The sequence below is a fragment of the Spinacia oleracea genome, chromosome 1, assembly GCF_020520425.1.
Source record: "Spinacia oleracea cultivar Varoflay chromosome 1, BTI_SOV_V1, whole genome shotgun sequence".
NCBI classification, from domain to species: Eukaryota; Viridiplantae; Streptophyta; class Magnoliopsida; order Caryophyllales; family Amaranthaceae; genus Spinacia; species Spinacia oleracea.
The window spans coordinates 96,772,517-96,844,605 of record NC_079487.1 but is presented as its reverse complement, the minus strand read 5'-3'; the positions used below and the strand labels follow the sequence as shown (position 1 = coordinate 96,844,605).

At 37.4% G+C, this 72,089-nt stretch overlaps 2 protein-coding genes and 1 long non-coding RNA gene across 6 annotated transcripts; 1 reads left to right on the top strand and 2 right to left on the bottom strand.

Moving 5' to 3' along the window:
* Positions 1-28,585: 28,585 nt before the first annotated feature.
* On the bottom strand, positions 28,586-30,233 carry LOC110789659 (uncharacterized). Its single transcript, XM_021994365.2, has 3 exons — positions 30,012-30,233; positions 29,400-29,818; positions 28,586-29,306 (listed from the first exon to the last, which is right to left on the bottom strand). Exons 1-3 carry the CDS (start codon positions 30,231-30,233, stop codon positions 28,586-28,588), a joined length of 1,362 nt encoding a protein of 453 aa, XP_021850057.2.
* Positions 30,234-31,403: 1,170 nt separating this feature from the next.
* On the top strand, positions 31,404-56,219 carry LOC110789652 (fructose-bisphosphate aldolase-lysine N-methyltransferase, chloroplastic). 4 transcript variants are annotated; one of them, XM_021994356.2, is made up of 16 exons: positions 31,404-31,618; positions 31,707-31,816; positions 32,976-33,039; positions 33,127-33,237; positions 33,906-33,965; positions 45,944-46,051; positions 47,224-47,293; positions 47,630-47,670; positions 47,792-47,872; positions 50,692-50,727; positions 52,122-52,205; positions 52,918-52,995; positions 53,198-53,328; positions 53,838-53,926; positions 54,044-54,192; positions 55,641-56,219. In XM_021994356.2, exons 1-16 carry the CDS (start codon positions 31,499-31,501, stop codon positions 55,827-55,829), a joined length of 1,521 nt encoding a protein of 506 aa, XP_021850048.2. In that variant the 5' UTR covers positions 31,404-31,498; the 3' UTR covers positions 55,830-56,219. The 4 variants fall into 4 exon arrangements, with proteins under 4 accessions (XP_021850048.2, XP_021850049.2, XP_021850050.2 ...); XM_021994357.2 differs by lacking the exon at positions 50,692-50,727; XM_021994358.2 differs by lacking the exon at positions 52,918-52,995.
* Positions 34,683-36,175, bottom strand: LOC130467922 (uncharacterized). Its single transcript, XR_008927980.1, has 2 exons — positions 35,874-36,175; positions 34,683-34,918 (listed from the first exon to the last, which is right to left on the bottom strand). It is a non-coding gene; the product is annotated as an uncharacterized lncRNA (long non-coding RNA).
* Positions 56,220-72,089: the final 15,870 nt, after the last annotated feature.

Below are 72,089 nucleotides of genomic sequence, written 5' to 3'. Positions count from 1 at the left end.
ATAGCAGAAATAAAAAAAATTCATGTTCTACATTATAATGTTATTAGAATTGCAGGAAGTAGATGCAATTGCGATAATGCAATAGTCATAAGTTTCTTATTCTTTTTTCTTTCTATACACCATGATCTATGCAATAGTCAGAAGTTTATTTATTTATTTCTGTTTAATATTTCCTCCGTTCCGCAATAGATGCATCGTTTCTCTTTTGGACACTATTCATTAACTAACTTTGACAATTATTTTTTCACATTATGTAAAAACAAATATAGTCAAGTGAGGTCTTGTTAAATTTGTATCAATGTGAAGATTCCAAATATCAATTTTTTTATAATTTTTACTTACGCGCAATTAGAGATATTAATGATCAAAGAAGCATGTTGGGATACGTGAAAGTAGAAATGATGCATCCTTTGCGGAACAGAGGAAGTATATATGATGCAATATTTACATGGATTATTATTTTTTAAAATGACCATAAAGAGTAATATCTATAATAATATATTAAAAAGTGTTTTGGAAAACGTCTATGTGTCACGTAGTAATCTTCCCTTTGCGCCACATCATTCACTCACCAAGTGGTATGTCATATCATGGATAACCAAAAATCAATACAACAAGGTTCGAACTCTAGACCTCATGTCTGAATGATAATTCTCATTACCATCTTAACCAACCACCAATTGTGGTTTATTTCTTCACATTAATTTATAAATAAATGTTAACATGAAGTCTAAACCAACTAAATTTTTATTTGATTTTTTATTTTCTATGGAATAGTTTGAAAAAAATAAAAATAAATAATTATGACAACTATGAAGAAACATGATGTCATGAATCTCATAAGCATCAACTATAGAAATACCTTGCATGACTGCTTTTTTTTTTTTTTGCTAAGCAAGTGAGAGATAATATTAAAATCCAAACAAGAATACAGCCTAGGCTAACTCCAAGCAATACGAACCAACTAGGTTGGACCCTATCCACAAGGAGTCAGCAAGAACAAGCTATACAAGGCTTCAGAAAAACTTGCATGGCTACTTATATCTAATTTGGTGTTATTAATTTGAAGCACTTAGTTCCACTAGAAAACAAATTATACAATTGTAAGATGATCTAATTGAAAAATTACTTGGCATGATAAATGACGTAGTGTGTCTGTGTAGTTGACAAACTTAATTGATGTTTTTCACTTTAAGAGTTTAAGGTATACAGCATTTCGTCAAATATTGAGCTCAAGAAAAATCTAAAATTTTAACTATTTAATGTAGCGATCGGGGCATCGCCCGGGCCACACACTAGTTAAAGATTATTGTATGGCGTTTAGCTCTTGTTTGTATGACGTTTGAGCTCATTTCTTTGGTTTATACAAAGTATATTACTGTTTTACCAAAAAAAAGATTGTTTCCTAACTTACTGAACTTTTGTTTTTATTTTATTATTTTGTATAATTTCTTATATAATAATTTAATTGTAAGATTATTGATTTTCCTATTAAATGGATATCATATATTTTCCAAGATATGTTTAAATATTTAAAATAAAATATTCCTTCCATTTGAAATATTTTTTAAAAATAAAAAATAAAAATATACCAAGGACTCAACAGGAGATGACACTTGCCATTCATGGTGTGTCTTTTAGTATATATTATTGATTATTGATGATTGATTATTGATTGATGATTAGCATAATTTAGGTGTATTAAGGTCGTTGTAAAAGAAAATAATATTTCTATTTCTTTTTTTGTCCGCTAATCCAACGAGAGAAGGGTCGCGACCATGGGGAATGAGAGTGGCCCCCGAGGCCCTCTTGATTCTCCCACTCGTCACCACCATCAAGGACTTACATGACCGTACATACTCTACTCATTCTCTTTATTCTCCATCATTTTCACATCATTTTTCTTCTTCATTTCTTCTTCATATCAATCATCTCTCTCTCTCTCTCTCTCTCTCTCTCTCTCTCTCTCTCTCTCTCTCACACACACACACACACACACACACACACACACACATACACACACACGCGCACACGCGCGCACACGCGCGCGCTCGCGCACACACACACTTATTAATCACTTCTTTCTCTCTCCCAATCATTAGGTCTTTGTTTAGTTCAACTGAATTTGATTGAAATTAACTTATATGAACTTATCTAAACTTAATTGATCTATACGAACTTATTTTTGCTGAAAAATAAAACTTATATGCATGTGTAAATTATCTGAAATACTTATTTTTGTTGAACTGAAATTATCTATATTTATATTACCTTATTTGAATTTATTTTTGCTAAAATAAATTAAAAAAAATTGTAACAAACAAACCTTAAACAATAGTTTTATAAAATCAATATATTGATTTTCAATAGTCAATCATGAATTGCACTAAGCATAGTCAATTTATATACTAAACCCCTAGGTTGACGACCCTAACTAATTAAGAATCCTAAACCCCCAAACTTAACTAAGAACCCTAACCCCACATATTAAAACCCACATATTAAAACCCACATATTAAAACCGTAATTCTAAACTAAGTTCACTATAAATTTAACTAAATCGATCTAAATCCTATTTTTTCAATTCGCATCAATTACTTATATAACTTAAGAAAGTACTTGTTGATGAAAAACTCTTTATTTTTTGGTGTTCTTCATTTGAGGCGACTTTTTGAGTGATTTTGTGTGAAAACCATTACAAATAAAAATATTTGGTTAAGGAACAAAAGTTAGTTGATGCCTCGTTAACAATAATATGTGATCGAAATCACTAACATGTAGTGTTACTCAAAGTTTGGTGTTTTTTCAATTATTTTTTAAAGGTGTCTGTTTCTAAAAATGCATATTTAATAGGTAACTTTTGACAAAAAGTAGATTTTAACATCAATTAATATTAGTAACATGCTACGTACATTAATTACGCGACAAATAAATAATACACTACGTACATCAAACGAATTTAGACAACATGAGAAAAAACAACCACACGTATGATCTAGGGGGAAGAAACGACAAGGAGGAGGGCGGCAGCTGTCGCAGTTGATTGATGCACTACGGTGGTCGCCTGAGGTGGTGACTGAGAAAATTAGGATATCTTTGTTTCATACTCCCAACTTTGAGCTTATGGGCCACCAAAAGACCAAGGATAGGGAACAAATCAAGCATGACGGTAAATGTTGTGTGAGACGTGTATGAATTCAAATTCCCCACCTACCCAATATCCATGACAAATATGATCTTTTAATCCACAACCGCTTACAACCTGCTAAAATTCACCCATATTAGATCACCCCAACTAGGGAGGATGGGGTGCAACATCTGCAAAGTTGATGCACGTGCCACACCTTATTCATGTAATAGGTCTCATATCATATCTCTTTTTGAATAAGATCGCCGATATAACTATAAAAATGAAAACTATAACTTTTTTGTTGGTTCTACTACGAGGAGCTCCCACCACCTTCGGCGAGTGGACTAATCTCCCACGGGAGTTTGCATGAGTACCTCGATGGACATCTTCCCTCCTAGTTGAGGTTTTTTCCATACCCAAGACTCGACCCGTGACCTTGGTTAAGGAGTAAGAGACCCTTAACCCATCAAGCCAACTTCAATTGGTAAAAAAAAAAAACCTATTTAATCAATTGAAAATCTAACTTATTTTTTGAAGGGAAGATTGGAAATATAAATGACTAGACATGGAGTAACCATTTGATATCAGTGTGTGACTATTTAACTAAAAAACTGCAACAATTTGGTAATAAGACGGTCTTATACCATTTTATATTTCCCCCCTCGTACCATTTTTTCGAGTTCTGACCGACTATGCCCTGTTCTTTAGAGTTGAACTGAACTAAACAGAGCTAAATCCTCATACACTGAACTAAACTAAACTGAATTTACCTGAACTGAATATTACTGAATTGGAATAAAATAATAAATAATAAGTAATAAATAATAATTAATAATTAATAATTAATAATTACTAATATACATATTATTAGTTACTATTTTAATATTTAAGTATTAAAATACTTCATAATAATTTATAATCTATAACTATACTAAAAGAGAAGCCCCTAAAACCACATCTGACATACGTCGCTATCTAATTAAAAGTATTTTCGCTCTTTTTTTCTTCCTTAATTAAATAGAATAATAATTATATATTTTGTTCTTTTTATAACAAACTATTTTATTGAATTCATTGTTACCTAAAAATAAGTATATTGAATTTGCATAAGGTAAATAATGGAAAATTATATGGACATGGAATATTTTATATATGCTGGAAATATTTTTAGATTCAAGATACTGATATAACATGCTGACAATATTTTTAGAATGAGAAAATTTATATAATAACCATAATAACTTGAGCAAATTGTATAGTTAAAAAAATTGAGCAATTTTTATCATTCACGGGTACTATACAATTTTTATATCAATAAATATTATCACTACGTACAGAGTATAATACAGTAAGAATTGTTATATTGATAGGTTAATCATAAATTATTCCTTGGTCACAAATACCAAATTACTTTATAAGGAAAATATATTTTACTTTATACTTGTTTAAGGCATCTACCTTGGTCACATTACTTTATACATGTAAGACAATGGGAGATATGATATGATATACAATTATCAAAATTTGACCATATTTATATTGTATATCAATCTATACCAAAAAAGAGATCCTAAATACATAACTGACACATGTTGCGCTCACGTTAAAAAAAATTCCGCTCCTTTTTCCTGCCATGATTAAAGAAATTAACTTTATGTAATTTTGGTATTTTATTAAAATACTATCTTATTTAGTATGTCATATGATTAATTTAGGAATAATGTATCCTATAAATTTAATACTCCTTATAATATACAAGATCGTCCTACATCATATCTATTACATATTTTATAACATATGGAGATCTCCATGAGAATATTGACATCGTAAATATTTAGATATAGAGGGAAAGTAAACAGAATAATTATGTATGTACCTTAATAAATTTATGTACTAATTTTGTGTTTAGATATAAAAGTACATGCATATAAGTTATATCTTCGATAATAAATTATGCATTTAATTTAAAATGTACTGTATTATTGATTAAAGTACATATTGTAAGGATAAAATAATACAGTATTACATGGATAAGCCGTGTAGCATAAACCTAAATTTATGTATAAATTGGCCACTCTAGCAGAATAATAGGAAACTACTATACATAAGAATTTAAATATTATGAATATTAGTCTATGTGCACAAGGCTTTAATATTATGTCAAACTAGAACATTATAATTTTATTGGAATAGATTGATTATTAGAGCTTAACTTTTTCAATAACTAAACAATTTGTAATATAATCTACTCGTCAATCCGTGCAAAGATTGGGTTCTATAGCAAAAAATTACGGTATCATAAGCTGATCATCATTACCATTATTTTAAAATATTATTTTACTAATTTTGTTATACAACAATCAATTTTACAACATTTGAATGGGTAATTTCTCCAATTACAATTAGTAATATAGAATTTCTATAACAAAAATATTAAGCTCTCATAAATTTCTATTTATCTATATCTATACATTAAATTATAAATGGCGGCCCAAACCGAGTAATTATATGAGTTTTATTATTGCACTGATTACATTATTTTATAGTCACTTTTATCCCTGTGTAAGGTCCAGTTTTCCCTTGAATAAGGACCCTTTTGTCCTTCGTCAGTCGTTACCCTTGAGTAAGGTTACTTTTCTCATTCATTAATATAACTTTTCCCCTTTAACAGTAAGGTCACTTTTTCCATAATTAGGATCATAGTTATCCTTAATTAGTGAAGTAAGATGGGTATAATGGGGATAAACCTTTACAAAAGAAGAAATAATGAAAAAAGTGGGAAGAATTTTAAACAGAAAAAGAGAAGAAAATTGGTGCATTCTATAAATAATAATAGCAATGTTATCTAACATTTCATGAATATTAAGTATTGATATAAAAATTGTTGTTGGAAGGAATAAATTTTCTCAATAGAAGATTGAACACTTGATATTTTAACATATTTATACAAGACAAACAATCTAACAATAATGTTGTCTAATTTAAAATAATTCTATTATCAAATAAATTTGTGTCAGAAAAAATCTCTAATATTTAAGAGTTGAACTATATTTAAGAGCAGTGGCGTATCCAGAATTTTGAAATAGGGTAGACATTTTTAAAAGAAATAAAAGCTACAAAATTTATTAAAAAAAACATACAATAAAAATGACAAATTTTTATAGTTCAACCCACATACAGTAAACTAGAATAGATGCATACAAAAGTTCTTGTTCTATCAAAATTACAGTTTACCTACAATTTTACCAATCTCACCGTTCACCATTAAAGAGAAACTAAGGTAAATACTACGGACTACTCCTTATTATACAAACAAGTAAACAAGTAAGGAGTAACAACAAATCTTTAAAAATAAAGAACAACAAATTAATTAAAGTCACAGCAAAATTGCTATACATGTTCGTAGGAATGGCAATGCATCAGACTCGGGTCAGATGTAGTAAAATCCATATCCGATCCATTTAAAATTCGGACTAAAATTGCATCCATATCTAAATCCATTTACGATTCGGACTCTAAAATTGCATCCATATCCATATCCATATCCATTTAAAATTCGGACTCCAAAATTGCATCCATATCCAAATCTGAATCCATATCCATATCCATATCTAAATCTGAATCATGCGTTAACTTTACTGACATAGAACTTGTATTTTTTTAATTTTAAACTAATTTAGAAATACAAACTTTGATATAAGGCGGTCTTACACATAAGACCACCTTGGTGTCGTATACGGAATGACACCAAGTAGTTAAGCACTAGAACCAATTAGTTAAGCAATGAAAGTAATTAGCTAAGCACTAGAACTAATTAGTTAAACAATGAAACTAATTAGTTAAGCAATAAAACCAATTAGTTAAGCAATCAAAGTGATCTTTCTAGTAAGGCGATCTTACACAAAATTTACCGATTTAGAAATCATATTTCTCATTTACCAAAATCTAATGAGTTTCTAATAAATTAATAAATTACAAATACATGCGTTTTAAACAAATATATTAGATTATATTGGGAAATTCCTTTTAAAAAAAAAGTTATTTACGAAAAATAATACACCTTGAAATAATTTCAGGTCGAATTTGCACTCGGATTCGGACACGGGTCGGAATCGGATTCGGGTCGGAGTCTCTGCAGACTCCATATCTTATCCATATCCATTCGGATTCGGATATTTTTTTATCGGATTCGGATTCGGATTCAGACTTTTTTCTCGGATTCAGATCGGATTTTTTCCTTCGGATCGGGTCGAATGACAGACTAAAGTCGTATTGCCTAATCAAAAATAAACCTAAGTCCACTAACAAGAAAGTAAGGGAAGTAGGGATCGTATCCACAGGGAAACAGGTGTTCTTCCTATTATTAAATCTAGAGTCCAGACTATTGGGAAACAAGAGTATGGGTTGATTTGTATATTAAAACTACGACGATAATAAAATGGAGATAACTCAGATATTAAAAGGTCTAGGGCATAGGTTCACCGATGAACAACATTCCAGGATGATAAACAATCAATGTGATAGGTTATGATACACATGACAAAACATAAATCATGCGGAAAAACCATAAAGCCAAGAAAGCATATTATTTACACATAATCATTTAGCATAGTCTAGATGCATACACTTTGTTGCGTGTCCTCCCTAGCTGCGCCCGAAACGAACAAGAATAAGTGTTTAGGACTCCAAGTGTCGTCCCTACGTAGATAGTCCACAGCATGTCCGGATCCGCCTTAAGCTTGACCAACTAGAATCGCCCTTAAGGTTGCTTAGGAATTTCGGCTAATATGGTGCAAGTGTATGGCTGATTTTTCTTCAAAATCTTACCTTTAGAATACTTCAATTGTATCTATAAATTATGACCCTAGGCACCTATTTATAGAGGTATGGAAAAGGAACTGGAATCCTATTAGGATACGAATTAATTAAACTAGAATCCTAATAGAACTCTTTAATTAATTTATCCTTTTAGGATTGGGAATTTAATCATATATCGAAACCTGATAGCTTTAGGATTCGTATAGCACACAAACACACACACGCACGTACAGCAGCCCACAAGGGGTGCCATGCGCGCGCGCGCAGCCCGCGAGCTCGCAGCCCATGCCACGAGGCCCACACGCTGCCGCAGTCTTGGCGCGCGCTGGGCCTGCCTTGCGGTGGGCCTGGCGCAGCCTTGGCTGGTGCGTTGTGGCGCGCTGGCTTGTTGGGCGATGGCCCGGCTTCGTGTTGGGCCTTCGTCTGGCAGGCCTCATCCGATGCTAATTCGTACGATACGCTTCCGATTAATTTCCCGATTTCGGAATTCATTTCCGATACGAACAATATTTAATATTTCCGATTCCGGAATTAATTTCCGTTTCGAACAAATATTTAATATTTCCGTTTCCGGAATTATTTTCCAATTCCGATAATATTTCCGATTCAGACAATATTTCCGTTTCCGGCAATATTTCTGATTCCGGCAATATTTCCATTTCCATCAATATTTTCCGATACGTACCATGTTTCCGTTTCCGGCAACATCTACGACTTGGATAATATTTATATTTCCGATACGATCCATATTTCCGTTTCCGGCAATATCATCGTTTCCGGAGTATTCATTTCTTGCTTGTGACGATCTCAGCTCCCACTGAAACCAAGATCCGTCGATTCCGAATATCCATAGATGGAGTATTTAATGCCATTAAATACTTGATCCGTTTACGTACTATTTGTGTGACCCTACGGGTTCAGTCAAGAGTAAGCTGTGGATTAATATCATTAATTCCACTTGAACTGAAGCGGTCTCTAGCTAGGCATTCAGCTCACTTGATCTCACTGAATTATTAACTTGTTAACTAATACTGAACCGCATTTATTAGACTTAATATTATATGCATACTTGGACCAAGGGCACTATTTCCTTCACAATGATAATCAATAAAACAGTTAATTAGACTAGCATGTTCTCTCGAATCAATACTAATCATAGACTTAGAATTAACGGGATCTCGCTACGTATTAATCCCAATTCTACCTATTAAAACAAGCCTAAACATCAAATTGCATCTCTCGAGTCTTAATTTGACATTGCTAAACTAATACAATCAAACCTGCGCAAATCTAATTGCAAAGTAAATAGGAGCAATCAATAGGAATTAACAGCTAAACCAACAATCAACAACAATTAATCATCCCTTCATATTCGTTCATGGATCCCCAAAACCCTAGAAAATAAACTACTCACACATATTTAGATTAAACCAAACAAACATATTAATTGAAAGCATAATTGAAATTGAATATAAGAATAAGAAACAAGATAATACCTAAAACGAAGAACGAAAGAAATGACTGAAAGATTGAAGCTTTAATTAAATAAAAGTAAGTGTTTGACAAAATAAAATTGAAGTTCTAATACTACGAAAATAATACGGAATTCCAAGAAGAGTTTACTACTAAAAGCTAATTTAATATATATAGCCCCCCCCCCCCCTTAAACCTACGGAGATAAACTAAGTAAAAGGAAAACGGACTGGGACCGAAAACCTGGCACCCCGGTTTGTAGAAACCGACCGGTTTTTGGCCCAGTCAGGGACTCCAACTCATCAGGTAGCGAAAACCGGGGCTACAGGTTTCCCAAAACCTGCCGGTTTCGCACCTGAAGACAGTTATTCTTCACTTCTCAAAACCTGTCGGTTTGCGAAAACCGGGGCCACATGTTTTGAGGATATTTTGCCGTATTTGCCTTGAGTTTGAAACTTGAGGTCAAAGCCCAACTCCCTTGGGTCAATTTTGACGTTTGTGGCCCCTTTGAAGTCGGCTAGATCATTCCGTAATGCTTCGGGATCTGTGTAGTCATCCAGGAATGATAGGGAACGGGCCTCCAAAGACCAATTATCATCAAAAAGCAGTCCTGCAACTAATAGACACTACACAACACACATTAGCACTAAAATAGGCTCCTAAGAGCTCAAATGAGATGAAAAGTGCATACGGGACAGGGTAAAAACTATGTAAAATATGAGTGTATCATCGAACTCGGTTCGGATTCGGATGTGATTGCCATCCCTACATGTTCTAGTATATCATAAGACCTGTGTCCTGTGGACTAGCTAGGATCTACTGCTGCCAAAAACTGTAAAAGTAAAAAGAACTACCAAGACTTACGACAGAAAACTGCAAAAGTAAAAAAGAAAAGTCCCTTTGCATTTTTACCTTTTTTCTATTTTATTATTATTTATTAATATTGTAATGTGGTCCAAGATGATAAGGACCTTTTAACCTTCTTTTTATTCAAACAGTTCACCCTTCATTCAATTCGAACTCACGTGTTCTTAGCAATTAGGGAATATTTAATTTTTTTACTCAGCATAGTAAATCAATTTTTTAATTAAACATTGGGTACACATTTGTCTACCCAATGTGCACTGTGGGTCCGTCCCTGTTTAAGAGTACTTGATCAAAATTCAAGAAGACTCACTATGTACGCTTTAGTTTTTTTGAACTTTTAAATTAAAAATTTGTAGGTTAGATATGTATTAATATGGACTACTCTGGCAAGTAAAGTGGGTGGAGAAGTGAGTAAGGATCCTTGCATTATGCAGGTATGAGGTAGGTGTGTGGAGCTAAGGAGTGGTATAAGTGGGGTTTAAGATTTTAATGGGTAAAGTTAAAAAAAAATTGTTAAATCTATTACTATATACTAAAAGAGACACCAGGAATGACGCATGTCAATTCATGGTGCAATTTTTTCCCGCCAAAAACCCTTTCCAAAAAAAATCTAATTTATTCTATTTTTATTTTCTCTCCTTTTGTATAAATGTTTCTAAATAGAAAAATTTACAAGATTATCATTAAATATGACATTATTAGACAATTTTGGTAATATTTAGTCAGATCGTCATATCAATAATAGAAAACATTCTTACTCAATATTGTGCTCATATTAAGCATGTCAAATATTTAATTTGGTCAAATCATCATATTAAACATATAAAATATACAAAACGTAATAGAGCGGAAATTGTGAATTATATGATAAAATGAGTACATTCGAGATTTATTAATTACGGAATAGATTTAAGGGATAAATATTTCATTTAAAAAAGATGGTCAATTAATAATTTTCAAATAACCGTGCGTGCACGGGACCTAATCTAGTAGAAATAAAGTAGAAGTGTTATCAACCAAAAAAAAATGGGATGAAAATAAAAAAAGTGTAACAAAAAGATGGAGGAAGCATTTTCTTCTCTTATATAATTCATTCCCTTATATATTTGTAATTATTCCAATATATATATATATATAAAATGTAGTACCATCTTTCTATTATTGGTCTACACTCCCTATTATATTAATCTTTCTATCTCTTTCATAGTTCCTACACTTACTCGCACCATCTTTTTTCAACAATGAATAATTCAATCACCATCAATTTCTTACAATAAATAATTTACTTGCTGCCCACTTGCAATTAGTTTATTAATTCAACTTAAACCTCCTAAAACCTTGTGACGGTCAAAGTCTAACTCATTATTAAAATACATAGGGAATAGTTATAATAAAGTATGAAGTACGGAGTATTTTTTAAACAATTATGATGATTAATTTCGCAATGTACATATTAACATAAATTTATGAAGGGAAATATTTTATTATGAATAGTTATATTTATTAAAGCGTAAAATTTTTCACATTCATATAAATTAATTATTTAAAATAACAAATTATATAAATTTAAATGTATGATTTTTGTATCATCACTTGTTAAAAATATTTATAAATTCAAATTGTGAGAACTTAATATTTGAATTTTTAAGCCGTGCAAATGCACGGGTACTATACTACTCCCTCCGTCCCATAATATAGTGCCCGTTTGACCAAAATCACGGTTATTAAGGTAAAAGGATAACATTGATAATAAAACAATAATTATTTGTATTTTCAAGATAAAGTACATGTTAGGTGGCTTTTAAGTAGTCAGCCGCTTCTCCCCTCTCTCCCTCTTTTCTCTCTCTTTAGAGTTTTACAAACTTTTATATAAGGCGGTTTTACACAAAAGACCACATTGGTGTCATATAAGTTAATCACTGTAACTAATTAGTTAGTCACTGAAAGTAATTAGTTAAATACTAAAACCAAATAGTTAAGCAATGCAACTAATTAGTTAAGCAGTAGAACTAGTTAGTTAAGCAATGGAACAAATTAGTTAAGTAGTTGAACCAATTAGTTAACCAATCAAAGTGGTCTTTCCGGTAAGACGGTCTTACACAAAAGTTACCGTTAGAGTTTACAAAAATTAGGGCTTTTGGTTATTTCCGCCCCTTCTCTTTCAATTCTGTTGTGTTTTTGCGTTAGATCTCAATAAAACTACATAGTTTCAGTGTAGTAATTACCCCTATAGTGGGTTTGATTGTTTCAGTTTAGTAAGTACCCCTATGGTGGGTTTGTTTCTAGTTAAGTTTTGTGTGTTTAATGTAGTTCAGGTTGTTTCTTTGGTAAAGATTTATGCAGGATCGAAGAGGATGTCAATCTTTCGACTACAATCAGACGAATCAGACGGAAATCATATTTTTCACGGCTACAACAGATCTATAGAACCCCTCGTCAATGAAGGCTGTAAATCTCAGCGATATAAAAGAGGGTATACAGAATGTTTGATATACTACGATCGTAGCTATGTTGAAAGGAAGCTTTTATTTGATTCGATTGTTATGTATTTGTTAGATTTAAATCTTTATGTGTATGTCGTATGACTTTTCATCAATGAATTAATTTGTTTATCAAAAAAAAATGTGGCTTTTATGGAGAGAGAAATTAGAGATTAAAGGTGTGTACATAATAAATGGGCCTAAAAAAGACAAAAATCAAGCACATGAGTTGAATAAAAGTCAAAAAATACAATTTTCAAAGTAAAAATTCTGACTTTTTTAGGACAATATTGGAATTACAATTAGTGCATGAGGGTATTATGGGTAAAAATTAATGGTTTAAAATAGAAATAGGCACATCATTTGGGGACACTATTTTACTCCCTCCATTCCTTTTTGTTGTATCCGTTTCTATTTTAAGCGTTTCTTTTTGTTGTATCCGTTTCTATTTTTGGACATACATTTTATCCTAAAATACCCTTACACTTCTATCTATTTACCATAATACCTAAAGATTCCCCACCTAAATTTCCTCAACCATAATATTAAATAATTTTCTAATTCCCAAAATCTTTATTTAATTCATTTAACCCACCCAACCCCCTTATTTAATTCATTAAACCCTAATGTCACTATCCTTCCCTCTCTCCTATTTAGCCGTCCCTTTCACCCCTCTCTCTCCCTCATTCTCTCCGGATTCCTTTCTCTCTCTACATTTTCTCCCTCTCTCTCCTCAAAAAAACTCTCTGTTTCTTCAAAACCCTAAGGTTTTCCGCCTCTGTTCTTCGTGTTTCTTGGTGAGATATCTCGGATCTTTGTGCTTTTCGCAAAAATCTGTTCTTCAATTATAAACGGAACCACATTCCGATCAGATCCCCTCTTGATTTGTCCCCTTTTTTGTCCCAAATCTTCGTTGGTAATCGATTTTATGTTAAAAAAAATTTGGGGGAAAAATTCGGAGTTATTTAGGGTTTCTTGAACATTTTTATGGGATCTTCTTCCTCCTAATCTCGTCCAAGTTATTCCATGGGTACTTCTGGGCAACGAATTCCTGACCCAAACTGTGATTGGGGGTCGAAATGCAATTGTCCCAACAACGACCACTCGTATTCTGGCGAGTATTTGAATAACTTGAGGTTTGCCCAGAAGGAGAATACGAGTACTCGAAATTATATCAAAGCTTGGTTCGAGAAAAGGGAAGTGGAGCTTGGGGAAGAGGTGGAGTCGAAATATGACGATCGACTCCCCACACCAGCCGATCTGAGATTCTTTGGAGGAGACGAAACTGATGAGGTATATTTTGTTTTTTTTTTGAGTTATTTTTTTTTTTATTTCTGAGTAAATAAGGGTATACTCTGTTTTCTGGGATTGATTCTGATATTTTGGGGATTTTTTGTGAATATTTGTTGAAATTTCTGATTTGTTACGAATTTGGGGGGTACTTTGATTTTATGGGATTTTTGTTGATTTTTTGTGAAATTTGTTGATTTTTTGTGAATTTTGTTGATTTATGTTGAAAAAAACATTAAGTTTAATAATTTTCGGATTTTTCAACTTGCATGTCTGAAATAAGTTGATCGTGTGGTATTATCATGAATTATTTTGAATTATTTTGTTAAATGATGAGATTTCGACTTGTATGTCAGAGAAATCATGAAAATTTATGTTATTTTTGAATTGCATGTCCTCGATCCCTTGAATATCCTTGTGAATCTATATGAAATTTGAATTGCATGTTGAATATCATGAATGAATGTCAGATTTTTTAAAGTTGCATGTTCGATCCCATGTTGATATTGCTATGGTGATGTTGTTATGATGATTTTTTCAAAGATGATGATGTTATGATGATGTTGTTTAGTTGATCTTGGTTGTTTGATGATGATGTTTAAGTTGCATGTTGAATCCCATATATTATTGTTTTTGGTTATGCTGTTCAGTTGATCTAAATCGATGATCTATTTCAGTTGCATGTTCAATCCCATGGTTGTAGAGATGATCTTGTTCAGTTGATCTTGTTTTGATGATCTTATTCAGTTGCATGTTGAATCCCATGAATGTGTTGGTGATGGTGTTCACATCTTGTCAGTTTTTTTTTTTTATGATCCTGTTCAGTTGCGTGTATGATTATGATGATCTTGTTAATTTGCATGATCTGAAATATATTAATCACCATTTATGTTCCCTCTTGCTTGCAAGGAACCCACTTAATCTGATTCATTCGACCTATACTATGTGGGTGAGTGTGAGAACACAGATGGTGTTCCTGAGGTGTCTGATGGGCAGTGTTCAACTTCGTCCCCAAAGTTGAAGGAAGATGGAAAAAAACAAAAATCACCTAAGGGTGTTGTGAAGGAAATAATGCCCTTGGTCCAAGTATGCATTCTATGTTAAGTCTAATAAATGCGGTTCAGTATTAATTAACAAGTTAATAATTCAGTGAGATCAAGTGAGCTGAATGCCTAGCTAGAGGCCGCTTCAGTTCAAGTGGAATTAATGATATTAATCCACAGCTTACTCTTGACTGAACCCGTAGGGTCACACAAATAGTACGTAAACGGATCAAGTATTTAATGGCATTAAATACTCCATCTATGGATATTCGGAATCGACGGATCTTGGTTTCAGTGGGAGGTGAGATCGTCACAGGCAAGAAATGAATACTCCGGAAACGATGATATTGCCGGAAACGGAAATATGGATCGTATCGGAAATATAAATATTATCCAAGTCGTAGATGTTGCCGGAAACGGAAACATGGTACGTATCGGAAAATGTTATCGGAAATGGAAATATTGCCGGAAACGGAAATATTGTCGGAAACGGAAATATTATCGGAATCGGAAAATAATTCCGGAAACGGAAATATTAAATATTTGTTCGAAACGGAAATTAATTCCGGAATCGGAAATATTAAATGTTGTTCGTATCGGAAATGAATTCCGGAATCGGGAATTTAATCGGAAGCGTATCGTACGAATTAGCATCGGACGAGGCCCGCTAGACGAAGGCCCAGCACGAAGCCAGGCCATCGCCCAGCGAGCCGCACGCAACGCACGCCTCGACCAGGCCCAGCGCAAGGCCAGGCCCAGCCAAGGGCGCGCGCGCACACGCAGCACCGCACATGGGTTGTGCGCTTGTCGTGGGCCGCAAGGCCTGCGCGGGTGCACGGCTTGTGCGATGCGTATGCCGGAAATCCTAATTCTATTGGGATTCGTGCGAAGATTAAAATCCTAATCTTATTAGAACTGCTTTGTTATTTAGAGTCCTAATAAAGTTCTAATTAACAAATCCACATCCTAGTAGGATTACAATTCCTTTTCCATACCTCTATAAATAAGGGCCTAGGGGTCATTATTTATACATAAGTTTTCAAGTATTCAAAACTAGGATTTTTAAGCAGAAAAATCAGCCATAACTCTTGCCCATTTTAGCCGAAAATAATAGTACCTTAAGGGCGATTCTAGTTGGTCAATCTTAAGGCGGATCCGGACGTGCTGTGGACTATCTACGGAGGGACGGCACTTGGAGTCCTAAAAGACTTGTTCTTGTTCGGTTCGGGCGCAGCTAGGGAAGGCACGCAACAAAGAGTATGCATCTAAATTATGCTATATGATTATGTGTAAATAATATGTATTCCTGGCTTAATGGTTTTTTCCGCATGATTTATGAATTGTCATATGTATCATAACCTAACAGTGGTATCACGAGCCTCTTATTATTTTCATAATCTAAATTGCATGAACATGGTTAAATATTACAAATTTGCAAGAATTAAAAGGGGTGATTAATTTTCGTAATTGTTAATTAATTGCAAATTGCGTTTATTTAATTATACGTACGCAATTTTTCGGCAGTTTCTTCGTTACTCATCCAAATCGAGTGATTTTTGTGTCAATTCCGCATGTAAAAGGCATTCTAAAATTTTGACAAAACTAGTTTTTTCTGCCGAACCCAGAATTCTCAAATTCGAAGCCTAACTATGACTTTTCGAAGGTTTTAGTTTTTCGAATGCAAAATTTCGTAAATTTAAGATGTTAAATTAAATATTTGCGATTCTTGTTGATAAATCTTGAATTTTTGATTGACCTACTGTATATGTTTAACAAGTTTGAATGCCTAGCCTTGTTAATTATGCAATCTAATTTGTAATTATGATTAATTTGTTGAAAATTAGAATAATTTAGAATTAATTTGATTTTCATAATTAATTATAATTTAATTAGAAACCTATGATTAAAAACCACCATAAAAATTGTAAATTTATGATAAATTTTAAATTTTATGACCTAGGCTTGAATCCATGATAATCGGAAATCAATTGAATAATAAATTTTCGATTTTTTCGCCCTAAAATTATGAAATTAATATTATTTATTAATTTGTCATTAATTTTAAATAAAAATTTAAAATTTTTATGCGATTCGTTCATATAACTTGCACGCACAAAGCAATGGACGCTTCGTGTTACCCTTAAGGGGTGTTGTATAGTGCGGGCATGCGACGACGAGCAAGGGAGCTCGTCGCCCGTGCGGCACGAATGCAATGAGCAAGGGCATGGTGCACGAGCACAAGGCAGCAGCCCTGCCTTGTGTCGTGTGCCACGAGCTATGGATGAATGGGCATGGGCGAAGGCAAGGCATGGCAGTCGCGTGTGGGCAGCAAGCGAGCTGCGCCACAACGCGCACTGCCTCGCGCAAGCGCGCGCAGCCTCGCGCGCAGCGAGCGCAAGCTCGCGTGCCACGAGCTCTGCGCCCAGCGCTGATCGCGCGCAGCGCGCAATTGCTCGCGCACAGCGAGCGATGGCTCGCGTGCATCAAGCGCTGGAGCGCGCGCAGCAAGCGCTGGCGAGCGCGCACAGCGAGCGATGGCTCGCGTGCGTCGAGCGCTGGCGCGCGCGCAGCGAGCACCACTTGTGCGATGGCTTGCGATGGGAGATGCAGCAGCTATGCGACGAGCGCATGGGCTGCGCGCACATGGCCAGCGATGGCTGTGTGCGTGTGGCCATGGGCGTGCGATGCGTAGGATGTTTGCGTTGCGATTAGATCGTTTTGAATGTTTAATTTGAAATTTTCAGTTTACGTAATTTTAATTAATTTTAAAATTAATAATTTAAATTATTTTCTTGGATTTTAATTTTGAATATTGTAATTATAATAAATTTTATTTATTCTAATTATTTTACTAAAATTAAAATCATGAATTAATTTAAATACGACTGAAATTAAATTAAACTTTTTGGATTCAATTATAAATTTATATGAGCTTTAAATTTTAATTAAATTTTTATGTTTCCGGTTAGACTAGAAATACATTTTTATGTTTAAAATTAGTAAAGCATATGAATTTATTGGTTTAAGTGGGAGCCCTTTTAGTCATAAACTCTTGATTAGGTCTACAAATCCTTAAGGTTAAAACAACTTGATTAGAATTAATAAGGACTGAATAATTGGTAGATTATTGGTGCCCTTGATTAATTGCTGCAAATGTTTACGTGATGCATAATGTGTTTAACTAACCAGCTATGTGGGCCATTCATGATAATGAATGGGTGAATGGTATATATTGTATATGTACTGTTTTGCAGGTTATGAAGTGACTAGTATGGCCCAAATAGGATAGAAAATATGGTCTGCGTACCATTAATTTGAATGTAATTGGTCTAAAGTACCAAAGTTGTTTTTCAAATTCAAATATGGTCTGCGTACCATCAAATAGTTGTAATTAGTTTTAATTATAGCTTATCCTATTTGAAGAAAATGGTGCCTCCCACAGAGATTTTCAAGACGGACTTTGAAGTCAAAGCTTCAAGATGAAGTCGGGCCATACTAGATCACATTTATCTTATGCATGCTTTAAGTTATTTATTGCTTTAAATATGTCTTAATTATGCATAAGATTGTGGCTTGATTATGTTGCATGATTAAGGATTTTAGTTCACTTAAAATCTAACCAACATAGTAAGAGCCTTAAGTTCCAAACTTAAAAATTGAGTTAAAAGGTGCCATGCCAAAATATACACTTGCTTGGATATCCTTTACATCAATCTAGTAATAGTTTTCGCTCAGCGAGGTGTTACTTATTGGTCCTAAAGGGGCAAGGTACACAAATAATTGTGAGTACATGTTAGTTTTGGTGAAACTCAACGATATAAGTAAGGAGTCCTTTTATGTCGTGGCAAAATCGATAGGTTTACCTAATAAGTTCTTAGACGTACCTATCAACCAAGAATAGTTTCTAGACTATTAGCAAAAGGCTTTTGCTTACCTAAGATGTTTTAGAATTAAGTCGACAAACTGTGCTTAGTTCTTCAATGATTTTAGGATCTTGGAATCATTTTATTCACACCTGCCGGAAGACATAACTTGAATAAAATGCTTAATAAACATTGAATTATGCATGTATGCTAGAATTTAAGTTTATTAAGAGAAACTGTGAATGGTTATTTATTTGTTTATTCTTTTCAATTGTAGTTTTTAATATGGCAAACAACAATTCATTCAACATTCGATCAATTCTCGAAAAGGAGAAGTTGAACGGGAAAAACTTCCTTGACTGGCAAAGGAACTTGCAAATAGTTCTTATACATGAAGAAAAGGAGTATGTCCTAGATGAGGCGATGCCCGAAGCCGCAGGCGACGGGGTCACTCAGGCAGCCCTCAATCGTTGGATTGATGCCAACAAGGATGTGTAATGTCTAATGCTCGCCACCATGAGTGCGGATCTGCAGAAAACGTTCATCAACTCAGATGCTTTCACAATCATCAGTGAGTTGAAGAACATGTTCCAAGATCTGGCTCGAGTCGAAAGATTCGAGACTCATAGGCAAATTCTTGAGACCAAGCTTAAGAAAGGCGAGCCCGTAAGTCCACATGTTCTCAAAATGATTGGACTCATTGAGAATATGAGCCGGCTGGATCAGCAATTTTCTCAGGAAATGGCTATAGACACCATCCTCCATTCTCTTCATAGCGGGTATGATCAGTTCAAACTGAACTACAGTATGAATAGTCTGGACAAAACGCTCACTGAGCTTCACGGTATGCTGAAGACCGCTGAAAAGACGCTCAAAAGTGATAAGCAGGATGTGCTTATGGTGCGTGGGGGCAAGTTCAAGAAATCTGGAAAGAAGAGGAATGCTAAGAAAGGTGGCGACAAGGCCAGCCCAACTAAGCAAACTGGCGCCAAATCTGTAAAGAGGAAGGTCAGTCAACCCACTTCTGAATCCGAATGCTTCTACTGCAAGAAGAAGGGGCATTGGAAGAGAGATTGCTTGAAGCTAAAGGAAGATCAGAAGAACGGAACAGTCGTTCCATCTTCAGGTATTTTCGTTATAGACTGTATACTTGCTAATTCAACTTCTTGGGTATTAGATACAGGTTGTGGCTCACACTTATGTTCCAATCCACAGGGACTAAGAAGAAGTAGAAAGTTAAGCAAGGGTGAAGTCGACCTACGAGTGGGAAATGGAGCACGGATTGCTGCATTAGCTGTAGGAACTTACTTTTTGTCGTTGCCCTCCGGGCTAGTTTTGGAACTGGAAGAATGTTTCCATGTTCCAAGTCTTACTAAAAACATCATTTCAGTTTCTTGCTTAGATGCTAAGGGATTTTCCTTTTTAATAAAAGACAATAGTTGTTCGTTTTATTTTAAAGAGATGTTTTATGGATCTGCTAGATTAGTCAATGGACTTTATTTATTAGATCACGACAAACAAGTATATAACATAAATACCAAAAAGGCCAAAAAGAATGATTCAGATCTCACCTATCTGTGGCATTGTCGATTAGGCCATATAAACTTGAAACGCTTAGAAAGACTTCAAAAGGAAAGAATTCTAGAACCATTTGACTTAGAGGATTATGGTAAATGCGAATCATGTTTACTTGGCAAAATGACAAAGCAACCTTTCTCTAAAGTTGGAGAAAGAGCAAATGAACTATTGGGTTTAATCCATACAGATGTATGTGGACCAATGAGTACAAATGCTAGAGGTGGTTTCAGCTACTTTATCACTTTCACTGATGACTTCAGTAGGTATGGTTATGTCTACCTAATGAAGCATAAGTCTGAATCCTTTGACAAATTCAAGGAATTTCAGAGTGAAGTAGAGAATCAATTAGGCAAGAAGATAAAGGCACTGCGGTCTGATAGAGGCGGTGAATATCTGAGCTATGAATTTGATGACCATCTGAAAGAATGTGGAATTCTATCAGAATTGACTCCTCCAGGAACACCACAATGGAACGGTGTGTCGGAACGGAGGAACAGAACCTTGCTAGACATGGTCAGGTCAATGATGGGTCAGGCCGAACTTCCATTAGAATTTTGGGGACATGCACTAAATACAGCTGCACTCACTATAAATAGAGCTCCGTCTAAAGCTGTCGAAAAGACTCCATACGAATTATGGTTTGGAAAGCCTCCAAATGTGTCTTTTCTTAAGATTTGGGAATGTGAAGTATACGTCAAACGATTAATTTCAGACAAACTTATCCAAAATCTGACAAATGTATCCTTGTGGGCTATCCAAAGGAAACAAAGGGGTATTACTTCTACAATACATCTGAGAACAAGGTATTTGTTGCTCGAGATGGTGTCTTTTTGGAGAAAGATCACATTTCCAAAATGACAAGTGGGAGAAAAGTAGACCTCGAAAAAATTCGAGTCGAACAACAAACTCTAGAGAATGCTCAAGATGACATTCAAGATGAAACTCAGAGATCTTTAGAAGAATCTGGTGAGAATCATGGTCAATCTAGAAAAGTTACCCCGCGTAGATCGCAAAGATATAGATCTCAACCGGAAAGGTACTTAGGTATTTTGACGAACGAGAGCTATGACGTTCTATTACTTGAAAGTGATGAACCTGCGACTTACAAACAAGCTATGACGAGCCCTAGCTCCAAGCAATGGCAAGAAGCCATGCAATCTGAATTAGACTCCATGTCTGAAAACCAAGTATGGGATTTGGTCGATTTGCTAGATGGCTACCAAGCCATTGGAAGCAAATGGGTTTTCAAACTGAAAAAGGACAAGGATGGGAAACTTGAAGTTTTCAAAGCTAGATTGGTTGCAAAAGGTTACAGGCAAGTTCACGGTGTGGATTACGATGAAACCTTTTCACCAGTTGCAATGCTAAAGTCTATTCGGATAATGTTAGCAATCGCTGCATATTACGATTACGAAATATGGCAGATGGATGTCAAAACTGCTTTCTTAAACGGCGTTTATGACACAGCCTGAAGGTTTTGAGGATCCAAAGAATGCTAAAAAGGTATGCAAGCTAAAGAAGTCAATCTACGGATTGAAGCAGGCATCCAGGAGCTGGAATATACGTTTTGATGAAGCAGTCAGTGACTTTGGTTTCATCAAGAACGCAGACGAATCTTGTGTATACAAGAAGGTCAGTGGGAGCAAAATTGCTTTCCTAGTATTATATGTCGACGACATATTACTTATCGGAAATGACATTCCTATGTTGAACTCTGTCAAGATTTGGCTTGGGAAATGTTTTTCGATGAAGGATCTAGGAGAAGCACGGTACATATTGGGCATCAAGATTTACAGAGATAGATCTAAAAGGATGATTGGACTTAGTCAAAGCACTTATATCAATAAGGTGCTTGATAGGTTCAAGATGGCGGACTCCAAACGAGGCTACCTACCCATGTCTCATGGAATGACTCTAAGCAAGACTCAGTGCCCAAAAACACTTGATGAGCGTAGACGAATGAATGGGATTCCATATGCATCATTGATTGGTTCAATAATGTATGCTATGATATGTACACGCCCGGATGTTGCGTACGCACTCAGTGCTACAAGCAGATACCAGTCAGACCCAGGAGAGGCGCATTGGACTGCTGCCAAGAACATTCTGAAGTACCTGAAAAGGCACAAAGATGACTTCCTGGTCTATGGTGGAGATGATGAATTAATTGTTAAAGGCTATACGGACGCAAGTTTCCAAACCGACAAAGATGATTTCAGATCACAGTCTGGGTTTGTCTTCTGCCTCAACGGAGGAGCAGTAAGCTGGAAAAGTGCTAAGCAAAGCACCATTGCGGATTCTACAACTGAAGCGGAGTACATTGCTGCACATGAAGCAGCAAAAGAAGCTATATGTCTAAGGAAGTTCATAGGTGAACTTGGTGTAGTCCCCTCCATTAAAGGACCAATAGCCCTGTATTGTGACAATAACGGAGCTATTGCACAGGCAAAGGAGCCTAGACACCACCAGAGAGTCAAGCATGTACTTCGTAGATTTCACCTTCTACGAGAGTTCGTTGAAAGATAAGAAGTCGAGATAAGCAAAATTGGTATTGATGACAACATATCAGATCCATTAACTAAACCTCTGCCGCAGGCGAAGCACAACTCGCACACTGCAGCTATGGGAATCAAGCATATTGGAGAATGGCTTTGATGTCTCTGTTTAATGTTTTAAAGTTTTAGAGTTTAAATCTTTGTAAAACATTATTGGTTAATCATTCACAATAAATGAAAAGAATTCATTTTTCCATTTAATTTGTGGTTTATTAAATGATGAGTCCCTTCAATTTGACGATATATTCAAGATAGACTATCAGGACCAGTCCTGTGACTAAGAAATGTCTATCAAGTGAACTTGAATGTCAAAGGTTGAAAATGGTCCCTAGTCGGAGTTTTCTATAAAATTGGACGCATAGAAAACGTTAGACGATTAGAATGCAAGATGACTAGTAGTTCTGTTTCTTGAACTATGTGGACATGGCAATGTCATAATCATTTGCATAGATACTTACTTTGGGAAGACTAGTATCGGACAAGACCTATGAAACTTTACTGTAAGAGATGAGAATCTGTCATAAGTAAATTTCATTAAAATTATTAGACACTAAATCCTCAATACCTGAGTGATTTGAGATTACTTGTTTGAGAACTGGTTGCTTTGACGTTGACCAACCGTCGCACCGTAAAAGGAGGCTATAAAGGCAACGCTCAGGTAATCACCTATCAAACGAAGTCTAATCTCAAGATCGCAAGATTGGGATTGTCCTCCCATAAATCGGGATGAGATGCTTAAAAGTTGTACAAGGCCACTCGGAGAGCTAGAAACTGTGAAATGCATGGCCGTGCTCGGATGAATCATAGGCTATGATTATCTGTTTATTTGATCAGTTGAACTCTGAAACCGAGAAACACCTCTGGACATAATAAGGATGACAACTCTTACCTTATGTTCAAGAGCAAGCATCGAGCGACAAAGGAATTAGGAAATGCACACTTGTCCCTAAGGACAAGTGGGAGACTGAAGGAAATAATGCCCTTGGTCCAAGTATGCATTCTATGTTAAGTCTAATAAATACGGTTCAGTATTAATTAACAAGTTAATAATTCAGTGAGATCAAGTGAGCTGAATGCCTAGCTAGAGGCCGCTTCAGTTCAAGTGGAATTAATGATATTAATCCACAGCTTACTCTTGACTGAACCCGTAGGGTCACACAAATAGTACGTAAACGGATCAAGTATTTAATGGCATTAAATACTCCATCTATGGATATTCGGAATCGACGGATCTTGGTTTCAGTGGGAGCTGAGATCGTCACAGGCAAGAAATGAATACTCCGGAAACGATGATATTGCCGGAAACGGAAATATGGATCGTATCGGAAATATAAATATTATCCAAGTCGTAGATGTTGCCGGAAACGGAAACATGGTACGTATCGGAAAATGTTATCGGAAATGGAAATATTGCCGGAATCGGAAATATTGCCGGAAACGGAAATATTGTCAGAAACGGAAATATTATCGGAATCGGAAAATAATTCCGGAAACGGAAATATTAAATATTTGTTCGAAACGGAAATTAATTCCGGAATCGGAAATATTAAATGTTGTTCGTATCGGAAATGAATTCCGGAATCGGGAATTTAATCGGAAGCGTATCGTACGAATTAGCATCGGACGAGGCCCGCTAGACGAAGGCCCAGCACGAAGCCAGGCCATCGCCCAACAAGCCGCACGCAACGCACGCCTCGACCAGGCCCAGCCAAGGGCGCGCGCGCACACACAACACCGCACATGGGCTGTGCGCTTGTCGTGGGCCGCAAGGCCTGCGCGGGTGCATGGCTTGTGCGATGCGTATGCCGGAAATCCTAATTCTATTGGGATTCGTGCGAAGATTAAAATCCTAATCTTATTAGAATTGCTTTGTTATTTAGAGTCCTAATAAAGTTCTAATTAACAAATCCACATCCTAGTAGGATTACAATTCCTTTTCCATACCTCTATAAATAAGGGCCTAGGGGTCATTATTTATACATAAGTTTTCAAGTATTCAAAACTAGGATTTTTAAGCAGAAAAATCAGCCATAACTCTTGCCCATTTTAGCCGAAAATAATAGTACCTTAAGGGCGATTCTAGTTGGTCAATCTTAAGGCGGATCCGGACGTGCTGTGGACTATCTACGGAGGGACGGCACTTGGAGTCCTAAAAGACTTGTTCTTGTTCGGTTCGGGCGCAGCTAGGGAAGGCACGCAACAAAGAGTATGCATCTAAATTATGCTATATGATTATGTGTAAATAATATGTATTCCTGGCTTAATGGTTTTTTCCGCATGATTTATGAATTGTCATATGTATCATAACCTAACATGTTGATGATGCTTAGAGATAAGTATGTCTTCTATATACCCTCTTTTATTTATATTTGTATTGCTGGCTAGCTGTGGAGACATAAGGTGGAGTAGCCAACAACTGTGATATGTTGTTGGCAAGGGGTGTTGTTGTTTTGTTGATGATTTTATAGGGTTTGAAGTGTATGCATGTCCTCTTTTATTGCCTTGTTGAATGCAAAATTTTGGATTGTTCCTTGATTAATGTTGCCATGTTGATTGATAAAATGTTGCCTTGGTGGTTTATATAATGTTACCTTATTCATGATGTTGTGATATTGGTATAAAAAAAGATATTTGTGATCTGTTTGTTGAAATTGACAAATGTGATCTGTTTGTTGGATAACTATTGTTACCTTGATTATGAGAGGGGTGAAAGCCTATGGGGATGGGTTAAAATGAATGAAATAAAATGAATGAATTAAAACCAATCATTAAAGTCTCCTCTTAATTAATGTTGCCTTGAATGCTTGATGTTCATGTGTGTCCCTTGAGTTTAAGTGGCTTAGGGTTTGTATGAGGTCTGTGATGAATGTTTGATTTTGCTGAGAATCTATCCATGTTTCATAAACCACAGTGCGCCATTAGCATCCAGCCGTAGGCTGTTTGAGGCTTTTGTGTGCTAATGGTTTGTGAACATGGTGTGCTTCAATGAAGCTTGGGGACATCTGAGACCAAAATTAACATGATTTGTTTTGGCTTTCTGATCTTTTTCCAGTTTTAATGTCTTGGGCAACAATGAAATTGAATCTGTGACATATAAACTGGCATTAGACCGGAGAGGCAATTCATGTCTTGTTTACTTAGAGGTTAGATGTCCCCTTAAGTTCCTTTGTTGTGTAACATCGATGATGAGTCTTTTATATGCTGAGAAACACTTTCACTTACCTACACTCACTCGTGCTGCCATTAGTATCAGTTATGATGCTTCTCAGGCGCTAAGTGTTTGTAGGTTGAATTTGTTTCAATGATGTTTGGGGACATTCTGAGATGAATATTGTTGTCTTGCATGAATGCATCATTTGTTGTTTGATCTATGATGTAAGTGTTGATGATCTGATATATTTGTTTCTTAATCATTCCTTCGTCCCCTTTTGCAAAAGGAGATAACTTTCATTTCTCATAAGACAAAGTGATCATGTATTCCCTTTTGTAAAAGGGAGATGAGGTTGAAAAAATTAAGAAACAAACAAGGTCAATGATGTAATTCAACCTAACTGAGATTGAAAATGATCTTGTGTATTCCCTTGCATGTTTGACTTTTGTTATTTAGGTGGTCCTTCAAAGGGGATTGACTGATTGTTAAACTATCCAATGCGACAGTTCACAATTTGTTAATTCCCTTTGGAAGGACCATCATAACACTAAAACAACATGTTTGAATGTGGTGTAAATCAACCTACCTGAGATTGTTGTGCCTTGTTCATTGCTGCCTTGTTATTGCTTTTGTGTGATCAATGATGAGTCATCATTTGCTGAGACTCAAACCCTTTATTCCATTAACACTCATGCGCCATTAGGTTCAATAATGCTTTTCAGGAGCTAAGTGATAGTGGATGGGGTTTGTGTCAGGGATGCTTGGGGACATTCTGAGATCTTTGTGTGTTGTTTGTTTCTAAACATGTCCTTCATCACCATTTTCCAAAGGGAATAGAGATCATTTCACATGATTGAGTGATCATGTATCCCCTTTGGTAAATTGGTGATGAGGTTATTAATCATTTAGAAATTGCTTCTGTTTGAGTTTCCTTGACCTGAGAACAACAACATTGTGTTACCCTTGCCTTATTGCTGACTTGTTATTGATGCCTTGTTCAATGATGAAATGGTTTTCTAAATCGAATATTGCTTCTGTTGACGCATCGACGTCTAAATGGGATGATTTTCCATCTGAAAATGATGTGATATGCATTCATCCCATTTGGATGCCGATGTGTTTAGAGTTGTGATTTTGTATGTCCTGAGTTTCCTGAACTTTAAGTATCCTCTATCAAAATGGAGTGATTTTCTTTTCCCATTTCTGTTTGAGTTAGTCACTTACTCCATTTGGTTGTAGGATTCAATGATGATAAACAACTAAATACTGAGAACAACACCAATATTAAAGTCACATCCTTTGCCTTGTTCATGTTGCCTTGTACTTTGATGCCTTGTGCTTGCTGCCATGTTCATTGCTGCCTTGTGCTTGCTGCCATGAAGTATGCTTCTTTTTGCTTGCTTCCATGTTCATTGTTGCCTTGTTCAATGATGAATTGGTTTTCTAACACAAATATTACGTCTTTTGGCACATCGGCTTCTAAATGGGAAGATTTTCCATCTGAAAATGATGTTAAATGCATTCTTTCCATTTAGAAGCCGATGTGTTTAGAGTTGTGATTTTGTATGTCCTGAGTGTCCTGATATCTTAGTATCCCCTTTCCAATGGAGTGTCCTGATATCTGATATCTAAGTATGTTGTAATTAACTACCTTGCCTTTGTTGCCTCGTTCTTGATGCCTTGTTCAATGATGATTTGGTTGAGTAACTCGAATATTACATCTATTGACGCATCGGTTTCGAAGTGGGAAGATTTTTCATCTGAAAATGATGTTACATGCATTCTTTCCACTTCGAAGCCGATGTGTTTAGAGTTGTGAGTTTTCATGTCCTGAGTTTCCTGAACTTTTAGTATCCTCTGTCAAATGGAGTGACTTTCCTTTCCCATTTCTGTTTGTGTTAGTCATTCACTCCATTTGGGAGGAGGATATTAAAGTGTAGGATTCAATGATGATAAACATTTACAATCTGAGAACAACATGTCCCCATGCTTTGCCTTGTCTTGAAAATGAATTCATGTGTTGCCTTGAAAACTAAAACATGTCCCCTTCATGGTTTAAGGATTGGCAGATTGATTCACTTGATGTTTTGTGTTTCAATTACACTTAGGAAAAAAAACATGATTGTGATTATGATGAACAAAAAAATAAACTATGATTAACAACGATAAATTCATTCATTCATTCATGGTTCCAAAATATATGTTGCTTCCAAAATGTTTTGATTACATGTGATGCTTTCATTCAAGCTTACAAAAGTGACATTCTATTTGTTCTTGTAACTTCTAAAACATGTCCCAAAAACACAAAAAGTTATCTATGCTTGCTTGCTCCTTACTTCACTGATTTGCTTCAACAAGTTCTATGCACTCATTCACAGCCCACCTTGGTGCCTTCACTTGTTCTGGCAGATTGCCCTCATCTTCTAAAACCTTTTTGTTGTTGTGTGGGAGTTGGTAGTTGTTGTCCCCCTTGTGTTTCAGAATTTCATTTCCAACATATTGAAGTGACATCCACACATTAGATAGAGTCTTTCGATGTAGTTCATTAAATGAATCAGCCACAGCACCACTCAAATCCTCAACTGTTTTAGGCATCTTTTTGTGCATAAGTGATTGAATTGACCTAAAAAAACCCAAGTGCAAGATGTTGCAATCTGGACTGTTTGCTGGTTGTTGAGTCAAAATCAATGTGAACTCATCTTGCTTGTAGTGTTGCTGCCATTCTTGATCATTTTGCAAAATATGTGCCTTTGCATTGTCTTGGATGATGTATATCACCTTTTCCCCCTCATGTGGTGGCCATTTCTCTTTAATTGCTGGGATTAATTGGTTGATTAGCATGGCCCTAGTTGCAATCTGATTCACTGACTTGATTGGTTTAGTCTCAGTTGTCCCCTTTACTCTGTTTTTGGATGTTCTCTTTGCTGCCACTGAATATGTGAATGGGAATATGCCAAGTTTGCCATCCCACTCACACTGTCCATCTTGTCCCCACCTTGGCCTTGCTACTGCTGCCATGAACATGAACTTTGGAATCTTAGTTCTTGATTTTGCCTTCCTGTGTGGAAATGGTTCATTGTTTGCTAAATAGACTCTTTAACTTTTTTGCGTAATATAGAAACATTTCTCATCGATGTGAATGAAATCATACATGCTGTAATATGTGGGATCATTTGGTATTGAGTAGTCCATAATGAGACCAAGTACCCACCTCATCCTTGCCACCTTGCATTCATCTGAAATGCCTGGATGCAAGGGACTTGAATGTGCTTTGATCTGTTTTCTTTTCACCATTCTCCAAACTGTTGTTGGACCCAAATGCAACATCCGTGCAAGATCAACTATGCTTGTTCTGTCCCCCATGCCTATAGATGCTATAGATTCATATGTTATTTGAATTCTCTTCCTCGCACAGTTGTGATATCTGCTCTCACAAAGATATGAATCCATGGCTGCCTTTTGTTCTACTGCTCTCTGCCATATTTTTCTAATTGTCTGCCTTGTGTAATCAAACTTTAAAACAGCCTGCCTAATTGTCCCATAAATGAGTTCTTCTGAATCTTTTTTTTCCTTAAGAGAAGGAACAACAAGATTTCCAGCCTTAATTCATTGTTAATCCTAAGGGTTTTAGGCTTATGATGATTTTGTTGTGTTTCTGTTGATGAATTGGAGATGGTGGGAACTTTTGTTGTGCTGGCATGTTCAAGTCAAACAAATATGGAACCAAGTGGTGTTCTGAAATACCTGATGTTTGTTGTGGTACCACTTCACATTCATATGCATCTTCTTGTGGCACTTCATTAAGGTTTGGCACTTCTTGGTACTGCTCAAAGTCCCCAATTTGATGACCATTTACTTCACTTTCAGCATTTTGTGCCAGAGATTGTGTTGCCTCATCATCATCATAATCTGAATCAGAGTTCGTGCCGTCTCCTTCATCATCAGAAAAACCGAGGAAGTCGTCCTCCTCTTGATCTGAAGCCATTAATGTCCCCTTTGAAGTGGAATTTAGTGAATTTATTGCTTTTGTATTTTTGTTGTTGTACAATCAGTTGGTATTTATAAGGACATTTGGTAGAAATTCTCCCCTATTTATAAAGGGTCTGATTTATGTAACTAAAAGTTGGAGGGAAAAATTTCAGCCAAAAGTTTGGAGGGAAAACTTTTGGAAGTTTCTGTTTTTGGAGGGAAGTTAAAAGAGGGAAGTGGACTTTCCCAAATGGGGAAGTCTTCCCTCCGTTTTTTATTTTGTTGCTGAACTCTCATTGGATGAAAATAATCCAACTCATGTAATTTGGTCCCCACTTCAATCAGATTTTTTATGATTTTTGATTAATTAATTGAAAATATTCCCTTTCCTTTAATTCTTTAATATTTTCTCTCTCCTTACTTTATTCTTTAAAAAAGAATCTCTTACACATTCTTACACACAATCATTTCTCTTACACCCAATCATTACACTTATACCAATACAAACCAAGATTCTAAATTTCCTAAAAACTCCCCACTTTCTGAAATGGATACATAAAAAAGGAATGGAGGGAGTAATTATTAATTATCTGAACTGAACTGAACCGAACCGGACAGAACCGGGCTTTCCTAACGACTGGTTTGTCAGCAACAGTATAGAACTCAAGTCCAAGAGGCAGAGGTTGGCTACATCGCAGTTCACCAGCGGCTTTTTTGCCCATACCCAGGGGCAAAATCGTCTTTTCACTTAAGTAGTTGAAAAGTCAAACAAAGTACTAAGTATCGGAAATAAATGACAGTATTCAATACAACAATGACAGTATTCAATACAACAATGACAACATTTATACAAACAATGACAGAGTATATGTAACACGTTTATCCAGTCATTTAAGTGGTCCCTGTACTATTTTTGTTTCATTTCGTTTTCTTCTTTTTGGATCGAGAGTATATGTAACACGTTTATCCAGTCATTTAAGTGGTCCCTTTACTATTTTTGTTTCATTTCGTTTTCTTCTTTTTGGATGATTATGACAAATTTTAATACAACAATGACAGTATATAATAATGACCGTATTTATCTAACCTTTGACAGTATATAGCAAGTTCGTAACATTTTTACCATTTATTTAAGGGGTGGGCCATCATTGCAATTTATTTTCTTTTCACTTTTTTTTTTGTGGGTATGAGGCAGATACATCGCTGGTGAACTGCGAGTCTGCGATGTATCCTCCCTCCAAGAGGCAAGAGCTAGTAGCCTAGTACAGGTTCAACTTTACAATGCCATCACTTACACGAGTTCTCAATTTCAATTTCTTCAAATTTCCACCTCCAATTTTATCTATATCTCATCATCTTTTCGTCAAATTTCATTACTGCGTTCCTCCTCACAGCTTTAAGGTTCGTCATTTGGAGATGCTACTTCCATTTTTCCGAATTTTAATTTGCTAATCTAATACTAACATATGAAATTTGCATAATTTGACAGGTTTCCAGGTGCCCAAACGAGGATTGCGATGATTTTTTGCCATGGTTGGAGACGAAGGCTGGGGTTCAGATTTCTGAAGTGCTTTCAATTGGAAATTCTGATTTTGGAAGGTTCAATTTTTTAATTTTTTGATGGTTACATTTATTAGTGTTAAAAATTGTTGTGAATTTGAAATAGATAGTGATGAGATTCTTGCTAGAGAGACGAAACGAGTAATAGTCTTAGCTATCACAGCAACAGTTATAACCTTTCTTCTGAATTTTGAACCTTTGAAACGTTTGTGAGCCCCATTGTTGTAGAATAGGGAAGACTACGGCTTTTTGCTTGTATCCCAAGCCAACCTTTGATCAGTTGTATTCATTGTGCACTGTAAGTACATTCAAGTGTTTATGCGTCTCACACATGCACTGTCACAAATACAACACTTGTCAGACTCGGCTCGACCATGTTTTTGCAGCTAGATCTTAATTTGAAGTTCTCGAGAAATTTTCGAGTTTTTCCTATTTAAAATTATTTGGCTCACGAACCGACAATAAGTTTCCTGGAAATTTGTTCATGTTGTGCACTCCCGTTTTATGGAATTAATACAGAAAGGTAAACTCGAAGTTTCGTGCTGAGAGTATTAGCATACTGCTAAATAAAGGAATGAACAAGTAATCTGTAATGTCAGCACTAAGCTAAAATGCAAGCTTGAAATCTGGAATTATTTTTTAGAAGTATTTTGTTAGTTTCTCTAGTGTTTTTTTTTGTTTTATTTACTGATTGAAGAGGGGAAGGAGAAAAAGATTAGATGAAGCGAGATATGAAAACGTGGTGCTAAGCTGTCAAGTGAAAGGAAAATGAAATGTAATTGGCCAGCTTAGGGTATGAGAATGTTGAGTGATGTTTTATTTCTATTCGTCAAGAAATAAGTGTTTTGTCGTCCCAAGCCACTAATCGTGAAATCCAATTATTAGTCATTACTTATTTTGGCTTAAAAAATAGTATGGTTCCTCTGTTTTCCAACATATGCATTTGGACACGTTTGCCAACGCACTGAACATATGTTTTATACGGTATATTAATAATCAAACATGGTCAAAGTTAGTATAGAAATAGTGTAAAAAGCCAAATGATAAATCTATTGAAAAATGGAGGAAGTATGTTACTAATATTTCCAAATTGTGGAGTATTTTATTCTTCGTGTTCAGTTGTGACTTGTGAGTGTTGGACTATAGTTGGTGAGTGTTGATGATGATTCGATGAGCCGTTTTTTTTTTGCCTTTACAGGTCCTTGTTTGCTTGTAAGAGTATACAAGCTGGAGACTGCCTACTGAAAGTTCCTTTTAATGTGGTAATTGTTCTGGAGGAAGTTCTATTACATCCAAGATACTTAACTACCTCAACTTTTCTCAAGAAACTGTCACTTTTGAATTGACAGCAAATATCTCCTGATAATGTCCTGCCTGAAATCAAGCCCTTACTCACTGATGCAGCAGGGACTGTTGCAAAACTTGCAATTGTTATTCTAGTCGAGCAGAAAAAAGGTCAGGTATGTTTTGAAATTCAGATAATGACCCCAGCTGGGATGAAGAACTATCTTTAAATACCGTAGACTTACATTAGTCAAAGATTATTAGTTTATTACTGTTAGGTGTCACTGGCTTATCCACTTCTTATTAAAGTAGAATGATCAACTATTATTTGATTTTTGGATTGTGATGGAAATTGGATATCTATGTCCATTTCTGTTGGAGTCAAAGATTCATTTGTTCTTTGGCTGTTGAATGTAATGGACTAAATCAAAATGACTCTTAAAACCTCTTCGCTTCCTTTCCATGAAGTAGAAGATGGTCTTCCCGTTGTCGTCCCATTATCGCTTTTGGGTCAATTGGAAACAACCTCTCTGCAATTGCAGGGGTAAGGTTGCGTACACCCGACCCCCCCTTACCTCGCTTCTTGCGGGAGGCTCTTTGAGGCAATGGGGTAATGATAATGATGATGGAAATTGGATATCTCTGCACTTCTTACTTATTTTGGAGAGTAAAATGTGAATTTGTTTAGTGTTGCACGCCCCCCCCCCCCTATGGACGAGGTTCGGCATTCTGCACTGGATAAAGTTGATATTGATTTTAATTTGCTTTGGTAGGATATTTACATTGTCTATAGGATCTAAGTAAACTGGTGTTTGATATTATGTTTCCCTATTCTCCCTGGCAGAGTTCTGAATGGGCTCCTTACATCTCTCGTCTTCCTCAGCATGGAGAGTTGCATAGCACGGTAGTTACATTACCCTTTTTTTGGATATGTTTTTTCTTATATTCTTGCATTGTGTTGTGCTGTGAATAGCGTTTTTTTTTTGTTAATTCTGGCCTGAATTTTGTTTCCCTGGTCTTTTGCGTTATTGTCAATTTTCATTTTCTTTTTCTGCACCATTTGACAAATAATCTCATGTATAAAACTATGTGTATGTTTACCTTGTTTAAGTGTTTTCCGTGATAATATACTTCCATCAAGTTAGCAGGGGTAGTTAATTTGTTGTTAATTAGTCATTTACGTTTCTTACTTTCTTGTTGTTAATTAGTTGTATTAGGCTATTAGCATTATCGGGAATACTAAGCATAGTTTTTTTTTTTTAGTTTACCTGTATCTTTATTTTTTTGATATTTTTTGATATGTGGGATTGTTTGAGGTCACGGCCTAAGTTCACCGTGCAAGTTGAACAACTAGAATTTAATGTTTTGAGCTGTACAAAAGGTAGTCCAATCTATTGCGTCTGTGAATCATGGAACAAGGTCATGGATTCAAAGTCTTTGTCTGAAATTTAAGTCTTACATGATGTGTTATAGGACATTGCTTGCAGATATTTGGGCATTACCAAGATGATATGTAACACCCCGACAATTCCCTTTTTCTAAAACAACCCTTTTATAAATATAACTATAGAGAATTATCAAGGCATTATCGCCCGTGTGGAAACGTACGGCTTATTCAGAATTTTGCAGCGGAAAACATAAAACTAACTTTTAGGTTCATAAATAATTGATTACATATTAAGTCCAAAACCAATTAACGGAAATAAAGAAATACGAATAGTACGACAACTTTCAAATATAAGTTAACAAATTAAATCACTTAATTAAACAAATAGAACTATAAGCTCTCTAATCCCGATCCCAATGATGCATCATCTTCAAACCTGTAGATGGGCAACGCTTATTGATCCTTAGAGACTGCTCACCAAAGATGGGTCATCACAGGATCAATAGGCATAGCCATGATCAACACACACAAACAAAGCACGTAATCAGCAAAGCTGAGTACTACATACTAAAGCAATAATAATCCTAACATGATACTATTAAACATAATTAAGGGCAGACAAAGCATGATAACCTGACGACCATACTTAACTAGACTAAGCTAGACTGGACTAGACTTTTATAACAATAATATTAATTTAATTGAAATAGGCAATGGACCGAGTTTTCTAGCTAGGCGAGGTACGGGCGCGACTCCGTAACCTCAGTGACCTGCGATATCGAGGAACGTTTGACTGAAAATAGGACGCGGTGATCAATCCGGTCCGAATGAAAGGCCATGGGCTACCACCATGAACCCCAACTCCTGTTTGTCCGTCACTTTAGACGTGCACAGTCTAAAGCTATTGCTACTCAGTTTCACTTTACGTGATTTACAAATTGACACCCTGTTATGACTCAACAATCACATAAGGCATGCAACTCACATTTATTTATAACTGTTTTTATCTTGGAATTGAGTAAGTGATCACAAAGGCATCAAACAAGACTCATTCCAATTAACTCCAATCTTTTCTTTAATACTGATCAACCCCTGAATATGGGTATAAGGTTTCAACTTACTAAATGAGGTCCTCCGCCCTCATAAAGTAGTGAAAAGCTAAAAAGGGAACAACAATTAACTGATCTGAATTATATACTAAATAATCTAGTGTTCCCAATAAAACATGTTTGCATCAATCTTCCATACTAACATGTTATAATCCTCAAAATGCAATAAAGGTTTAATATGTTCATCCAACAGTATCGAACATGCAATTTCAACCTGACTAAGTTCATCCACAACATTAACATAACCAAGTTCATCAATAATTCAACATGGTTTCAACAATTAGCACACATTCCAAGCACACAGGTATGTACGTACCTTGTGTAAACAAACTAATAGGCCACTTTAACACTTTCAGAAGTCGCCTAAAGAGAATTCTCCGCCTAAAACAACCAACAAATATTCCCAATCAACTTCTAATCACTCACAACAATAACAAAGCATTCTAAATACATCCTAAACATATTTAGAACATTCCGTAACATTGAAACGTGCACATTTGATTTCCTAGCATCATAATTATTGAATTAGTGATTGAAATTCGTTGAAAACTCTTCGCAAACATTATACTTTAAATTTCCAGCAATATAAATTCGTTTAAACTTCGTCAAGACCAAAGTAACATGCTTAGAACATCCCAACAATAATATTAATAATCCACAATCATCCTACCATAATTTAAAACCATTAAAACCTTAAACATTCATACTTTAATAATTAAAATCATTATTTCAATCAAATTGCATAATCTGAAAATTAAATTATTAATTACGCAAAACTTAAAATCTAAAATTCATCATTAATTTGTAAAAACTATAATTTAATTCAAGTAAAACATGAATTATATTAATAAAACGTAATTAAAACATTAATTAGTTTTAAGGGTTTAAGAATTAACCAAGAGAGAGAGAATGAGTTTGCCGACGGGAAAGGGGCGGCGGCAGCAGGCAGGGAGGTGCGGCAACAGGATCTGGAAGGGCCACAAAGGCTAGACACCGCAGCTGTGGCGCCGGTGGGTGGTGGCTGTGCTTGTTGCGTGCGAAAGGAGAAAGGAGAGAGGGAGCTGATGGTCGGTGCAGCAGCGTGACAGCAGGTGTGCGACTGCTGTGAGGACGACGGCGGTAGGGGTTGCAGCGACACCGATGGAGTGGTGGCTGCGCAATAACAGAAACGTGAGTGAGGAGGAGGAAAGCCAAGTAACCATGAGAAGGAGAACGAAGCAGCAAGAAAAGAACGAAATAGAAAAGGAGAGGAAGGAGAGGGGGTTACCAGCGAGGATGACGGTGGTCCGGTGGCTGGGTCGACGGTGGTCCGGTGGCTGGGTCGGCGGCCAGCAAGGTTACACGTGAAGGAGGGAAGGAGAGAGGAGGGTTTTGCTTTTTTTTTGATTTTCACGTGAAATTGAAAAGGGAAGGGTTTTGGCTTTGCTAATTGATTTCACGTGAAATAGAAGAGGAAGAGAGGAGATTCCTTGGGTTTTATTATTTTGGGCTTCACCCATTTGGGCTAGAGTTTGGGATTTAGTTTTAGGATTTCAATCCAAAATCTTTTAGGATTGTTTTCTAAATTCAATCGTTTTTCGAAATCCGAGTTCTTTTCAACATCAAATTTTAAAATTAGTTTTGATTTCATAAATCGTTGAAACATTTAAAATGTATAAAAATAAATATTCGTAAGTTACATATTCATTTCTAAATTTCGTAAATTCTATTTAAATATAATTAACTATACGTTAAAATATATTAATAAAATGTATAATATTACGGGGGATTACATGATATTTGATTCATCTTTCAGGAGTTGCTTTTGTGCTTCACACAGTTTAGTTTCTGCTATTTTATCTTGTAGGTTTCATGGGTAACTTTCTTTCTCAAGCTTGTTTTCGAGAAATTCCTCTTGTCAATTCAGTTTCTAGAATATGCCTAGTCAAACACATGACTTCCTGTACAGGTTGTTATGCTCACAAGTCTCAAGCCTTTTTTCCTGCATTTAACCTAAAATTTTCACTCTTTGGCATATGTTTGAGGCTTTGTCTTTACAACTTGGCATAACTCGTGTCTCGTGCTGATTTTACTGGAAGTGCATTAGAGAGGTTTTAATGTGTTACAAAAAGAGTTATGTTGTACTTTTCCTGTTTCTCGTTTGGTACAATGATGATTGTTTTAAGATGTTATTTGATCTACATCTTGGCATGACAGTAACCATCTTTGGAATATTGTTAGTAGACTAACTTGAACTGATGACGCAGTAGTATTTCTCTATAATGTTGTAGATAATAAAATAATAAACCCTATTATTTAATGTCGTAGGTAATGAAACATAGATTACTGAACACAATCTTTTCACACCTTTCATAACTGATACCCGATTTCAAACTCTCTAAGGTGCTTGTTTCAGCTGATTATGGTATTAGGTATGGGTTTGGAATTGGCCAAACCCATACTTAATGTTCGGTTTAGTTATTTAACAAAATCTGAAACCTGGGGGACCCACCCTCCAAACGGCCGAGGTATGGGTTTCTCATACCCAGGGGGGAGATGGGTTTGGAGGAAACTTCCACCCCTGGAATCAGCCATCAAAGCCTCTTCCTTTTCTATCTCGTTCAATGACCGCCATCAACCTTAACGAACGTCAGGAAAGCCTTGCCAGTGTTGCCACCATAACTTCCAATCACCGGCCACATGTAAGCAATTCACCAATCACACCATATCCACCACGACAACCACATACCTCCATAGAAAAACAGAACAAAAATAATGGACTGCTTATAATAAAAAATTAGAAAAATTAAACATGAACTAATTTCCATCTAGATTAATAGATTTGGCCCAAGTTCCAAATTCTAGATTTAGAACTAAAGTTGACCTCTAAAAATTAAATGTTCCCCGTGACTCATGAGAGAGGCAATGGTAGAAGATGATGTGAAGAGAGAAGGTTGTTTGAACAAGCAGATCAAGAAGAGAAAGAAAAAAGAGAAAGTTAAAATTGAGCTCTGCAAATTCTCAGTGAGGCATGCGTAGAGAGGAAGGTGGAACCGTGGAAGGGGAGCAGGTATAAGACATGGAGTATTTTAGATAATGAAACCTTGGCATTAACAGAATAAGACCCACCTAAACTTGGGTATTCTAGAATCTCTCTCGTTTTTTGGTTGTAGAGTAAGATCCATTGTTGCTTACCTAATGCCATCACACTCTCTTGGGTAAAGCTCGAGGTAAGGACAGAAAGGAGAGTTGAAGAGCATATTAAAGACCATTAGACCAGCTATGTTATACTTCTCCGTCACTTGGAATTTTGAAAAGAGCTTCCCTAAAGGATCTAGAAGAGTTCCCTAATTTTTACTATTCTGTCTTGAGATTTTTGGGTGTCTTTTTGTTGAAGAGGTCTTTTGGAGGGAAATGACGAGTTGATTTGGCGACATGACAAGAGCTGTTGTGATTCTGTAAAGGGCATCTGCAACTCCATTGATGTGTGGAAGATGAAAACTCCTCCTAAAGCCTAAAATTTTTCTTTGGCGGAAGACAAAAAGATCCTAAATACCAATTGATGATGGTAACAGAAGGAATTGTTTCATTGCTAGCCATTTTATGAAAACTTTGCTAAATTTTGGTCAGAAATGAAGTGTTTAAGTCATAAAGTGTCATGCCAACATCGACATGGGTACTCAAAGGTAAAATGCTGAGGCGAAGTAACAAAGATAACATGCACCTGATAACAAAGACAAGGTTGACTTCCATCGATTAAGATAATATTTGGTTGAGGTTTGAAGTACAAGCTACCATTCTTCAAGGGTAGCTTGTGAGATTTATCCAAGTGATAATTTACCGTGCTTTGTAGTCACACTGGTGGTAGGTGGCCAACTCCTTATATTCACACACTTCACTCGTTAATGGAAACAACCAGAGAAGAGGAAAAAGGCTATATATCCATAAAATATTTTTCTAACAGTTTACTTGGAATAATAATGCTCTAAGAAAGGTGAATTTTCTTGAGCTAACATCATGTTTGGCGACAACCGAGGCTCCAATTACACAGTGACTGTAAAATAAACTCAAGAAAGATTTAGACGATTACTTGAGTATTTTGCTTAGCGAAAAGCTTGACATGGATGACACTTAAATAGAATAGGTACAAGTAGGAATCTCAAATAGATGAGTCAGGGTGGTTTTCTGACGAGCTAGTCTCGTTTATAGATTGCTCGATATTATTCTTGTTATTGATTTGTGCTATAATGGATCTGATGTTATTTTTGTATGAAAAGATCTTCAATTTTCAACAAAAAAGAGTGACCTAACCAAGCCTTAGTTGAGCTTTTTTTAATTTATTGAGTTTGGACTTTCAACTCTGTTAGCTTTGAGCCTGCCTACATGCTTGAGCTTTTTGAGCTGCAACTCGGACTTATCTTAATTTGTTTGCATCCTTAGATGCAAGAGCTTATATTTAACTCACATGAAGGCTTTGTCAGGGGGGACAGTCGATTTGGATTTCTCGATAGCCAATTATAGAAAGAAGCAAGTAATTATACGTTGCTTTAAAAGGGGAGACTTCATCTAGCAGTCAAAATTGCAGTAGTACTACTTATGATGCTCATCCCTCTCTGTCTTGCTAATTATATGTGGTGTATGTGTGTGTGCATTCACAAAATTGTTTATTTGAAATATGTAAGAAATATATTTAATTGCAATGCACCACACCAACTCGCCCATGCTGAAAACGTATGCAAGAAGAAAGACAAGGAAACCAACAACACAAGACAAGGGGACAACTGCAACAACATTGGCAGAAGGAGGGAACGACCTCACTTAGTGGAAACGGCCCTATGGCTCATTAATGCATTTTGTCTCTGTCACTTAGCTTTAATTGTTTTTGTCTCATATTAGAATTCTGTCTATAAAAAGAGAGAGAGAAAGAAGCAGAGAATCATCTTGGAAATCATTGATATTGTGGGAGAGTGAGACCTCTCGAAAGTCTCTAGGTTGTAACAAGCTTTTAGCTTTTTGGTTCCTAAATATAATATCTACCTTTCTCTCTATTCCCTGTGTTTGTGTGAGTTTGCTGTAAGGAAATTCTGAGTTCCTTGCACTTGGTATCACAGCAGGTGAAGGATGCCAATATCAAACTCTCAATGTATAGATGGGGTGGAACAGACCATTGGTGAAGTTAAGGAGCAGCTCGGTTCCCTCGAGGGGCGAATCGAGGGCTTGGCGGAGTCCATGGGAAGGATAGTAGCAGAGGCTGTTTCGCAATATATGGGAAGCTTGAAGGAAACCCTCCACGAGGAGGCGCAAAAGAACCAGGAGCGGCTAGATACCACGACAGACATGTGGGACGGAAGAATGAACCGTTTCAGAGAGACTCACGTCGGTCAAATGGCCGAGATGAGGGCCCAACAAGAGAAATTCCAGGCTGAGATTCGAGAAATAGTGGCTGGGATCAAAGGGAAGGGGGGCAATCGGCACTCCGAGGAAACAGGGGAGAACGAGGGAGAGTTTGGAGGGGGGCACCACCAGGTGTTCGAAAAAGGGAGAGGGAACTGGAAGTATAGAAAAATAGAGATGCCGGTGTTTGAAGGGGGAGATCCCGACGGTTGGATTCTCCGTAGTGAGAAGTATTTCCTGGTGTGCCGCTTAACAGAGGAAGAGAAGGTGGACGCCGCGGTGGTGGCAATGGAGGGAGAAGCTCTGAAGTGGTACCAGTGGCTGAACAGAAGGGCTCCGGTGGTCTCATGGGCGGACTTAAAGGCACGTGTTCTCCGACAGTTCCGACCGATGAGTGGGGGATCGCTGCATGAACAATGGCTCGCCACCGTTCAAACCACTACCGTGCTAGACTATCGGCGGCGGTTTATTGAGACGTCGACGCCGCTGACCGACGTGCCGGATAGTCTACTCAAGGGGCAATTCATTAACGGGCTGAAGGAGGATATCAAGGCGGAGGTGAGGTTGCTGGACCCACCCTCCCTAGAGTTGACGATGGATGTGGCGGTGCGAGTGGAGGAGAGAAACCAGGTCCAAGGCTTTAAAAGAGGGAGTGGAGCGGTGGCGGGTCAGGGTCGACCCGGATTCGGATCCTTCTCTGCTTATGGGCGTAGCACAACTATGGGTGGGTCGAGTGGGTCTGGATCAGTGAGTGACAATTTAAGAACCCAAACAGTGGGCCAGGCCCAAATCTCTCAATACTCTCCACAGTCCAACCCTTCGGTCCAGAACAGAAACAGCACCAATTCAAGTATGGGCTCTCACAGTTCCGTCAATTTAAGTCGAACTTTCCCAAACACAAACACGCACAAACCCACTGGTGGTTTCTGCGGCTTACGGAGAAGGAGTTACAGGAGAAAAAGGTAAGGGGGCTCTGTTTCAAGTGTGACGGGAAGTGGGAAATTGGCCATCTCTGCCGGAGAAAGGAGTTGAGCGTTATTCTCATTGATGAGGATGAGGCGGGTGACTGGTTTGCGGAGCCCCATCAGGAAGAGTTAGCCGACGACGTGGGCAACGTGGCGGCGGAGGTGACCTTGAATTCGGTGGTGGGTTTGTCGAATCCGAAAACTATGAAGTTAACAGGCTGATCGGAGGGCGTGAGGTGGTAGTGATGATTGACCCGGGGGCAATTTCATCTCTCATAAAACAATTGAGGAACTCCAAATTCCGGTGAAAGAGTCGAATGGGTTCGGAGTGTCTCTGGGAAATGGCGACTCGGTGAGAGGGACCGGTTTGTGTGAAGGGGTGGTGGTGACTCTTAATGATACGGTGGTAGTGAGGGAGAATTTCCTTCCCCTCAACCTGGGAAATTCAGATTTGATTTTGGGGATAGAATGGCCGGAGAAAACTGGGTACAGTGAGTAGCAATTGGAAAACCCAAACAATGCAATTTGAGTCGGAAGGGAGACCGATCACCTTGCGGGGTGACCCATCACTGACCCGAACCAAGGTATCCTTGAAGGCCATGTTCAGAACAATCAGAAGGGAAGGAGGAGGAGTGTTGCTGGAGTTAAATGAGATTGAAGCAAGTCCAGAGTACGGTCAAACAGTAGGGGAAACCGGTGCTACGAAGGGGGTGATTGAGGAGTTTCAGTCGGTTTTTGAGATGCCGCCGGGATTACCACCGAGAAGAAGCCGTGAGCATGAGATTATACACCGGGAGGGGAGTAATCCGGTGGGGGTCATGCCATATCGTTATCCGCCGTACCAGAAGGATGAAATTGAAAAACTAATCAAAGAGATGTTGCTGGCAGGAATAATTAAACCCTCAACAAGTCCCTTTTCAAGTCCAGTTCTGCTTGTCAAGAAACGAGATGGGTCCTGGCGCTTTTGCGTGGATTATCGCGCACTGAACCGAGAGACTATTCCGGACAAGTACCCAATTCCCGTTATCGACGAGTTGCTTGACGAATTACATGGAGCGGCAGTATTTTCTAAGCTTGACTTGAAGTCGGGCTACCACCAAATCCGTGTGAAGGAGGAAGACACACCCAAGACTGCTTTCCGGACACATGAGGGCCACTATGAGTTTCTGGTCATGCCCTTCGGGCTAACCAACGCCCCGGCCACTTTCCAGGCCTTGATGAATGAAGTCTTCCAGCCATATCTACGTAAGTTTGTACTTGTGTTCTTTGATGATATATTGATTTATAGTAGTAATATGGATGATCATATTAACCACTTGCGGTTGGTGTTGAGAAAGTTGCTGGAACACCAATTGTATGCCAACTATAAGAAGTGTGAATTTGCCAAGGAGAGGGTGGCTTATCTAGGCCACGTGGTTTCTGGTAGTGAAGTGTCGGTTGACATGGAGAAGATAAAGGCAATGACTGAGTGGCAGGTTCCCAGAAATTTGAAGGAGTTAAGAGGTTTTTTGGGCCTCACAGGCTATTACAGGAAATTCATTTTTCACTATGCACATATCCCACAGCCACTCACTGAACAACTCAAGAAAGATTCGTTTGGGTGGTCAGACAAGGCCACCGAGGCTTTTGAGTTACTTAAAAAAGCTATGTGCGCGGCTCCGGTGTTGGCTGTGCCTAATTTTAAGAAGGTGTTCGTGGTAGAGACCGATGCTTCGGGTTCGGGCTTGGGGCAGTTTTGATGCAAGAGGGAAGGCCCATTGCATTTTACAGCAGGGGGTTGGGACCTAGGGCACGGTCCAAGTCAGTGTACGAAAAGGAACTTATGGCGGTCTGTTTATCAATACTTAAGTGGAAACACTATCTTTTGGGCCGACACTTTGTAGTGCGCACGGACCAGCAGAGTCTGCGATTTATCACACAACAGGCGGCTGTGGGTGCAGATTATCAGAAGTGGGTAAGTAAATTGATGGGCTTTGATTTTGAAGTCCAATACAAACCCGGAACCTCGAACCGTGTAGCAGATGCTCTGTCACGAAAGGAGTACGGAGAGATTGAATTCGGGGAGATGGTATCTACTGTAAGGGTTCCTTGGGGGGAATTGGAGAAGGAGATCAATAACGATAAATTCATTTGTTGCATCAAGAAGGAGATAATGGCTGGGCAAGAAAAGAAAGGGTTCGAGGTGGTTAATGAACGGCTGCTGTACAAAGGGAGGTACGTCATCCCCAAAACATCGACCATCATTCCGAAACTGCTACATGAGTACCACAGTTCAGCAGTTGGGGGACATGGGGGCGATGTTAAGACGTACCTACGTATTGCTCAAGATTGGTTTTGGGGTGGAATGAGGAAGGTGGTGGCTGAGTTTGTGAAGGGGTGTGAGGTCTGCCAACGCAACAAGCTGTCCCAACAGAGACCTGCAGGCCTGATACAACCCTTACCGGTCCCTTCACAAATTTGGGAGGATATCTCCATGGATTTCGTGGAAGGCCTACCTGTGTCCAAAGGCGTGGACACCATCCTGGTTGTTGTTGATCGTTTGTCTAAGTATTCGCATTTTGTGGGCCTCAAACATCCATTTTCTGCCATCTCAGTTGCTGAGCCATTCGTGAAGGAAGTGGTAAGGTTGCACGGATTTCCCTCCTCCATAGTTTCCGATCGTGACCGTGTTTTCTTAAGTATATTCTGGAGAGAGCTTTTCCGCCTGCAAGGTACTGCCCTTAAGCGTAGCACGGCCTACCATCCCCAAACTGACGGTCAGACCGAGGTGGTAAACAAGAGACTTGAAGCTTATCTTAGGTGCTTTGCATCGGAGAAACCCAGAACTTGGGCGAAGTGGCTAGCTTGGGCCGAATTTTCACAGCACCTCACAGCTCCACAAAGGTAAGCCCATTCAAAGCAGTTTATGGGAGAGAACCACCATCAATAATTAAGTTCAATCGGGGGGATACAGTGGTGAGTAGCCTGGATGAGAGCCTGCAGGAAAGAGATGTGATGTTAGATGAGCTACGACTTAACCTCTTTAAGTCACAGCAGTATATGCAGGATTGTGAGAATGGTAAAAGAAGAGACGTGCAGTTAGAAGTTGGGGACATGGTGTACCTGAAACTCCAACCATACCGCCAAAAATCCATTGCCCAGAGGCCATTTGAGAAGCTGGCAGCGCGTTTCTACGGTCCCTTTCCAATCATCCTAAAGGTTGGCAAGGTATCCTACAAGCTACAACTTCCCCCGGAGAGCAAGATACACCCGGTTTTTCACGTCTCACAACTGAAACAGGCGGTGGGCAGCACCCTCACTCCTGTACCTATTCCATCCCACTTGACTGCTGACCTGGAATTACTGGTGGTACCAGAGGAGTTAAAGAGTGTGCGCACAGTGCAGAGGAAGGGGGTGGACGAGCTGGATGTGTTGATCAAATGGAAGGGGCTATCAGATTTTGAGTCGACATGGGAGGATGCACAAATGATCAAGCTTCGCTTTCCTGACTTTCACCTTGAGGACAAGGTGAATTTTTTGGGGGGGAGTATTGCAATGCACCACACCAACTCGCCCATGCTGAAAACGTATGCAAGAAGAAAGACAAGGAAACCAACAACACAAGACAAGGGGACAGCTGCAACAACATTGGCAGAAGGAGGGAACGGCCTCACTTAGTGGAAACGGCCCTATGGCTCATTAATGCATTTTGTCTCTGTCACTTAGCTTTAATTGTTTTTGTCTCATATTAGAATTCTGTCTATAAAAAGAGAGAGAGAAAGAAGCAGAGAATCATCTTGGAAATCATTGATATTGTGGGAGAGTGAGACCTCTCGAAAGTCTCTAGGTTGTAACAAGCTTTTAGCTTTTTGGTTCCTAAATATAATATCTACCTTTCTCTCTATTCCCTGTGTTTGTGTGAGTTTGCTGTAAGGAAATTCTGAGTTCCTTGCATTAATGCTTGCCAGGTTGGCCATGTTGTGTAGTACATCTTCTGTTTTATGTTTTCCCCTGTGCATGATCTGAGTTTATATTGAAGTTACAATGTGGAAATGCTTCCTTATTGTAGATATTTTGGAGCAAAAAGGAGTTGCAGATGATACAACAAAGTTCAGTCTACCAGGAGACGCTTAACCATGAAGCTCAAATTAGAAAAGTTTATATGGACATCAGACCAGTAAGCATCTTCATTTTTATGAGGTTATCCTTTATTTTCATGTATCATCTGCAAAGCATTAGTAGGCTTCAAATTGGTCACAAGTCAGTATTTAGTCAAAGATTGTAGTATATTGATATGTTTTGCATTTCAAATGACCCTGTCTGACAATTTGTACATGTAAGGAAATGAGTATGTTTAATAGTCAGCAAACGATTCCGACTAACGGTCAAAAAAATTATATGAACTTATGAAGTTTATTTATAGGACTTATAAATATGTTTATCGTACTCTACGGTGCTATAAATTTAAAGAAAATTTGGCATATACTGGATGTTAAAATAAGATGTTATTAATCGACTTTGACGTTATTATACCACACATTTTATCCACAAGGTAAGAAGGGAAATTCTCATTGGTGGCCCTGTACTTTTTGCTATTTCCTTTTGGTAGCCAAATTTATTGTTATCCTCACAAAAGAATCATGTATTCATGATTTTTCTAACACGTGACAATAGTGATAGTTTTTTTGTTAATGAATCTATTATTACGTTATATATAACCTCTGTGAACATTTTTCACTTAACAACATGTTTTCTGTTTTCTCCTCAAACAATGCACAAAGCATCACCATCTTTATCATCCCCACCATCTCTTCCAAACATCCACAGTTGTCCACCATCTTCCTCAAAAATCCGCTGCGGGACTATTAACCCAACCGATAAAAACCCCTTATGCACTGAAAAGTATTTCCAACCACTACACTGCTACCTGCACCACCAGAGACCACCTGCAAGTCTAAACGGAACCGCTTCCCGCATACTCCTCTCTTTCATCCCTTGCTAAGATAAAAAAAAAGGTCCATTTTTGGCATGTGCTGCATTGTACAATGTAAATTGTGAGGAAACCATGTTTTTTATATCATAATTTGATCCATTAGATATGCAAAGGCTCTGAGAAAACAAAAGGGAGTTCTTTGCCTTGCGTACGTGTTGAAACTTCCGTGTCGACACTTGAGAGTATATTTTTTTTCTATTAAGTACTCTGTAATCTCTTGTAAATGGTCTGTTGTTTTCCTGCCACTTTGACTAGTGTCAATGCGACCCCTGAATGAAAGAAGGATTGATATAGCCTGTGTCCTTGGCATATTTCTGGTTTTCATCTTGTCATTTTTCATTATATCTATGATTCAGGTTTTCGACCGCTTTCCTGAAATATTTGAGGATGTTCAATATGAAAACTTCAAACATGCTTATGGTCTAGGTATGTGGATATAGTCAAATTGATTACTGATTGTCTTATTTTCCCCTTTTTCTGTGATAAACAGATCAACTGATGATTGCTGCTGCACTGTTTTGTAATTATGTATTATCTAGTTGTACTTCGGACAATATTAGGTTCAAAATGATTTTTATATGGTAGATTTAACATTTAAGAAAAGAAACAATATTGATAGTCATTGTTTTAGATGTTACGTACCAGTAATGTATCTTTAGGCACTGCATATGGCTGTTGAACAGCTTGAACCAATTACAAAGATCTGCGTGGTCCTATTATGTGTTTTTTGATGCCATTATGTTTAAATTGCAAAATTTTCAGTTGCATCTCGAGCCTGGGAAAGCACGAAAGGAGAATCGCTGGTACATTCATTCTAGAGATTCAGGAGTCAAGTATTTATGCAAAATATATGTACATATGTCATCATAAACTAGTCTTGAGTCTTGAAAATCATCTCTCAAATTGATTAAAGGTTTCCTGCAGATTCCATTTGCAGACTTTTTAAATCACGATGGAACTTCTGAGTCCGTTGTATTATGTGATATAAACGAACAAGTATCAGAGGTAGGACTTTGGACCCACTTTTTTCTACGTGTTACTACAGTTGTTGTTTCCAGAAGAGACTTGTATACTACTTTTAGCTCCCAAGTCTAAGGAAAATGTCTAAACACATATGGATGTTTAGCACAAACATTGTGCTGTAGTTAGATATTGCTTTGTCTTTGTGGCTGCTTTAGCCTACCCTCCAGACACGGAATGATTGGATATAGTTTTGTAGAAGTTTCTCTAAACTATCACTATGAACATTGCTCATACGCGCTCAACTTATCCTGGCTCTAAATTCAACTTACCCTTAAGAGTTAAGACCTTTGTAGCTCTAAATCTGAGATGAACTGCTAAATTTGAGCATAAAAGTAAAGCAGAAATTATATTAACTAGCGTGATGGATGAAGAACACAAAATCGGATACAATAGGTAGTGACTTGAGGCCACCAATCTCTAGGTTAGTGACTTGAGGTCACCACTCTCCAAAGCCTAAGCTTTACCAAATTCTCAACATATCCTCTCATAACCTAATGTGCCCTTATTTATAACCATTCTACTACAACTACCTAATTTGTCTTCTACCTAATATTATTCACTACCTATTATGCCCTCCCCTTACACTTGGTTCATTACAAAATCCTAATACCTTCTGCAGATCTATAAACGTTATAATTTTCATTTTTGATATGCCAATATCAGAAATTTGTGATTGCTGCATTTTGTTTAAATATATATATATATATATATATATATGAAATGACTAATATTATTAGTTTAATATTACTTGCTTGATTTTTAGCTCTGATACACGTTTTTCTATCTAACTCTAATATCTGATGCTGTTGTTACTTTTATGTCCGCATTAAGGATCAAAACTAAAAGTATCCTTCATAAAAATAAAAAAGAATCAAGTATTAATTTTGCAAATGCACTCACTATATAGATTAAGCCAACACCACACAGTCACACTATAAGGGAGGATTTTAAAACATAAATAATTGACTGCAAGTTTGCAATTTGATGCAGATTGGTGATATTAGTTTTGTTGGTCACTTATTATGTTCTTATATTGCCTAAAATATTTATCTCCATCTAGCTTAATTGTCTAGTTCCCCAATCTCACTTTATGGATGGAAATCATTGTTGGCATATGCTGTGAATTAACATAGCTAAGTGACCAAAATATTAACATTAATGGCAGAAAAGAGAGATTAAAGGAGGAAGAAGAAGGATTAGGGAAGAACAAGTAACGATATGACTGTATTAATGCTAATCATTAATCAATGTGCGATGCACCAAATACAGACTAAGCCAATCATTCGAGAGGAATGACACTCCCCATAATTAGAACTAAATGACTAATTTCTACAATATTCAACATGATTTCCCTCTCCCGGATTATCACTATATGTAGTGTGTTTTCTCTAACACCCCCAAGTGACCCAGAACTAACTTATAAGATTATGTCTAAAGCGCCCCTTCCCGTTATATCAGTTCATTGCATTACCGGCTCCCCAAACTTCCACCTTGTCGTCAAGGTGAATAGTAGTCGCTACTCAATATCGGCAGCAACAGTGGCTTGCATAATAAGTGAGCTAGTTCATTAGGGGAAAATTTCTATGAATAGAGCATATTAGATAGATGCAGAATCATGTTGAATATTGTGGAAGGTAATTATAAAGCCTGTAGTTGGGAGAGCGCCATTCTGCTTGAAAGAATGGCAAGGCTGTAATTGGTGATTAGTCTCCTTCAGTAGCAATAATTCAGTCATACCTTACTTGTTCTTCCTTTAATCTCTCTTTTATGTCCATAATATCGCTGTTTTGGTCTGTAATTTATGCTAATTTATTGCAGCATGTCAACTTCATTTCAAAATAGGGTTCCTTGACCATTGACACAAAAAATGTAGCTGGAGAATCCTTCCTGTTGGCTTTCTCGCACAACTTTGGTTTCTGTTTTATTTATTAATTATTAATCATTCAGTTAAAACTTGCACTAGTCTCCTATTAATAACTCACTCACTCTCCTGATCCTTAAGGTATCCACTCAATTGAAGTGCAACTGATTTTCTTCTCTTCAAGTATTATCATCAATAGTAGCTTGAAAATAATGTTGTTAGTTATTCATATAATATAGTTACTGTTTCTGTCACTTAACTAGGAATTTTACACATACCTTCTCTATCTGTGACCCATTTCTGCATGTTGTGCTAGCAGTAGCCTGGTGATTGAAATCTTTTAAAGGAAAGTAAATTAACTTTGAAGTGATTTTAGAAGACTTCATGCTGTGTTCTATCCCGTAAAGTATTTATCTGCAACTTTTTCTGTGTTTTGTGGAGCTTTCTTTTCGGTGTCCCCATAGAAGTTAACTAGTGAGCTAACCCTTTCAATGGACCAAATGAAGTATAAAAGAAGGCTTTGATTGATGTATGAATTCTGTTCCTCATATACTTAAATTTGGACTAAGTTGTTACTTAATTTCCTTTATATGGCTGATGACTGTAACTTGCAAGAATGCTGAATGCATATTATCGACTTCCTAGTTTATTTCAGCTCTACTTCTATGGATTTACATACTCCGTATCTCATAGTGTTGGCATTTGTATATTAGATGTGCCGACTGCAGACTGATTAAACATTAATTTCTTGATTCTCATGACTGGAGCAGTTTATCGATATTTAAGGATGGAGTAATAGATAGATAACACAGTAGAAATCGCAAGTGGGCAAACCTTTTACTTTTTGTACAATAAGCCTTTTAATACTTGAGCAAATTTTCTTTGAGTAAATATTTTATAATGTTGCACCTCAAAATAATATCTTCTTCTTACCTTTTAGGTTATTGCCGATCGAGATTATCTTTTGGGTGAAGAGGTGAGGGGATCTCTTTATCATATTATGTCTTAGCAGCCTTTTCTGCATAATTCTTTGTTCCAAAGTGCCTCTTTTAAAGTGGCCGTTTTTTTTATAAAAAAAGTGCCTCTTTCGAATTGGGCTGTTTTGAATTTTTGGGGTTTCATTGGCATCTTTAGCCTTATGCAGGACACTAGGATTTACTGAATGCAACTGTAATGTTAGCCTCGTTTATTTTTTTCCGGTCCCAGTTCATGAATGAAAGATCTCTTGCCCTATTATCCTTCTCTTTTACTTCTCATTTTTAGCTAAAATTGATTGCTCAGTAAATCTCCAACAAGTCGATGGAGAACATAACAAATGTTTGGCGTTGAATAATTCTTTTAGATGCTTTATGGTATTGCAAGATCTAAGTTTTTTGTTGAATCATCAAAGGCCTCAATAAGCTGGAATATTTCCAGTTCCAAGGCAATAGCACCACTGTAGATGTGCTTCCTCAAAAGTCTTGTTTTTCTGTCATTACCCTTTGGGTAGGATAGTGAAATAGCGAATTTAATATTGATTAATGAGGTTTCTTTTTAGCCTTGCTGGTCATTTTCTTTCCTATTTATTCGTTGTTTCATCCTAACATTTTCAATCATGGATAATTCTGCTATTATTTCTTTTTTTCCCCAGAGTGATACTCCTAATATAGGTTTAACTTCAACTCAAATCATTCTTGGCTTCTGCTTGCCTGCTTGCCTGTCCATGAACCCATATTTGTTTGAAAGTTCATGTCCCTTTCAACAATACTTTGAAAGTTATACTTCACCCGTTCCATATTTATTGCACCTTATGGGTTGGGCACTAGATTTTATGTTAGTGGGAAAAAGGAAGAGAGAGAAAAACAAAAATACAAACTTGCCCATGTGATTGCAAACACTAACTAATAAATCAACAAGAGTTAACATGTAAGGATATATTGGATATTTGTAGTGTGAAAGCAACTATTATATTTCCTAGAATGGAAATGGCGCAATAATGTTGGAATGGAGGAAGTAGTTCTTTTGGATTAAAGGATGGTTTCGGGAAGTTGTTAGTGACTATTATACTTTGGTTATGATACAGTTAATTTTAGTTTCTTGTTACGGTTATTCTTTACCTCCGTCTTAGAATGTGTTCTGTATATCAATCCATTTTATAGGGATACTTCAAGTTGTTGTACCCTACTCTATCTTTGAAGTTGTGGGTTCCCTATGTGTGGTAACGTCTGTTTTATTTTGTAAGCTCTTAGCACAACATAATGGGCAGAACACGGGTTTTACAAGAAACTGTTGCAAAATACTTGGTGTCATTTGCTCCACTTTTTTTTAATACTCTTGGCTTGTTTTTTTAGATATATAGTGAGCTAACACGCTACGTCACAATTTCTTCAGGTTTTGATACGGTATGGAAAGTTTCCAAACTCAATGCTGTTGTTAGACTTTGGATTTACAGCTCCGTGTAACAAGTATGACCAGGTTAGTATTCAGATATATTGAAGATGGAAACCCCAAGGGCTTTTACTGTGCTTCATCTCAGTAATAATTAACAAACTAGCAATGAACTAAGTCAACTAACGTACGGAGTATTATTTTTATTTTTATTTTGGTGCTGATATCATATACTACTTGCGTTCCTGAAAGTTGTTAACTAGCTTGCTTTATTCTACTTTTGGCATTACTCCTCTTACCCCAAACCATTTTCACTCCTCTTACCCCAAACCATTTTCACCTTTCAACTCCATCTTTCTTACTTGATCCACCTTTCTCTTATTCTCTACCTACTTCCCCCTCCCTCTTTTTGGATCAACTGGATACTCCGAACTTCTATACTAGGGCTGCAAAATGCTGACTGGTATATTGTCACCATCAGTATCCTTTGAATGGAAATATTCGCTGGTGCTTGTTTGTGCGTGTGCTTAAGCTTTTTGGAATCTGTCACACAATGTAACAAAATCCGATGCTTGATTATAGCCGCTACCCTTAGTACCAACAAATTCAATTGCCAGGTGAGCTACTCTTCTGGTTGTTTGGTAAATGAGAGTAGAACTTCAAAAGGTTTGGATTCATATGCTGATGCATGAAACTGACCGGTAAACTGATATTCTGCCGTTTACACAACTTGTTTAGCCTCATTCAAGACCTGTAAATCTGTAACACAGCTCTTTTCCCTTTTTCTCTCATTTGCAAGAACATGGTATTCAAGAATCAAGGTCAAGGGCCTCAAGGCAGTTGGCGCTTTTCTGCAATCCTTTTTTGGATAAAGGGTGTATGTATTTCCTGCCTTTGGCCAGTTTTTGTTAGGTTCTAGCTCATCTTGAGTGCTTCGAAGGCTTCTCCAACTATTCATTACTTACCTAGATACTGGTGTGGTGTTGCATAAATTTGAACCTAATGTGGTGAAACTTACTGCAATGACGCTCTTAAATGAGATATATACCAATTTAACACCTTTTATACCCACTTTTCAGGTTACCATTCAAATTGACATACCTTGCAATGATCCTCTACGAGCAATGAAGTTGGACATTCTGCAGAAGCATTGTTTGCCAAAAGCCAAGGATGCAAACTTCAGCCCTTCTGGGGCCTCTTTTGTGATAAAGTATGCACATTTTCTCATGGTCCCTTTTACCATTAAGGGATTAACCTTCCAGTTTAAGATTAACTATCTATGATTGTAATAAGGAAGTGGTCTACAATAGTAGTCTAGTAGAAAAGCTTGCATAAGCGGAATGACACAGTTTAAGATAGCGATCATATGCATTTTCTTCACTAATAGTTTACCATTGACCTTTTTCACACTTAGACAAGATTTATTACTTGTTACAGAAGTATTGTTTAAAGGCCGTATAATTTGGTATCAAGCTCTTGAATAAGTTCATTGCTCCAACTGAGAAAGAAGTTTTTTAATGAAGCTTGATGCAAACCCTCGTAAGCTTTCAGTTTTTCCTTTAGGATCTGGATTGTTTGCTATTAGGTCTAATAGTTCTGGGATGTATTTGATTATTGCTCCCCATCTCTTTTAGATGCATATTAGGTCTTACAGTGTTGATTAAACTATATTGTAGCATTGCACATTTATGTTTCCTTAATATCTAATTAATGTTACAGGGAAGTGAAGTCATCTAAAGGAAAGGGGAAGGGAATTCCACAGTCACTTCGTGCATTTGCTCGTATCCTATGTTGTACCTCTTCTCGAGGTTTGTTTATCACTTTATCATGCATGTTTACTTTCCAAGTGTTTCACGACTTTATGAAACTGTAAATCATACCATTCTGTCCTCCAAACACTTTCTTGATCAGTGGCCGAAATGCAGAATTAAATGAACTGGCTGTGGAAGCTACCCGACATGATGGCCGGCTGGCACGAGACCCTTTGGTTAAGAGGAGCTTGGAGATACGAGCCCATGAGATCTTGTTGTCTCTAATCGATGAGTTGATTGAGAAATATAGTGTGTCAATTAAGGTAAGATTATCGAGGCTCTGAGAAGTACTTGTGCTTAGCTGTTACTCTGATTTAGGATACAAGTGTTCTGTAATATTTAATTGGACATGTTTTCTGGTTAATATTCTAGCATCCCTCTTTTCTTTTTCCTCTCTCGAACTCTATTACCAATTTACCATCACAAAAGTTTTTCAAATCTTCCAGCAACTGACTTCTAATACTCCCTCGGTTCCATATTATAGTGCCCGTTTGACATTTTTCACGGGAATTAAGGAATTTGAAAAATAACATGATTAACAATTAATATTGTTGTATTTTACTAGAAAAGTACATAATTTATTTTATTTTTCAAACAAAAAGACAAAAGACAATAAATGTATGAATGAGAGAGGGATGATTGTTGAATAAAAGAAATAAACAACACTATTTTCCATGGTGCAAACATTAATTATGGGCCCATATTTTGTAGGTAAAAGTAGGAGAATTGAGGTATATGAGTGGTTTGGTAAGAGTATGTTGGGAAAAAATTAATTGATTAAATAAGAAATTGTCAAAGTTGGGACAACATTTTGGGACACCCAAAATTGAAAATAGACACTATACTTTGGGACGGAGGGAGTAATTTTTTACTGTTTGGGGAATAAGGATAGCCTATGCTATGTTGGTATTGCAAGTCCTTTCCTAGTTGAAGTTTCTTCTTGAAATTCATGAAACAAAATATATCGTGATGTCACATGTCTATGTTTTTTCTATGTTATCCCTAACTGTTACATTATGTCCATTTCCGATGGAGCCAAATATTCATTTTTTCTTTTGGCTGTGGTAAGTAATGGACTAAATCAAAATAGCTCTTAAAACCTCTTCGCTTCCTTTCCATGAAGTAGAAGATGGTTGTCCCGTTATCGCTTTAGGGTCAATTGGAAACAACCTCTCTGCAATTGCAAGGGTAAGGTTGCGTACACCCGACCCCTTCCTTACCCCGCTTCTTGCGGGAGCCTCTTTGAGGCAATGGGGTAATGATAATGATGATCCCTAATTGTTACATGTCCATTTGCTATTGGTTTATTTGTTCTTTTGTACATGACATTGAGACTGATCAAAATTCAAAATCTGTAGCTATTCAAGATTTTGACTTAAATTAAGTACCTATAATTCCTTTTCCGATACTCCAGTTAAAATGGAGTCCTTGTACTTTGTAAAGGATGATTTCATGGTTACATTTACAACCTTCCACTGGGAAAAATCCAGTGGAATCATGCTGTATTTTCCCTGTAACATGGTTTTGCTGGAAGCATAAACTCAAATTTGCATGGACAAAGTAGGACTGAATGATTGATTTGTTGAAATAGCCAAACAAATTCATATTTTTTTATAACACCCTGAAGGTGGCATCTGATTTCTGGTATGAGTTTTTTTGATATTTTCTGCTATATGGTCCTTGTCTGATTTAGAAAGTACATACCATACAGTCACTACATGTGGTAGAATCCACCAACTGTAGGAAGTTTGCTATCAGACGGCAAATGGCTCAAGATCTCCTTGCTGGGGATGTTCGTGTCCTGAGATCGGCTTCTGCATGGCTGAAGAATTACTGTAAGTCTTATACAGATCACGAAAAAACCATCGTAAATCCTTTACAAACACAGCAGCAGAGCTAAGACCCAAATCTCATAAATCCATCCTCAAGTCTTTATTCAGCTACCTGTCAATGTAGATTGATGCAATAAATGATATGGTAATTCTGATGACTAACACGTCTACTTTCAGTAGTTTTGTGCTCATCCCTTGTTCATGGTGGGAGGGTGCCTGTTTTCTTTTGGACGCGGTACTGGTTATTTGGTAGGGGTAAATGTTAATATTGTCAAATTATCTAGTATTGTATCTGCTACTGGTTTTTTGATTGGGAATAAATGGAAATATTGTTGAATTATCTGGTAATTTAGATTGCTTCAAACATGTAACTGTAGTATGGGAGGGTTGATAACATGCAAAGAGCCAAGTAGTATAACCTGGTCTGTGGTTGTATGGTAAAATATTTTACATGCCTATGTCTTGGATTTTTATTTTGTATCAACTATCAAGTGTAAATGTTAATTTGATTAGTAGTGGGGAAAAATAAAAGAAGCTATCATTGTAGATATTTTCCTCCCCCCTTATTTAGGGGCTATTGGGATGAGAATTTTTTTTATCCTCTCCCATTTCCCCTGTACATAGTATTTTGTAATGGGAATTTTCTTACCCTCCTCTGTAGATTACATGGTATTTTAACATTTACACTATTCACATATTCTACTTTAACTATCTTTTGGTTATTTATTCGTCATAAAAAAAACAGTCACATAAGATATTGTTATACATGTATATTTTCAAAATATTAAGTTTTCATACTTTTTAATAATTAAGGATATTAATGGTTGAATTTATGTGTTGGTGAGCATGAAAACAGAAACATTCCAGAAAAAACGTGGAAGTAATATCTTGGTCTTATGTAATGCATAAGCCACTCATGAGTTATAATGCATAAGCCACATGGGATGCATGTTTAGCAATTGCCATTATTTTATTTTATTTTGACAATAGCTACAAAGTACCCAAACGACTAAACAAAAGAAAGACCAAACATCCTACACCTATTGGCCACATTATGAGCCTTGGCCACTTCTTCCCTTGGGACCTTGAGTATAGAGCATTGCCGAAAAGTAGAGCCTAAAGCTTTGATTTCCTCAATGATACCCATTATTGTTATGTCTACCACCTTTCCCGTGCGGAGATTAGAAACTAAAGCAGATGAGTCAGTATCAATTCGAATTCGATCAATTTGCTTTTCTGAGGCCCAAGTTAGGCCCAGAAGACAAGCTTTCGCTTCTGCATGATCTGAAGAGACTGCCCTACCATGTTGCCCTGCCGACTCCTCTAACTCTGAGAAATGATTAGTAGAAACCGTCATTCCCCATCCTGCCCTTCCAGTCTTCTTATCCCACGATCCATCAACCTGCAAAACAAAATCATTATGTAACTCCTTTTCTTGTCCAATATGCGCCATATTGAAGCCCTGAGGCTCTCTTGGCCCATCTGTTGATGATTCTAGGTTCCGCTCTATAAAGGTATTCGCCTCCTTTAGGTGGTTAACCCACGTCGCTAAAACCGCACCTGGGTGACCCCCTCCCCTCTAAAGATTCTTGCATTCCTCATTTTCCACAGACACCATAGCAAAGCAATGAATCTTCGAACACGATCTCCGTTCCACCCATCCTCGCTATGAAAAAGCAGGATATATCTTCGTACCCATTCCTTTAATGGTCACGATTCATTTTCTGAAGGATCGATTTGAAGTGAACAAGTCGTCCAACTCAAATGAGCAACCGAACAAAATCTCAAAACGTGTTGTAAGTCTTCCTCCCTATTTCCACAATAACTACACTCAGAATCACAATCCATTCCTCTTCTCACCAAATTAGCCTTCACAGCAAGACCATTATAAAAGATCTTCCAAACAAAGTATTTCCATTTAGGCAATATATTCATCTTCCATACTACCTGAAGAGCCACCAATTCATTATCATCTAGAATCCGTGTGTCCTCCGCATACTCATTGAATAAAAATTCATAGCCTGAGCTTACTGTAAACCTACCTGACTTGGTATACTTCCAATATCTAAAGTCCTCCACTTCCCCCTTCGGAATTTCCATTGCTAAAATAGAAGCATCATTCCAAACGAACCTATTTCGAACCAAATCTGGCTTCCAAGAAGACGAAACCCTATCTATAAACTCACTGACTCTCCATGTTGTTGAAGGTCCTATTAGCTGGTTTGAACGGACCTCTGGGACCTTACCTCCCACCCAAGCCATACTTGAAGCTAACACTTTAGTTCCTGTACCAATTTTCCACACCAAGCCCCCACTGAATTTTCTTTGAGCCTTATACATACCTTTCCTCCCCCACGAGACTCCCTTCCCATTCCCCTTATCACCACCAAGGACATTGCTACTCTGGCCATCGAAACTGGAGATAACTCTTGTGACCAATAGTTGTGGATTATGCACCAATCTTTGGACTTGTTTAAATAACATGTCATCATTCAAAATTGCTACTGCTCTAATGCCCAACCCACCTTCTATTTTTGGCCGTTGAATAACCCCACGACCTACCCAATGCAAACCCTTTTCACCCTTCCATGCCCAGAAAAACCGAGTGACTAGGGCATCGATCTTATTAGTCACCGAGGCAGGAACTTTCAAACACCTCATTACATGGGACGCAACACTGAACATAACCAATTGGATCAAGATCCCCTTCATCGGTTGAGAAAGATGCAGGGAAGACCAAGAGAGAATTTTGTTTTGAATTTTATCAATGAGAAACTGAAAGTCTTCTTTCTTCTTCCTTCCTAGATCAATCGGCGCTCCTAAATGATTTCCTAACTTTCCAACCTCTCCCACCGACAAGATAGCTTTAAGCGTCGCCCTCAAGTCATCTTTCATATGTGGCGAGAACTTGACATGGGTTTTCTTGTAATTTAACTGTTGACCCGATATTCTCCCAAAGTCATCAATGATTTTCATTATATTTATACATGATTCCTCATTTTCCTTAAAAAATAACATGGCATCAACGGCAAAGAACAGATGATTAATCGAAGGAGCATGTCGACTAATCTTTATTCCTTTGAAAAGGCCAATACTTTCTCCCAAGAGTAGCATACGAGAAAAGATATCCATACAGAACAAAAAAAAATAGGGAGATAGAGGATCGCCTTGACGAAGACCACGCTTAGGTTTGAAACCTTTTGTCGTTCTTCCATTAATAAGAGCCTTATAAGAAACTGTAGTAATACATTCTGAAATCAAACCCACCAACCGGTCCAAGAACCCATACCCTTTCAACACTTTCAACAGAAACAGCCAGTTTACCCTATCATACGCTTTTGACATGTCAAGTTTAATTACTGCCATGTCTCTCCTCTTATTTGAATTAACAACATTCAACACCTCATGACTAAGTAAGATGTTATCTTCAATGTATCGTCCCGGGATAAAGGCATGTTGATAATCTGAAATCAACGATGGGAGCACCATCTTCAACCTTTTGACCATACACTTGGACACACATTTATAAATTGTATTGCATAATCCAATCGGTCTGAAATGCATAGCCACCTCTGGTGAAGCCACCTTCGGGATCATAACAAGTAACGCTTGGTTCCATTCTTTTAGGATATGACCAGTCGAAAAGAAACTCCTCACCCCCTCTATTACCTTTTCCCCTACTTTATCCCAAAACATATGAAAGAATTCAGCAATCATTCCATCCGGTCCCGGAGACTTGTCCTTACCAATGTTAAACATAGCACATCTAATTTCCTCATCTGTTATAGGAGCATCCATTCGTCTAGAGTCTAACATTGATATCTTTGGACAATGCAGTTGTCTCAAAATCAAATCTATTTCCTCTCCTTGGTTTGGATTATCTTGTGGATTATAAACATCCAAAAAAGAATCAAGTACTACCTTTGACACACCCTCTTGTCCTTCCACCCACTCATCATCAACATTCTTAATTGAAAAAATTTCATTCCTAACTTTCCTAACCTTCACTCTTCTAAACAACAAGGAGCTTGCTAATTCACCTTCTTTAACCCAATTTTCTTTCACCCTCTGCCTCCAGTAATCAAACCCCATTCTACATTTGGAATCCCATTCATTCAGCTGATCTAGGTACAAATTCCCTTGATTCGAACACAACAACTCTTCCGTAGCTTTTTCAAGTGACTTAGTGACCAATCTCCAATTTATACCCAAAACTTCCTATTTTCCAAACACCATTTTTGCAAACTAGTCCTAACTTTCCTTTGTCTACAAGCCAAAGAAAACATACTCGATCCTTGATATATGTCATTCCATGCCGACATAATCAAATTCTCCACTTCCTTGAATTTAAACGACCACTTTTCAAGTTGGTATGGTCTATTCGAAACAACTCCCCTTGGATCAGAATCATACATAATTGAACCATGATCTGAGCTTGAGATAGGTTCATTGAAGATCTTCCCATCAGGAAACTTGATGAGTTAAAAAGTGATACCGCAAGTGCACGGTGTCTGTTGTTAGCAGATACTTAGCAAATACGGGCCGATCCCATAGGGAGACAAGTTCTATTAGTTTTTGTCCAATTATACGAACTATTTCAATAAACGAAAGTTGAATTTGATTTATAAACTAAAGAAACTAAAACAATAATGTAAATGAGAATTTATCGATGAATTAAAGGTCTAGGGCGTCTGTTCGGTTCACCATGCTTATACCAATCCAAGAACACAAATCAATTCGGAAATGAATAAACTAAGCCGAGTAATTAAAGTACATGCTAATCCTACGGTCGGGTCTTAACACTTTCAATTCAACATATGCAGTACGATCGCTAACATAATCAGAATTGCCACACCAAGCCTCTAAAATACGATCTTTCGATTCTAATTCTTATTAGCTAGATAATCAATCCATGAAATTGGCCGATAACATGAATCAACGATTAAGAAAAAATCAATTGGAATTACTCAATCATAATCTATAAATTAACAAACTTTAATGCATAACGATTATGGTATAAACATGGCTTCCGTCACTTAGCCCTAGAAAAAGACTACTCGCTCATAATTGAATTGACAAGCATGAAATATGAAATAACAATGAATTTCATGATGAACAATAATAAGAAACAATAATTCAATGCAAGAGAAGTAAGAAGAATTATGAAAATACCTCTATATTGATCGATCGAATGGAGTGTACTAGGGCTAAATAATGTGAAGAGAGAAAAATAAAACTAAGCGTTTAAAAGAATTCTAAGGAAAAAAATAACATGAGGGAAATAAAATAATTCCCTTGAGTATTTATATGCTCCCTATTTTCTAAAATAAAATAAATAAATAAATAAGAAAATAAAGATAAAAGTCGTCGATGATTGGTCGATGGAGAGATGACGTGGCAGCCAAACCCGAGCACGAGCCACGCACACGGAAAGAGAGATGGCAAGGCATGGGCAGCGAGGATCTCGCGCACCATCCCTCGCTGGCATGGTGATGCGCGACTAGGAACAAAGTAGAGCAGCGCAAGCAAGGCGAGGCGAGGCAGCGAGGGAGCTAGCGAGCCATCCCTCGCTGGCCAAGTGAAGTACTGCAAGGCAGAGCAACGAAGCAACGAGGCAACGAGGGATCTCGCGCACCATCCCTCACTGGCCTGGTGAAGTGTATAGCATGACAAAGCAAGGGCGAGGCAGCGAGGGAGCTAGCGAGCCATCCCTCGCTGGCCTAGTGAGATGCATAGCAGGCTTCCATGAAGCGATGAGGCACGACTATAGATGTAGCGAGCCAACGAGGGATCTTGTGAGGCAACGAGGGATCTTGCGAGCCTATGCACAAGCGATACATCGAGCTAATCATCCCCGGAAAGCTCAATTCTCCGATTGAACACTTCGTCTCCGACTCAAACCATCCGGTGATCATTCGATCCACCTCCAAACACTCCGAAAGCACCCAAATGATTGTAAAATCACCTGAAATATCAAAGAAAACACAAACGGAGCGTAATAGAGTACAATAACGACGAATTATGCAATTATGACTCTAAATGCAACTAAAATGAGACAAATGCCTAGAAATGCAACCTAAATGAGCCTAGAATACCCTATATTGTGAGGGGGTCGAAAAAGCACGAGGCTAATGCGTGACCTCGTCCCTCGTGGGCGTGACGTTGTCAGATCAAGTGTAATTGGATTTCCTGTGAGTTTACACCCAATCGACTAGTAATATAGGAGTCGCCATTCAGTTTTTAACGACAATGAGAAAAACTGACAAAACCCGGTTATCGTGACATAAAGGGAGTGCCAATATATTCGACCACGACGGCCATAGGTTCCCTTGTGATCCCTGGTGTGGGGATCGCTCAACGTACACCCGCAGGGCAGAGATTGAGAGTTCGGGGGACTGTAACTACCGAGAGGAGTGCTCATCGATAATACTCCAGAGGGAGGTTATCCTTACTAGCTCAGCATAAATAATTGAAGGGACATGCGTTAAACTATTAAACTATTCTGAATTGATTTTAGCAATATGCAACACATAATACTAAATCGATCGTGATTATCTTATTTAGATTGATTTAAGGTACCTAGCATGATAATTCAATTGTCCAGGGTATTATCTTATTAGGCGTGATAGATCAATCAAATTAATAGTTTGACAATTTTATAAAAGGGTGATAAAAGCGATTAAATCATATGAGGGACACATTACAACGCACCCTTGAGAGGTGCGTTGTGGTTCTCAGAAAACTAACCACTTGGCTTTGCTATTTCTCCTTTTATTTAACGAATCTCGGGTTTCCAAGCAATGTTCCAGTATTTAGGCTTAATTCATCAAGCTACAAGGGGCAGGGTGCGTTCTGTTCGACTTTTGGATCGATTGCGACAGAACGCTGGATCAATTTCGCAGCGTGAGGCTTAGGCTTAACGCTTGAGTCAATACTCAGATTATGGAATTGTCCTCTTTTCACGTCGGTTTTAGGCTGTATTTATAGGAAAAGAGTGTGTGGAAAGATAGATTTTAAGATACGAATCCAAAAAGAATCCGGAGATAAAACGGCCCCAGGCACTTTCAGCGCCCAGGGCTGGGCGCCGAAGATTTCGGCGCCCAGATCCAGGCGTTGAAAATGGGATCTGGGCCGAGTTCTTTGTCAGATTTGGACTCTTAGAACACGGAGCTTTTGAGATTTATCCGAGTCTTTCAGTGCGTATTAACTTATGACGGAATGCGTCTGGGCCCATTACGAACTCTAGGTTCGTTAGGAATTTAATTAATACGTAACTCTTATTTTCGAATTATACCAGGCATGCAAATTCTATCTCTTTTAGGATTTATGTTGGAGTGCAACACATAATTCTGACAGGTTTCTATCTTTTATGACTTTGCCACTTTTAACAACTACCTTTTACGGCAATTACTATATTTAGCAGGTTTCTATAAATAGCAGCTTTGGCTGAAATGAAAGGGTGATTGAGATCCGTTATTTTATAGGAGATGCGTTGCCAAGTGGAGATTTATGTTCTCATCATCGAACCTTCCCTTTCGGGAATGGGGACAAAAGTAGGCGTCTACATATATAAATATGATTCATCAAAACTTATCCATCCAATATGAAGATGCATAGGCCCTATCCAATCTTTCCATGATCAAATCATTGTTGTACCTTTTATTTTCCCAAGTAAATCTAGGTCCCACAAATTCAATCCCCTACAAACCCAAACTTAGCCTAAAGTCCATAAATTCATCAATTCCCCTAATGAAGTTCGAACCCCCATACTTATCACTCATGCTATCAAATTGATTAAAATCCCCAATAAGCAAACATTCTGGTAAACATTCTAAAAGACTTGTCATTCTATCCCACACTACCTTTCAGAATCCCCATAAATGAAAAGGACATGCCTACTACATCCATTACTTTCAGAAATTTTACAAAGTACATAGTTCCAGGTGGAAACAACACAACTAACAACAGGACTACACCAAGACAAAATAAACAACCCCCCTTTAGAACCATCAGCATCCACCCCAAAACAAACCCTCGGGTTTAAAAGGGTTAACTTCACCGAAATATCTACAAATGACATTTTAGTTTCAGAAAAAAACATAAAGGTAGGATTTTTAACACGATCCAGCCACAATGAATAAGGAAAAGCAGGGGTTCGCTGGTCATTTAACCCCTTGCAGTTCTAAGCCACAATCCTCATAATTTCCTTGGGGACTGAACAGGGCCAGTCTCCACACCCATCTCCACATCTTTGATTGATTCCAAGATTGCTTGCTGAACCTTCACCTCCATTTCATCTACTTCTTCCCTCAATTTGGATGTCACCTCCACACTTCTTTGCCTTTTATTATTTCTAGGAACACTTCCAGTACTATCAACCTTCACTCTCTTACCCTTCATTCTAGTAGCAAATTCATCATTAACTTCAGCTCTCCATTGCCTCGCAAAGTCTACATCAGTTATGGCTTTGGAGATCATCTTCCTTTTCGTGCCTCTAACACCATCCTCATCTTCATCCCTTTGCCACACAATGAAACCTCCTTTTTCAGCCCATCTATGCAGAGCCGCATACCTCTTCCTGTGTACCCAATCTGAATCTTCATCACATTTTCGAATTGACAAATCTCTTTCAGAGTGCACGTCCTTGTGTCGACATAGCCTTACCTTCTTCCTTTTTTCAACATTACCATCAGAAAAACACCGTCAAGTCAATAGACCCAATAGGAGAAACAGGGGAATTTGGCGGATCAAACTCCGTCAATGGAACATTTGGGATCCCTTCCACCTCAAAATCGCACTGGATGAACTTTGTTAGCTCGAAACGGGCCTCTACAATTCCCCAAAGTTGAAGCTATCCTACGAGTCACTTCTACCATTCTGCTTGTAAATTCCTGTCACCATTCATTCCCTCTTCATACCTTTCAAACCATGGCCTATTTGTCACATCCAACAACCACTGACTTGGAGGTGGTAAGGACTCTGCTGATGGCCCTAACCACCCCCCTCTAGTAACATCCTGCAACAGCCCCGGGTTCCGATCACCCAGGGGAGCTTCAACCGGCAGCGTCGAGGTAGCCAACTCTTGGATCCCCAAAGTATGAAAGAGGTTACCTGAAACATTCACCTTCTCTTTCCCCCTAACCGCCGTAGCTACTGACGACTCTCCCACCTCATACGTTGATCGAGCAAAATCTGGTACCGTAATTGGTGGTAAATCATCCGGCAAGTTTGGGAATCTTGTGCAAAATCCAATCACTGAAGGTCTCGTCCACCCCTACCTTGATCTCAACTGTCTAGGCACAAAGTCAGAATTTGAATAGCTTTGTGTTATTGTTCGACTCGAATCCTGACTAACCTGGTTAATGGGGGAGACAACACTTGTTTCTTGACCAATACTTAAAAACGAAATCGGGACTTGAACATTGTGTGAAACAGGTGGTGAAAATAGGTTAGGGATGAAATTTGAATTAGGGTTAGTGTTTGGGTTAGGATCAGGGTTAGGGTTAGGGTTAGGGTTAGGGTTTACTATTCCGGAAGAATTTCTTGGAATGACATTACTTTGAGGGTTTCTAGAACCTCTATACACCACATATGGGTCATCCACCAACCTAAAACGAACTCCTGGCTGCCTTCTAACATTCGTTCTTTGTCCATTCAATTCACCCCCCTTTCTTCAGAGCTCTCATCATCAACAAATTCCTCATTTCCCGAATAAAATTCATCAGAACTAATGGGATTTAGAAAGTACCTTGCATCATCATCTGAGCTCTCCTCCGATTCACTACCACCAACTCCTCGCCTTTGATATCTTCGATTGAGAGGTAGATCCTCTGGTTCTTCAAATCTCATCAGATCAACCCATGAATTATATTACCAAAACGATCCGGAAGCCCCTCAATATTGTTTGTGTACACCGCATAATCTGTTGGTCCAAAAAGAACTCGTAGCCCACTTCCTTCCATTCCTTGAAGTATATTTTGAATCCTTCGTTCAGCCACACCTTCATCCACCAAACATCTAGCCGTCGAGTGACCTGCACATCCACATCTCTTGCAGAATCTAAAGACTCCCTCATACTTCAAATACACCCATTGAACTCTGTCACCCTCCAAAGGAATATAACACCCAGGCAACAATGGCTGAGAAATATCAACCAAAATTCTTGCTCTCAATTCTGAATTTAGCAGTCGATCTCCATTGACATTATCCAACATATCAATATATCCCACTTGCTCGAAAATTTGTCTTGCCCACCCCTCCGTTAAATAAGGCAAAGGTAGCCCATGCACCCTTACCCACAGCCTAGCTTGTAGTGTTGAAATTAATAAGATTTGGGCTATCTAGACTATCAAATCTTCTAAAATTGATAAGTCTACCATCTATCACAGCAGTGTGTTGACGAATAATTGCTTCCATATCTCCTCTGTCTCGACATTCAAACGGGAAAAACGACCCAAATTGATGAACCCTAATTTCATTTCTACTAACCCACCTTGTTCTCACCATGTGTTGAATGAGTGATACCACAGGAGGGTTTCTTCCAACAAATCTTCCAATTACTGAATTGCTGTAATTAATGCTTCCCCTTGAAGAAAAATTCTGAGGTGGCTCAATCAAAGGCCCCATTCGAAAGACCCCCCGTGATCTCTCTGGATAGGACTTGGATCCTCATAATTGTGATGTACATTGCCATTTTGGGAAGGTTGGTGAGTAGGGCTTTGATTGCTCGTGATTAAGATAGAGAAGAGGAAGCAACTGAACACACTGGAAACACTAGAGAATAAAAGAGAAATTTAAGAGAGAGTTGAAGGTTGTTGATCTTCAAACTTGGCAAACACTAACACAATAAATAGCCAAAAAGTAATTGGGAAACAAAGAGTTTTGAAATTCATGCAAGCCACTTGGCCAAAACCCTAAAATGGTTTTCTTTCCTCTCAGAAACCACTGAACTCTTAGAGAACCTTCAGAAGACTTCACGCAAGAAGTCAATTGGCCAAAACCATAAAGTTGAAAAAGGAAAACAAGTTTTGAAGAAGAAGATTAAAGATTAACCTTTAGAAAAACTCAGAAAATAAGAAATTGATTGGCTCAAGAAAAAGTAATGATGATTTCCCTTGAAAGAACCAATACGAATTAATGCATGAAACAGTAATCAATAAGAAAACTCAAGAGTTGCAAATCTGATTGGATTAAAAAGGTACAGAAAACTAAGAAGTAAGATCTTTAGATCAGAAGATTTAGAAAGATTTTTGGTTAAAAGTGAAGACTTGGAGAAGCTGATAACAATCAGTCTTGCATGCTACAGTACCACTCAAGTGTTTGAACTTGACTAAAACTCACTTAATGAGAGAAGCTCTTGTTTTTTAGAGAGAGAAGCTATTTCAATGAGAGTTATGGTTGCACTTGTCATTATTGATGAATTATTATTTTGCCTATAGGAAAATATATGTGGAAAGAATATAGAGGTACGAAGGGAGGTCATATGAAATCGAGTTTTTATCTCGTGCAATGCACAAGTTATATGTTTGAATTAAATTCAATATTTATTATGTATGTTGATGTAAACGTTGAAGGGGGAAATTGTTCCATTATTGATGAATTATGATTTTACAAAAATAGAGTTATGAAAAAAAAAGGTAAAATTAGGATTTCAAGTGGCCTATAAATTGGAGTCAATTTAAGGAGGAAGACATAGACTTCAATGAAAATAAGAGTATTAATTGCTTTGTATTTTTAGGAAAGAAATCGAAATGAAAAAAAAAGAAAAGAAAACATAGAAAAACAATGATAGAACACGTAGCACGCAGAACATCTTTTTTTAAGAATACTAGTTATTAAAATTAATTAATTGGTGCAGCATAAAAAAATATAGATTTAAATAATTATTTCATATACTTGTGTGATTTAGTTACGTCAAACATTAAAATCTAAATCCTCTTACCTAAGGTGTTACAAAAATGTTGTTCAGATTGGGTAATCCCGAAGATTGATTTATCACTAGTCGATAATTGATACGATGATACCGTATTTCTCATGGTGTAATTTTTTATTTTTTTTATCATGCAAATGACATTAAAAAGAATTTGAAACTATACAAGGTATGTGGGATCCACAAAATAACAATATTAAAATTTGAAAGGACCAACTGTTTTAAGTTTTCTTCCTTGTCAAGTCCTAGTTAAAGTCTTTAGTCCCAAAACAAGTAAACAATCCACTCTATTCTTTTCAAATATTTTCAAAATCATTCAATTTGGCAGAAAAATCATAAGTTTCTTAATTCTCTCGAGTGTTTACCCAGATGCATGAATTAATTTCTATAACATAAAACTGGAATGATAAAGTACCCCAAGCAGCCAGGTTTCGTGACTTGATTCGGTAGGTTGTACGGAATATGCAGTTTCATTCTTCCATGAATAAGGAATTAGAAGATAATGATGTTTTATTATTTGATTTCACTTTATTTTCTTTTTAATTATTTTTAACAGGAATATAAAAGGGTATTTTGACTATCCTACCCAAATAAAATAACTTTTGTGTTACGAAGTTATGATTCTGCACCTTAATTAAGTAAATTTTAACCCATTTTTATTAACAAAAATAATCCATTTTATTAACAAAAATAACGTAGGTGAAACATAGAGGGGAGAGAAAGGCAGCCTGACATGGAAGAGATTTGAGATAAGATATCCATCCCAAGGTAAATTAACGGTCTTGATGAAAGCACGTTATGTGTATAAATGTAGATCGTCATCTATGTCGACCGTTAATTAAATGACTAGAAAGTGTCGCCTTTGGCAGCGGAAACAACAAAGACAAATTCCGACAACCACCCACCGGGTAATGTATACTCCTTACAAACGACATCGTTTACACAGGGGGTCTTCGGTTGTGCCGTCAAACCCAATGTAGCCATGATGGGGTCCAACTCTTCTTGGGTCATTATGAGTTTAAATGTTCTTGTACACCATAACGGAGGCAGGCTACACCGCTGGTAACCAGCGGGTTCCTCACCCCATACCCAACCAAAAAAAAGTAAATTAAAAGAAATCATCTTCAACCTCCATCATCTTCAACCTCTCTCCTTTTGCATTTTCATTCTCCATCATCTTCCACTCTCTCTCCATTTTCCTCTTCACCACTAGTTTCATCATTTTCTAGTTTAATCCATTTCACTAAATCACATTCTTCTTGATTTTTTTGCATCATTTGAGCTTTTAATTTTGTGGATGAGGTAAGAATTCTTGTACAATTGTGAATTTCAACATATGGTTTAACATCACTTGTGTAAATTCGTGCTTTTTTATCTCTATTATGATTTTCAGAATGGTTAGATTTTGAAATAGAATGATCGTATATATGGCTACAATATGTCATTTAGATATATTGTCATTGATTATTTGGTTACTGTCATTGTTGTATTAAATTTAGTCATTGATTATTTGGTTATTGTCATTGTTGTATTAAATTCTCATTGATTATCTGGTTATTGTTGGTTTGTTTTTCTTTTTCTAGATGTGTTCTACAATAATTATGTTATGAATATTGTCATTGTTTTTATAAATATTGTCATTGTTTTTACAAATACTGTCATTAAGGACAGGACAAAGCGTTTGTTAACTTGTCAACAGAAACACGTGAAGTGACCAAAATACCCCGGGTATGGGCAAATACACCCGCTGGTTACCAGCGGTGTAGCCTGCCTCCACCATGACACTAACTTTTTTGAACACTCAATCATACATGCCTCTCTCTCTCTCTCTCTCTCTCTCTCTCTCTCTCTCTCTCTCTCTCTCTCTCTCTCTCTTTCTCCCTCTAAAACTCTAACTTATTAAAGTGTCGGGCTACGAAAAAACTCGACTCGGCACGAGCACGAAGTCGTGGCTCGGGACTGCTTTTTTTAGGAAAGAACACGACAAGGCACGACATGACTCGACTCGACACGACAAAACACATTAAATTTAACAAAATTAGGCTTAGGCACGACGGATGAACCCCGTTTTGAAATTTTTTACCCGGCCCGATCCAACCCGATGCATAGTGGGCTCGGCGTGGACTCGGCCTGGCCCACAACCATCTTTAGCTGATACTCTTCAAAAGATTGACCTTAACTTGGTCTAGTTAAAGGTTGGGGTTGCGTGTAGCTTAGGAAAAAGAGAAGCCCAAAATAGAACAACCAAATAATCAGCTGATACACCTCCTTTGAAGACTTTGCGGAAACCAAAAGCAGGAAACCATAACATCTTCTGGCCACTTTTGTCACTATATATGCAAGATGGTACATTGAACCAGAGACACGATGAATCACATATCATAAACAGGGATGCATGGATGGATAGGGTGGCGGATCGGGTTATATACAGGTGGACTTACATCCAACATATCACTCGGTCCATCACTCGATCAATCCGTCCACCCGTTTATTTTATTTAATGTTTCTTTAGAAAATGGAATGAGGTCCTTAATGGTGAAAAAAACATATGAAATCCCTAAAGGTTAAAAATCTCAAATGTTATACCCCAAACGTATGCTTAACTCGGTGTTTCTTTATACGTACTCCAAAGTAATAGGGAGATTGTTTAGAACAACTCTAATGGTTTTAGATAGGGACTTGCTTGTAATTTGCAGAAGTTTCAAGCTACTAGCTTAACCATTGAAATGATTTTAATAAATTAGCTTGGGCAGACTAAGTTGCTTGGAAAAAAGTTGTCCGTCAGGGATTTAAGTTATAATTAAAATTAAATGGTTAACTGTAAAAGTGGAACATTTAAATATCAAGCTAGTTTAGTAAATTAACTTACCTTTTGGAATACAAACTAGCTAGAGAGTTAATGTAACACCCTAATAATTCCTTGCTTTTTATAAAACATTTTTCGACTTAAAACACAGGAATTACCAAGATATTACCGCCACCGTGATAACGGCTAAGGCTATTTACCAGAATTACGCAGCGGAATTAACTAACTTTCAAACATAATAAATAAATAGTTAATGGTCATTAAAACAAGTTGGAACCGTTGAGACCCAAACTAAAACAAACCATTGGAAATCCATTAACTGAAAATAGTAGTATTAGTCATGACTTTAAATAAAAATAGAGTTTATAAATTACGGAAGAATTAAACTCTCAACTCGAATCCCATGATAACTTCTCCCGCAAGTTATCTCTATAAACCTGCTTTATTGAAAATCTACTCTCCAACAACGCAAATGCAATTGATGGATCATCATAGGGTCATTAAGGCAAAGGTCATGACCAGAAGACATGAAGCACGAAGTCAGCAAGAGCTGAGTACGAACAAGGTAGAATAACATTCTATCCTAACATGCTTCACTCGACAATTAAATAATCAACATGCAAAAGCCATATAATAAACAAGTAAACATGGAGACAAGACTCGACACGAGACACGACTCTTGACTCACAGTTTAATAAAAAGTAGCTTCGAACGGGTAAAGTAAAGTATCCTCAAAAGGAAAGAAAAGGGTGATGGGAGCCAACCATACACCAAAATAAGTCGGGCTACTACCGACAGTCGGGCCATACCGACAGGAATTCCAATGCACAACGGCATAAAAGAGAATGAAACAACGTCTAGCTTGTATCATTCTAGGAGTACAAGTTTTTGAAGGAAATATGTCCTTCACCCAAGGTGCATTAAGTCTAATACCAAGGTTCAGATTAATTGCGAACAATTAATTCAGTGAGATCAAGTGATCGGAACAGCTAGCTGGAGCAATGCTTCCGATCAGTGAGTTCTAATGGATATTGAACTCACAACTTACTCTTGACTGAACCTACAAGGTCACATTAATGACACGTAACAGATCACTTGATTAAATGAATCGAAAATTCATTTAATAGATTTTCGGGATTTAAGTTGGAAACGTATTATACGATACGACCTTGCATCGGAATCGTATATCGTATCGCAAATATTCGTAAGCTAGGCGACACGAATAAATCGTATCGTACGACGGTGATTCGTCGTATACGAAACGATAAATAAATATATCGGAAATATATTTAATCGCGAATACAAGGAGCGGCCCACGAGCCGAGTGCACGAAGCACTCGAGGCCCATGGGCGCGCGCATAGACGAGCAAGCAAAGCAACGCAGCAGCAGCGAGGCCCTTGTGGCGCGGAGCTGTGCGCGTGCATGCGGGCCGCGACCACGACACAGCAGCAGCGCGGCCTACGGCCCACTGGATGTGCGTGTCCGTGTGTTTTGGCTTGCGGGCTTGCTAGCCGGCCTTGCTTCTTGGCTTGGTCGGTTAGTAAGGTTATGTAAATAACCTTACAACCTAATTTCCAACTTAACACAATCAC

Excerpts from the sequence above, each read along its gene's own strand:
- LOC110789652 (XM_021994356.2), top strand. The coding sequence starts at position 31,499 with ATGCCATCACTTACACGAGTTCTCAATTTCAATTTCTTCAAATTTCCA. Across the intron at positions 31,619-31,706 it reads TTCCTCCTCACAGCTTTAAG|GTTTCCAGGTGCCCAAACGA; the intron begins GTTCGTCATTTG and ends ATAATTTGACAG. Across the intron at positions 53,927-54,043 it reads ATGTTGTACCTCTTCTCGAG|AATTAAATGAACTGGCTGTG; the intron begins GTTTGTTTATCA and ends GCCGAAATGCAG.
- LOC110789659 (XM_021994365.2), bottom strand. The coding sequence starts at position 30,233 with ATGGCTTCAGATCAAGAGGAGGACGACTTCCTCGGTTTTTCTGATGAT. Across the intron at positions 29,819-30,011 it reads ATGCATATGAATGTGAAGTG|GAAAAAAAAGATTCAGAAGA; the intron begins GTACCACAACAA and ends CCTTCTCTTAAG. Across the intron at positions 29,307-29,399 it reads GATCCCACATATTACAGCAT|GAAGGCAAAATCAAGAACTA; the intron begins GTATGATTTCAT and ends ATTTCCACACAG.